The sequence below is a fragment of the Gobio gobio genome (genome assembly GCF_949357685.1).
Source record: "Gobio gobio genome assembly, chromosome: 25".
Lineage (NCBI taxonomy): Eukaryota > Metazoa > Chordata > Actinopteri > Cypriniformes > Gobionidae > Gobio > Gobio gobio.
In genome coordinates, this window is record NC_137121.1 from 37760065 (window position 1) to 37832153 (window position 72089).

A 72089-nucleotide genomic window follows, 5' to 3' on the forward strand; every position below is an offset into this window, starting at 1 on the left:
ATAATTATACTAAGGATTGTGTTTTGGCTACTCTGAGTAAGTCGAGAGCTTTTTGAGAAACACACAAGGGGTATAAGAAGTCGCTCCAGTAGGCCAATAATTTGGAAACGGGGTGCAACGTAGGCATGCTTAAAGGGGAGAGAGCTGATTAAGGGCTAAGGTAAGGATACCACTCCTAAAAGGGGCATGCGGCACTGGACAAAGGGGGCCAGTGCATCACCGCAAACCTTCTCCGTCTCTTCCAACTCAGATAGGGGATCCCCGAATTTAGGACAATAGACAGTTAGGGATTAAGTTATTAGTTAAACAAAATAAAAATAGATTCAGGGTTGTTTGCCAGGGATGCATCAGGAACGATCCCGAGTAAAATGTAAGGTATGACCCAAATTGGAATGGACCAGTAAGTGACTTTTTCGTATAAGTGTACTTTGCAGTTTCATCACGCAGAAGCCACAGCTGTGTTGGTTAAAGATCGCCGCCTCCATCTCTGCTGGTATAATTTCAGGTGAGTATGAACTTTGACTAAAATGATGGCTAACAATTTGAGTGACATGATCAGTCCAGATAAAGATTTTGAGACGAAAGACAGCAAACGCTGTAAGCAGCGCTGCTCTGAAGCCCTGACGTCAAAGAAATTTGAAAGAATTATTAAGTAAATGGGCAGCAAAGGTTTTAATTCTAATTTGAAAAGTTAATCAGAAACTTGACTGGCTAAAAGCTAAAAGACTGGAAAAATTTTAACCCCTAACTGTTTGTGAGATAAATTGGCAGAAAAATTATGTAGGATTTGGTTTGTGTAGTCAGAGTAAAAGGACTTGAAGTTGTTTTTGAAAAGAAAAAAGGAAAAAGCAGATATAGTCACGGACACTGAGGGATTTTAAACAGAGTACACAGATTGAAAATAAGGAAATAAGTAATAAGTTCATATATTGACGTCTTAAGGAATTCCTTTTAAAGGAAAGATCCATGATCATTTTAAAATAAATTATGAGGTTAAAAATTAATGGCAGTAACTATATAATTAGAGACATAGAGGGTTTAAATGATAAAAATGTTAAAATGATTCGTGAAAAATTCTGATAAAGTTTATTTGACTGGATGTTGGTAAAAACACTGTAGGAGAATATGGTTAAAAGCTAAAAAAACCCTAGAAGCTGATGTTTTGGTTTCAAAAGATAAGCTCCTGCTGAGCTGTAATAAAACAATTCGCTTATCTGAATCTGCCCCACCATGTCATTTCTGGTGCTGTGGCTAAAATTGGAAGAGTAACTCAGACTCAATTTAGATGTTTGAAGTTTAAATTTATTGTTTGGGCAAAAGACAAATATAAAATTATGGTTATTTGGAACCGTCAATTCTGGCAAAAGATAGAGTTAAAAGGAAAAAGTCTGTCACTTATTTGAAAACAATTTTAATTTCTAGCCAGGTCTTACGCTGAGATAGTGTGAAGTCTGATGTTTATTGGAAGATAAATGTGATCTCTAGCCAAGTCTTATGCTGTGCTAGATTGACAAGTTAAAAGTTTATGAAAATGCAGTACCAGTACTGAATGCATAGAAGTCTCTCTCTTTCGAAACCAGCTCAAGGCTGATATCTGAGCCTGTGCCACAGATGATAGAAGATATTGATGAGTAAAAGCACATGGCATCACTTGAAAATAATAAGACATGTTTTAGGGAAAACAGTGTTTAAAAAGGTATGAGATGAATTTCACATTGAAGTTAAAGTCTTAGAAGACTGTTAAAAAGGTTAGAGAGAGAGAGAGAGAGAGAGAGAGAGAGAGAGACTGCTTGTGGAAGCAGGGATGGTGCAATTTGTTATCGCCCTGCTAAAGCTGAAACAAAACAAAGAAAATGATATCAGAACCAAAACAACCCAGCTGACTTTTGTAGAGACAAATTAATAATGAGCATACGTAAAAGCTGAGTTTAAATAATAATTTGAGTAAACACTAAAAGTAAAATTTGCGGATGAGCAATTAATGTTTAATGTGTGTGTGGGTGTGACTGCACTTTATGTTGTATGTGTTCCTAGAACTGTTCTGTTCTAATTGGGTGTCATTAACCTCTGGAATGAGTATTTGACCATTACAGATGGGTTAAGGTAAACGACAACCTTTAGAGAAACTGATAATTTTGAAGGAATCTGGTGAAAAGATGATCCAGAACACGCGACGAGCTTTAAAGGGATTGTTATCCAGCTCTGTCTGTTATGACGACTTTTGTCATTTATGATGTTGATTTGAATTACTCTCTGGATTAGTTCAAGTGGAATTGTAAAGTTAAAGATTGCCGTCCATCATGGGTTAAAACCATTGTCTAAATTCAACTGAGGGCTTAAATTTAAATAATGTCAATTGATTAAAAATGGTAAGCGTAAATGTTATAGACTTGACGGCAGAGACAAAGTGACAAATTGGCTGAAGTCACTATCTAAATTATAGACCCCCTCAAGATTCTGAAAGGCCGGAGGGCGACCAAAGAGATAACTTCTAAAGATGAAAAGTTTTATTTTTACTTTATTTTAATTTTCTTATGATATTTTGATTTATATAGAGAACCACAATTAATGTTAAAGAAGCAAGTGACTTTAAGTCTTTCTGTGTGACTGGGATTGAGATAAGAGGAATATAATATTTTGGTTTCATTGGCATCTGCAGATTGATAGAAGAATAATGAGAAATAGCCCAAAGATTAATGTTGTGAAATAGAATTTAGGAACACCCGTAAAGTTAAATGGAAAAACAGCTTTAAAGAAATTGACGATTACTTATAGTCCAAATTTAAAGTAATATGGGAAATTATGAAATCTGTAAGTTCTTTGTAAAGTTATGACACGTTTGGGTGTAAGTGGCAAGATAAGGCTAGTGAGGATTTGATGAAGTATCACTACCAAGTGACATGAATTAAGAGGTTTAAGATTTTGGACATTTGGAGCTTACACCTGAAGAGTTTTAATGGACAAGACATTGAGAATAAAAGAAAATTAAAAAAAGGGTACTTTAAGGAAAACCATGATGAATGATCTTAAATGTTTTACTAATCACATGGTGATTAATAATTTGGTATTAGGTATATTTAAGCATAATGTCAACATGATAAAGATGAGTAAACAAGCTGAAGTCATTTTGATGAAAAGGTTTTAACATTAACTATTTATTTGTTTATTTTGTTTTTGGTTATGTTCATTTATGGTTAAAGATTATGTGGGCTATGATGAGTGAAAATGGGTCTGTCGGGAAAAGTAAATTTAGCAAAAGGGTTCTTGAGTAAAAATTAGGAACAAGTTTATGTTTTAAGTGGAAATAATAAGATGGATTGAGATGAATGAGATGAATGTTTTCTTTTATTTTCTATTTTTCTGATGTGGCGCATGCTATATAAGACTGAATGCAATTGGATGGACTACTTGTTGTTTATTTTTATTTATTTACTTTTTATTTTTATTTTTATTTATTTATTTATTTATTTTATTTCAGGCCACTATTGAGTTTTATACCTGAAAAGGTCTGTTTTGAAATTAGGAACCAGCCTAAATTGGTAGACCATTAATACCCCCACTTTGGCCTCAGGAGAAACTTAAAGGGTGGGTTCTAAAATCCACTGCCTCTCCAATATAATTGTATATATATATATCTTAATTAAATTTATAATCAAAGACTCAGTCAATATTTATCTTTCTATATTATTATCATGAATTGAATGATCCTCCCTAGGTATGATTTTGTTTCTTCCTTTATATTTTCTAAAGTTTGTATCTGCTCTCTGAGTGGTGACTGAGGGTCTGTCCTAGGCGTGTGTGATGTCTGACGAGAACACTCGTATCAGGAAAACTGTGTGATCAGGAACTATTATTAAACTGTCTCCATGTTTTTACTAATTTGAAATCAGACCCGGGGCTCTGCTGACTCTTGAATGCACTTTCCAAAAGGTTCCAGAGAATATCGGATCCTGTTGAGGGTCAAAGATCTGCGATGACCAATGAGCATGAGGTGATTCGCCGATGACGGGTACGCTCTTCTTTTGGCCAGCGGAGGACAACCTAAGCCAATGGGGGTCACCGCCATTGGGGCACCTCCAAGAAGGGGGGGTGTTTTTATGTGAGGTGTGTATGAGAGGTGAGGCAGATGTCTGTGAGGCCAGCAGCATCACTGTGGGAGGGGAAGCTGTGTTTCGTAGGGGCCAAGGTCGAGACTGGACACAGCAGCCCCTGCCCTAATATTGGCCCCTCTATACCGCTCACCAAATACCGCATAATTGAGAGCCAGGAAACACCTTAAAGATTGGCATTCAAGGGTCAGCTGAGATCATTCTGGTCATTTTAACCTTGCAAATTTCAGTCATGTGTTCAGATTTTAGAGGCATCACACACCTCTAACTTGATGGGAATGCAGCAACAGAGATTGCTCATTTAGCCCGGCTTCCAGAGATTAAATATGGATTTGTCTTTCATTTTTTTTTTTTTTTTTTTTATTCTATATTTCCTTTTACTGAAACCCTAAAGAATTGTATGAATACTATTGTACTATATTGTCTGTTCCCCTCTCAATGAGAGAAAGCACGTTATCAGTTTGTTGATCAGGACATCATTTTCCCATCACACAGAAATTCAAAAAGGCATTTTTCCCCCCAATAAAAATAGTGAAAATCTTCAAAAAATGTAAATAAAGCATGTCATGTGTGTTTGATAATAAAGTGTTAAAGGCCTTTGCACACTGAATCCGAAATTCCCATGCGAAATTTTTGCACGTCAAAAAATAAATTCGACCTCACGTTATGTCAATCACGCTTGCACACCGCCTCTGAAACTTTCGTCCGTCAAAAAAAAAATCGGAACAGGTTCGATTTTCTGCGTTTTTCGCATCCGTTTTCCCATCTACAGAGCCGATGCCCAACCTAAAACTGCTGGCAATGAATCGCCAGTGCTCCTCAGATACAATTAAATATACAAATATTATTGTATCAAAAATACTACAATATCACAGCTATAATTATAGCACACCAACTCCCTGTAAACCGCGCGCGCGGTGTGTGTGTGTGTGTGTGTGTGTGTGTGCGCGCGCGCGGATCCTAGACATACTGCCTGTCTCTGTTCAGGATTGGAAATTGCTGGTCTTCTTTTTAATATGTGGCTCCAGTATCGCTAGCAAAGCATCAAACGGAGCCACTGACATTCAACTTTGAATCGGTCTGGATAATCCGCAGCTCCTTGATAAGGAGGTGGAAGACGGCATTTTGGGTTGTTTTACGTTTTTTTCCGTAAAGGCCTGTTCACACCGGGACGATTTTCGCACACGTTTATTGCCGACGTTTAACGCCTCGGGACTAAACAATGGGCGCCAATGTGAGTGTTCACACTGACGCGCAAAACGGCAGGCGTAAAAGCGTAATTTTAAAAAAAACGCCTCGGGTTCGTTTTTTTATTTTGACGCGGCGCGTAAAAAACTGGCCGACCAATGAGATCGGCGCTTTTGTTCACGTGCCTGGAGCTGCTGAAGTGACAGTAAAACACGACTTGGTGGCGCTCAAGCACAAAACGCTCTTACCGAGCACACATTGATACGACGAAGAAGTAGTAAGTAGACAAAGAAGAAGATGAACTGCTAATGCTGCTTGCCAGTTAGCAAAAAGTGTGTGAATGGTTTTGTCCATATACATAATATGTCTATGGTTTTGGCAAGCACGTAAATACTGTCTCTCTTCTCCTTCTGTGTGACAAGCGAGTGTCAGAGGCTTAAAGTGCCGCAGCACCATCTTGTGTACCGGGAGCGCATCAACTGAATGTGCACGTTCACTCGGCGCAGCGCCAGTGAAAATCGCTTGGGTGTGAACACTCAAGACGCGCCGAAAAACGGCACGAAAAACGCTGGCGATAAGCGCGCGCGCGATATTCGTCCCGGTGTGTACAGGCCTTAACGCATTCATTAATACGCATCGGACTCCGTGTGCAAGGTCTCTGTGCGTGACGAATTTTTCGGATCATGAATACGAAAAAACGCATGCGAAAATTTCGGACTCAGTGTGCAAAGGCCTTTAGGGGCGGGTGAACAGAGGGGGTGCCCTTTTTCAGTTTCAGCACATGCCCCTCAAAAGGTCTGTGCACGGCCCTGATTGAACTGATACATTTACTTAACCTATTTGCTAGGATTTTAGTAAATATTTTAAGATCATTACCAAGAAGGGAGATGGGTCTGTAAGAGGAAGGATCTGTATTATCTTTATCTTTCTTTAAGATCAATGCAATATTTGCTGAATAAAGTGTTTCTGGTAATTTTTTGTTTTCAATAAAATTTTTAAACATTCTTAATATCAAGGGGCCAATTTGATTAGAAAAAGCTTTATAAAATTCTATGCAGAAACCGTCTGGGCCAGATGCTTTACCATTGGGAAAACTTCTAATAGCTGTAGAGACTTCTTCCAATGTAATGTCTGAATTTAAGTTTTCCCTTGCATCCTCACTGATTTTAGGAAGTCCAAGGGAGCGAAGGAATTTTGTAATATCCAATGAGTCTACTTTACTTTGAGAGGAGTACAATTCCTGATAAAATTCCTGGAATACGTTGTTTATTTCTGTTTGTTTATTGGTCAAGGCCCTGGATTTTAACTTAATGGTTTTTATGGCTCTACTAGCTTGTATGCCCCTAAGTTGACGAGCCAGCAAGCGATTGGGTTTGTCACTTAATTCAAATCGTTTCTGTTTTATTTTTAATAAAAGGGAGCTAACTTGTTCAGATAACAGTGTATTATATTCATATTTGAGCTTCATAATACTTGACAGAGTTAAATTGGACGATGTAAGTTTGAAATGATCCTCTAGCACTGGCAGATCTATTTCTATTTCTGAAAGTCTTTTGCCCCTCTGCTTTTTTAGTTCTACTTGAAAAGCTATAATCTGGCCTCTAATGACAGCTTTAAGAGCTTCCCATAAAGTTGAATCAGACACGTCCCTCTTATCATTCAGAGTAAGAAATTCGGCGATATGGGTGGCAAAAGATTCTTTAAAACCGTCCTCATTTAACAGAGTGGGATTAAAATGCCAAGAATAGGGGGAGGATTCCATCCCAAAGTCTACTGTTATAGAGACAGGGGAGTGATCAGATATTAGAATATTATGGTATTTAGAAGTTACGATTTTGGAGGTTAATTTAAAATCAGTTAAAAAGTAGTCAATCCTTGTATACGAGTTATGGACATTAGAAAAAAAGAATAGTCTTTGTCAGTAGGGTGTTGAAGTCTCCAAATATCAAGTATATTCAGTGAATTAATTAGATTATTAAGAACAGTAGCAGAATTAGAAGGTTTAGGAGGGTTGGGGGAGTGCCTATTCATAAAAGGGTCCAAGATGCAATTAAAGTGCCCTCCAATAATAAGATGAGTGGAGTCAACATCAGGTATCATATTAAAAACAGATCCGAAAAAATGTGGATCATCGAAATTAGGAGCGTATAAATTCACAAATGTAACATGTTTTTCTGAAATAGTGCCAGTCACAATAAGATAACGACCATTGCTATCCTGTTAAGTGGTCAAATGTTGAAAGGGAATATTCTTGCGAATTAATATAGACACTCCACAGGCCTTTGAAGAGAAAGTAGAGTGGTACATTTGGCCTATCCATCTACATCTAAGTCTGTGAGCACAGGAATGCTTAATATGAGTCTCTTGTAGAAACAGTATATCTGCGTGTAAATAATTCAAATGCGCGAAGACTTTAGATCGTTTAACAACATAATTTAAACCACGCACATTCCAGCTCAGAATATTCAAATGTTTCTTAAGGGAGCTCATCAAAATGCAGTGTGAGGTAAACAGGGCTGGACTGGGGCTAAAATTCGGCCCTGGCAAATCCAGCCCATCCGGCCCATGAGTTCCTCTTGAATGTTTTAACTGGGGTTAGGGCCTTAAATTGGAGTAAATAAATAAATCTAGGACAGGGACAACTAATGATGGATATTATCGAATTTACTGCAAATGCAGATAACAAACGTAATATTGCCCTTTTGTCACACAGAACTGCACTTGACCGTAATCCACTGATTTTGAGCTAGGATACATTAAAGTGAATTTACTGCTTTTAAAATCATTTACTCACTCTCAAGTTGTTCCAAACCTGTATGACTTTCTCTCATCCGTGAAACATAAAAGAAGATATTTTGAAGAATGTTGGCAACCAAACCATAGGCTATACCATTGAATAGCCTATTGTATGGACAAAAAAAGACTCAAATGATTTTCTTTTATGTTACACAGACAGAAATTCATTGAGGTTTGGAATGACATTAGGGTGAGTAAACGTTCACATGTTTTAGGTGAACTACCCCTTTAAATACAATAAAAATGTTCGAGAGTTAACACCTAATTTATGTAACACACTGATATGATATCTATATTTCATGAGGTTCTCATTGAAATAACATTTTGTTAAATTTCATTAGATCTATTAAAAAGTTCATAAAACATTTACAGAGAAAAAAGCTTTGTCCTTAAAGGGATAGTTCACCCAAAAATGAAAATTGTGTCATCATTTACTCACCCTCAAGTTGTTCCAAACCTGTATGAGTTTCTTTGTTCTGCTGAACACAAAAGAAGATAGAGTGAAGAATGTTTGTAACAAAGCAGAGAGAGCAACCATTGACTACCATAGTATTTTTTTTCCTACTATGGTAGTCAATGGTTGCTCTCTCTGCTTGGTTACAAACATTCTTCTGAATATCTTCTTTTGTGTTCAGCAGAACAAAGAAACTCATACAGGTTTGGAACAACTTGAGGGTGAGTAAATGATGACATCATTTTCATTTTTGGGTGAACTATCCCTTTAATGCATGGGATCCAGGCTTTAAAGCTGTTTTGTTGAATTATAATTTAATTACACTACACTCTAAAAAAAAAAAAAAAGGTTCTATATGGCACCAAAAATGGTTCTTGGCTCGTAATGATAGGGGAACCTTTTTTAGTGCTATGTGTTCATGTGGTTCTTCAGCGGTTCTTCAGAGGTTCTATATAGCACCTTAGTCAAAGAACTGGTGAAGAACTTCTGAAGAACCACTGAAGCACCAAAATTGGTGCTATATAGCACTAAAAAAGGTTCCCCTCTGATTATGAGCCAAGAACCATTTTTGGTGCCATATAGAACCTTTTTTTTTTTGAGTGTAATGACATTTTAACTAAGTTTAACTGTAGGTCAGTTTCATTTAACTGTATGGGCATGGTAGTCACAGGTAAAATCGTGCTCCTCATAATCATAGGTAGCCTATATGGTTTCAAAAATAAATAATAATAAACTATTGAATTTGGTTGTGCTAGAGTGACAAGTTTGTAGTTGTGTGTATTGCTGTTTTCCAATTTACCTCGTGATGTATTTACATGGTCGCGGCTGTTTTCAGCTGATTCACCACAGAACCTTTAATGTTCCCATATCACACGATTGTATAAAACAACATTCGGAGTCAAAGTGCCGGTTCATCACTTCATAGAGCAGCAGAAACGCAGCGCACGTTCGGCCGCGGCAGCGCTGTTGCGCGGATATTCGCCTTTTGCAGTTTCATGCGCCCAAATTTTTAAACATCGCCTAATATGGACACAGTCTATGGAGGAGGGAAGGTCTCTCTCGCTTTGGCCTGTCAATTCAGAAGACAAACCAATGGGACGCTGTCCCTGCATGATGGGCCAGTCCGTGGCAAAAAAATTAAATAAATAAATAACCTTGTATCGGCCCCAAAGTGCGTCGGCCCACCGGGAAAATGCCCGGTATGCCAGATTACCAGTCCAGCCCTGTATAGAAGTCTATCGGACTACCCTGCACGTCGAAAATTGACGATAAAGGTACGCCCAGTTCGTTGAAAAGTGACGACAAGGGGTCCGGGTCAAGCGTCCATATGTGACGAGTTGGGTGTGAGAATGTGTTGATAAAAGGGAAGAGAGAGTGAGCGAGTGTCAGACTGAGAGAGCGCAGTGAGAAACGCCAGTTACACAGAGGAAGAATAGTTGATAAAACTGTTAAAGAGAGAACATTTCCAGTTTAATGTTGACTTGTATACCTGTGGTGACGACAATCGTGTGATTGTGTAAATCGCCGTTATACAAGTGTTGTGTTCCTGCATTGAGAGATCTCCAGTCGGGAGGGAATTCAGTCCACATCAACGGAGATTGAGCGTGAGTTAATGTAAAATGTTATGAAAGTTGTTAAAAGGTTAAAAAAACAAACACTGTTTTTATATATATATACATATATATATATATATATATACATATATATATATATATATATATATATATATATATATATATATATACATATATATATACACATATATATATACACATATATATATATATATATATATATATATATATATATATATATATATATATATATATATATATATATATATATATATATATATATATATACACATATATATACATATATATATATATATATATATATATATATATATATATATATATATATATATATATATATATATATATATATATATACATATATATATATATATATATATATATATACACATATATATATATATATATATATATATATATATACACATATATATATATATATATATATATATATATATATATATATATATATATATATATATATATACGTATATATATATATATATATATATATATATATATATATATATATATATATATATATATATATATATATATATATATGTATATATATATATATATATATATATATATATATATATATATATATATATAATGGAACATGCAGTAATTGTTGTTCTTTATACTGTGTTAGAGGGGAGAACAGCGATAAGTGAGATCGCCGGCTACCACCTGAGCTTTTTCTGTGTGCTTCAGAGTTTCAATAAGAGTGAGTTTTGCTCATTATATTCTCTTGAACTGTGTTTATGAAGTATTTTGTACCCTCTGATACTGTTTCCTTCAGTTTAGTTACTGACTGTTTTGAACAAAAAAGGGTTAAAGTGTAATGTATTCATGGGGTAAAATGTGCAGATTTCTCATGTATGCTGTGTTTTATTTCTTAACAAATAAGATACATAGCAGCAGGTGAAACAAGTATCCTAGCGCCACCGTTTTGCCCACTGCTCCCGATGCCCAGATTAGTAGTTATTAACAATAAAAACTATGGCACTTCGTGTGAAAAAAAAGTCGTCCTTAGCCTTTTAAACTATTTTCTCAACTTCCACGGAGAGTTTACTATAGCCCAGCGGTTTTCAATAGGTGAGGCGCGACGTGAAGAAAAAATAAAAATAAACCATATACTCGCGTCGCGGTATACTGTCTGGGTAAAAGCTACGCGGGATTCTTGCGTCGTGGTACAAACGAGACTGAAGGATTTTATGAATGGCACCTGTTTTCAACACAAACACTCTACGCAGAAAGAGTGTTTCTTGTACTTAGAAAAAACTGCAATAGGCCTACAATAATTTTTTTGAGGTGTTGACTATGTTTATTTTTTTTAATCATTTTAAAATTAATTGGAGAATGAACTTGAATGTGCCTAATAGCCTATATGTGTTGTAGCCATTAAATAAGCGCATTTAGTTTCATATGTTAAAATATTAGGTTATTTTTTTCCATCTATATGTTGATTATGAAAAGTGAACACCATAAGTAAGATAGGATGCATCGGGGACATGGAGTGGGTCAGACATGATTGACCACTTCATTAAGTTTCGTTTTGTAAAAAAGACTTTTAGTTTAAAGTGAATTTCGTTTAGTTTAAAGTGAATTTCGTTTTGTATAAATTGTATCTTAATTTTAATAAATGTTTATTCAACAAATTGCCTGGATTGAATAAATAAGAAGCAAATATAGCCGCGATCAATTACATTGCACGCGTGAACTGGAGCGCATCATAAATTTATATCTCATATCTCTTTAATTTTTTATTATAAATTAATCGAAACTCAGTTTATGCCTCATAGACATGAAACATATTTAAGAAAGCTTTACATTTCTTTAAACGAAACTATTCAAAACGAAAAGAAATAGGCTAGCTAACGTTACTCAATGTAATCCATGATGTGCATTTCTCTCTGTAGGCTAGGCGTCTTCAATACGGAGATGGCGATCTTCAACTTAATTTCTGCAGCTGACACAGACAGAAAAGACTAGTGTAGGCCTACTAATACAAATCAATGCACGAAATCGAACTTTTTTATTTTAAATTTTATTCAGCTCGAATGTGGACTTGAAGCAGAGACTAAATGCCGATTACAAGTTTCTGGTTGTCTGTGGAGAGCGAGTTCCCTCAGATCTCCACTAAGGCTATGCAAGTCCTAATCCCCTTCACCTCCACTTACTTGAGTGAGTGTGGGTTTTCCGCACTGACCATGATTAAAAATAAATACAGATCAAGGCTGCAGGTGGAGGACGACTTGCGTTTATTTCTCTCTGCAGTGCAGCCCCGCATCGAACACCTCTGCGCGTCAAAAGCGCGTCCTCATTGTTCCCACTGATATGGGCGGTTATTCAAAGTTCAAAATTAATATTCAAATGACGTGAATGTTTAAATAAGTTTTGTTTATTGTTTAAATCTGAATGTATGATTTTAAATCATTTTAGCCACATACAAATCTTGTATGTGGCTGAAAAAAAAATTGTAATGCAAATCTCTTTGATCTGATAACATGCCTTCAATGCAGTTGACTGTTATGTGTTATGCGCTCCGTGAACAAAAAGCGTTGTCGTTCATTGATCACAGAGCTGTCCATTGTGCTGATTTTGTTTGAGACGATGTGCATTAAAATGTGCGCTTAAAGAGATAGTTCACTTTAAAATGAAAATTCTGTCATCACATACTCACCCTCAATTTGTTTCAAGCCTGTATGAATTTCTTTCTTCTGCTAAACACAAAGCAAGATATTTTGAAGGATGTCAGTAACCAAACAGTTAACTGGTCCCATTGACCTCCATAGTATATATATTTTTTCTTACTATGGAAGTCAATGGGACCAGTTAACTGTTTGGTTACTGACATTCTTCAAAATATCTTGCTTTGTGTGCAGCAGAAGAAATTCATACAGGCTTGAAACAAATTGAGGGTGAGTATATGATGACAGAATTTTCATTTTAAAGTGAACTATCCCTTTAAGACCCAGACACAAGTTTCACACTTGTAACATTCTAACCAAGCAGATAGATCAACTATTGACTACCATAGTAGTAAAAAAAAATACTATGGTAGTCAATGGTTGCTCTATCTGCTTTGTTACAAACATTCTTCACTCTATCTTCTTTTGTGTTCAGCAGAACAAAGAAACTCATACAGGTTTGGAACAACTTGAGGGTGAGTAAATGATGACACAATTTTCATTTTTGGGTGAACTATCCCTTTAAGGACAAAGCTTTTTTCTCTGTAAATGTTTTATGAACTTTTTAATAGATCGAATGAAATTTAACAAAATGTTATTTCAATGAGAACCTCATGAAAGATAGATATCATATCAGTGTGTTATATAAATTAGGTGTTAACTCTCGAACATTTTTTATTGTTTTTAAAGGGGTATAGTTCACCCAAAACATGTGAACGTTTACTCACCCTAATGTCATTCCAAACCTCAATGAATTTCACTGTAAAAAAAAAACCTGTATAAAAACGGTAATTTTCTGGCAGCAGGGGCGCCAGAAAATGTCTGTTTAAAAACAGAAAAATACTGTCAGGAAAAAAACATAGATAAACTGTAAAAAAACAGTAATTTCTTATCCTATAAGTAAAGTTTATTACTGTTATTCTACACAAAAATCTCCTCATAATACCATGAAATCTTTTACTTTTAGCATACTTTAATTGTTACAATACAGTCCTACACCTCTAAAACACAGAAAAATCTCTTTAAAGAATGATAAAAAAAGTTTAAGAACAGATACTTACACACACATACATATATATATATATATATATATATATATATATATATACACACACTGTTTTTATAACAGTACTTAAACTTTTTTTGCAGTTTATACTGTTAAACTGCAAAAAATAACTAAGATTTGTTTTAAAAAAACAAACAAAACCAGTAATCTTTTTTGTTTTGTTTTATTTGTTGTCTGCAAATACTGTACATCCTGTGATCAACATTTAACAAAGCACTTAGCATTGTTAGCAGCATTTATTTATTTTTAAATGTAACTGGTTTTCTCCATTGCTTAATTTGGTTAAAACTAACCAACTTTTCCATAACAGTCTTTACAGTGAGAATGACAGCTTTTTTTAAACCATGTATAAAGTACTTTGAAATTTACACAATTTGCATAAATAAATAAAAAAACATTAAAACACCACCCAATATACTGCTCGCTCGCTCGCTCGCTCACTCACTCAAGATAACAGTCAGCCACAAAAAAATGCAAGCAGAAAGAACCCTATAAACATTACAGAATAGTATACAAGCAAATTGGATGTGTATGAAACAGAAAGAAGCAGGTATGTGAGATGCTGTCTACTCTCTCCATTCAAAGTTTGCAATATTTGTAATCAATGAAAGAACCTTAGGATTTAAGGACTGCTGTTTTTTTTAGATGGCTTCTTCTCCACTTTGGTCCCCCTATCTGGATTTATCCTGAAAAGGCATCTGTGAAGACAGAAATACACTTGAATATAGTGCTACAAACATTTTTCATAATATTTTTAAACCATATAAAAAGTATTTAAACAGCAAGAGATGTGACACGAACACATCTAAAGGGATAGCTCAACCCAAAATAAAATGATCATCATTTACTCACCCTTAAGTTGTTCAAAAAACCTGTATTCATTCATTTCTTCTGTTGAACACAAAAAATATTTTGAAGAATGTTTGTAACCAAACAGTTGATGGACCCCATTGACTTCGGTAGTATGGAGAAAAAAATAAATATTATAAGAAATACTATGGAAGTCATTCCATCAACTGTTTGGTTACAAATATTCTTCAAAATATCTTATTTTGTGTTCAACAGAAGAAATTCATACAAGTTTGGAACAACATGAGTATGAGTAAACAATGACAATTTTATTTTGGGGTGAACTCTCCCTTTAAGTATCTCCCATTAAGCAAGTGTGTGTACAATGGCTGTGATGTGTTTCGACAAACAGTGTTAAAGGGTTAGTTCACCCAAAAATGAAAATTCTGTCATTAATTACTCACCCTCATTTCGTTCGACACCCGTAAGACCTCCGTTCATCTTCGGAACACAAATGAAGATATTTTAGTGTAAAGCTGATGCTGAGAAAGGCTTCAGATAGGCCTCCATTGGCATTCAGTACATTCACACTCACAAGACCCATAAAAGGCACTTAAAACGTTGTTACAAAGTCCATCTCACCACAGTGACTCTACAATAATTTTACGATGCGACGACAATAGTTTTAGGTCTATTGTCTAAAAAAAAAAAAAAATCAAAATAACACCTTTATCCAGCTTGTTCTTGTCTTCCGTGTGTGCCTCCACGACGCATGCGCGAGAATATGACGCAGATCCGGCGTTACATTTTTGACGATGTATTGGGCCAGTTAATGCACTTAACAAGTATTAGCGCGGCATATTTTAAAGCTGTTGCTAACAAGTGGTCAACTTTAGTTAGCAGCCACGTGCCTCACATAGACACGGCCACAAAAATACAAGCTAACACAAATATAATGTCCTTAGAAATGCTACGTGAAACAGCGTTTAGGTAACGTTAACACTAGTTAGGTTGCAGATCAATTTAAGCTTAAAGTAACATCTGATTACGTTTTCGGTCGTCAATCTTAATGTACACTCTAGCTAAGTGTCAGTATTGCGTTGGATGTTTGAATGCGTCAGTAAATAGTTTTGACGTTACCTCTCACACGTGTTGCTTCCTCGGACACAGCAGGATTAGTTCACCAGCTTGCCGCCTTCTACTTCTTTCACGTAGCGTGCTTCTTTCTGCGTCCACCCATAGCGTTCTCCCCACTTAGCAGAGGTGTCAATTCTGATTGGCTTAAAAAATTCTTGCCCTGAAAATTATTTGCTGAACACAGAAGTTTGTAATATTTATTTTGCATTGGTTTTCGGATGTTATTATTTTAATTGCAACGGTCCATTATTTATTTATTTTTTTTACTTGTTTTAAAATCTTAAGTTACAAAGTTATAATGCATACTGAAGGCAAAGAGACTAGCTAAATATTGTATATTAATTCTGTCAGTTTATTCTATAAACTGAGAATAGGGCATTCTGAAAACAAAAATTGGTATGGTAATGATCAGGAACATAAACAATTGTAAACAACATGGACTGTCCATGCAAAAAAGAAAAGAAAACCTTGTTAGTCCACAAAGCAGTTGTAGTCATAGCACATGGACTGGTTACACTTTATTTGAATGGTCCCTTGGCAACTACCTGTACGGATTAACGGATTAAAGTAAATATACTTTCAACTAGGATATCTCTCTTTTTAACACATCTCTGATAATCTGTGACAAGCTAAGGGGTGTCAGAAATTGACACAGTTGTTACAGTATTTCATGTGTTGAAAGAGGCCAGCAGGTTAATAATAAAAAAACTTTATTTTTATGGTTAGTTTTGTTAAAATTGTCATTTAAAATCTGTTAAAAACAGATATGTAGTTTATTCTATTTATACAGAATTTCTTTGTTAAATTATGTTACACATGTCAATAAACAGTTTTTTGTTGTAATTTTAATAAAACATTTCTGTCATTTAAAAAAACAGGGAAAACACTGTAAAATGTATTGGCAAAAACTGTAAAAAAAAAATTTTTTACAGTGTGTGTAACATAAAAGAAAATCTTTTTTTGTCCATACAATAGGCTATTCAATGGTATAGCCTATGGTTTGGTTGCCAACATTCTTCAAAATATCTTCTTTTATGTTTCACGGAAGAGAGAAAGTCATACAGGTTTGGAACAACATGAGAGTGAGTAAATGATGACAGATTTCAAAAGCAGTAAATTCACTTTAATGTATCCTAGCTCAAAATCAGTGGATTACTGTCAAGTGCATTTCTGTGTGACAAAAGTGCAATATTATGTTTGTTATCTGCATTTGCAGTAAATTCGATAATATCCATCATTAGTTGTCCCTGTCCTAGATTTATTTATTTACTCCAATTTAAGGCCCTAACCCCAGTTAAAACATTCAAGAGGAACTCATGGCTCCCTGCCACAAACTGAGCATTGGTTTTAAAGGGGAATTTCCAAAGATATTTTATTTATTTGTTATAGTGTGAGTATTTTATGTCATCCGTATTATTATTATAAATATATATATATATAGTATAAAGTTGAATAGCCTACGCAGATTTTTTTCACTGTACAAATTTTTTGTTGTTGAGTTTTCATTAAAAATGGTAATGAACAAAAGCATTCGTTTGAGGGGGAAATTCATGGTAGGCTATTATTTCATTTATGTGTTATAAGGCGGTGTATGTCATTTGCTTATTTGTTTTGTTAATAACGAATAATATATATATATATATATATATATATATATATATATATATATATATATATATATATATATATATATATATATATATATATATATATATATATATATATATATATATATATATATATATATATATATATATATATATATATATATATATATATATATATATATATATATATATATATATATATTAGGGATGAAACGGTATGAAAATTTAACATCACGATTATAGTGACCCAAATTACGGTTATCAATATTATCACGGTTTTGTTCAAATGCACACACTTAAAACATTTCAACAAGTTTTATATTTGAAATTCAACAAACAACAAATAACTAAAGCAGCTCTAAGCACTTTTTTAAGCTAGATTCTGTGGGATTTCCTTCCTTAATGGTCGTCGTCAATAGCAACGCATAACGCATAAATAATAATAATTTTTCGTAAATATAATCTCTAATATTATCTCTGTAAATATATTCTCAAGCAATATTCTCATCAGTGTTCAGAAATGATGCATTTAAATCTAGCATATTTTGTGTTAGAGCCCAAACAGTATCCTAGTGAAATAATGCATCCATATTTTCATATGATTTGACAGTTTATTTTATTAAATATCAAAATGTGTGCATCATACCTGACACCTAGATGAACACTTTACAGTCAGTTTTATGACTGTCATTCTCTTCAAATGCTAGTGAAGTTTGAAACGTGTATAACATTACCAATGTTGTATGTAACTTTAGAGGCGGTCCCTAAATTCACCAGCGTTATGCCAGTCATATCAGATGCGCTGTGGTTCTGCTGTTTTTTTTAAAAACCATTTTCGCTGCTGAAATAGAACAAAAACAGTACACCACTGTATGATGAGTGAATCTCCTGCATACAGCACACGTTTATTCTGCTTTGAGTGTAGAGTTGAGCGCGCGCTCTGAACGAAACTCTGGCGAATCTGAACGCCTCTGATTATGAGACATAGCATTCATAAACTCAATAGAAACACGTGTGAGTGGTTATAATGCGCAACGCAATTATAAGAGATGGCTTTTGAGAAGACTATAATAAGTTCTACAGCCAGAGTGACTAGTGTGCAGCCGAAATAACGCTACACCCGCAAATGGCGGTTGTTAAAGGGTTAGTTCACCCAAAAATGAAAATTCTGTCATTAATTACTCACCCTCATGTCGTTCGACACCCGTAAGACCTCCGTTTATCTTCAGACACAAATGAAGATATTTTTGTTGAAAGCTGATGGCTGAGAAAGGCCTCCATTGGCATTCAGTACATTTACACTCACAAGACCCATAAAAGGCACTTAAAACGTCGTTACAAAGTCCATCTCACCACAGTGGCTCTACAATAATTTTACGATGCGACGACAACAGTTTTTGTGCGCAAAAAAAAATCAAAATAACACCTTTATCCAACTTGTTCTTGTCTTCCGTGTGTGCCTCCACGACGCATGCGCGAGAATATGACGTAGCGCCGGGGTTCGGGAATCCATGAAATGCACACTTTAACCCCATTTTGAGAACTACGCTGAGACCTAAAGCACGATCAATGTAGAATTCAACAGCTTAGATACGTGCGTCTTCCTCTGCTCGTAAACAAATCTCTTCTGGGTCATGTGTCCGAACGCCGGATCTGCTCATATTCTCGTGCATGCGTCGTGGAGGCACACACGGAAGACAAGAACAAGTTGGATAAAGTTGTTATTTTGATTTTTTTTTGCGCACAAAAACTATTGTCGTCGCATCGTAAAATTATTGTAGAGTCACTGTGGTGAGATGGACTTTGTAACGACATTTTAAGTGCCTTTTATGGGTCTTGTGAGTGTAAATGTACTGAATGCCAATGGAGGCCTATCTGAAGCCTTTCTCAGCCTTCAGCTTTCAACAAAAATATCTTCATTTGTGTTCCGAATATGAACGGAGGTCTTACGGGTGTCGAACGACATGAGGGTGAGGAATTAATGACAGAATTTTCATTTTTGGGTGAACTAACCCTTTAATGTCAAGCCCTGAGTATTATCCCTTAAATGTCACCCTATTCTTGTCTGAATTTGTTCATTCGCTTCACGTTATAATTTGCCAGACGTAGTTTTGGTATTGAGGTCAAAGTCCACTTGCCTTGCGTTCGTAGTTTTGAAGTGTTCCCCTTATTACAGCGACTTTCTTCTGGCATGTTCTGCAGACAGGGTGACCATCTACGATTAAGTTTCCCTCAGGACTTTTGTAAAAGCCAAAATATGACCACACCTCAGATTTGGTCCTTTTAGAGGCTGAACAATCCCCCGAGTGCTGTCAATGCCTTCTGCCATTTATTCTCAATCAAAAAACAGCGGTGCGTTGCGCCAGACTGACGCTGTCTGCGAGTTTTCACAATCGTGATAATCACACGCGGTTTTAATGATAATAAAATTTTATACGATATTACTAACCGTCACTACATTTTATTTGTGGTTTATCGTGAAACCGGTAATCGTTTCATCCCTAGCATTCACACTGGCAGCGTTTGTCTCGCGCAGCTGAACCACGAATCGTGTATTGCAAATACAGTTAGGGGTAACGTGGAGGCAGGCTGGGGAGTCGCAATGACAATGACAGTAGTCCGAACTGTCCACACTGCGGCGGGCTCGCGCGCGCCCGTCTGTCTCTCGTCTTGTCTCATCATGTCACTCATGATCTCTGCCTTGCCATGGCAAGTGATCTTTTGAACTAAACAGGTCTTGTCTACTTGTGTTTGTGTGTCATATGAATAATATACATGTGCTCCATACATGGAATCAGAGTGCCTACTGTATAAATGGAAAGTCTCTACAGCAAAAGGCCAACCGTTACATGCATTCGGTTTGTTTCTACCATTTATTAGTAACGATTTACACAGTTTGTTTACTATTTACAATTTACCTGAGCATTCAGTATTGTGCAATATAGCATACAGAAGGTGAGGGACATTTTGGGGGGAAAGAAGTGCTGCCTTTTATCATTTAAATATGTGACTTTTCATGAAAATTCCATAATCCAAGGTGACCACCACCATATGAAGTCATAATATGCAAATTAGATGGGAAAATGTAATCCCTACATAAACTTTGGGTCATCCTTAATATTTCTATAATTCACAGAAAGTCTATCTTTTATCACTTTTAAGATATAGCCTTTTGAAATTAAGATGTCAAAATCTAACGTTTTAGGAAAAAACCTCTGGCGCCTAAAGGGTTAATCTTGTGAATTGGTAATTTTGTCAGGGCATGAAGAAATATAGAGCTGAGTATCGTCAGCATAACAGTAAAAACTAACGCCATGTTTCCTAATGATATCTCCCAGTGGTAGCATGTACAGGGTAAAGAGCAACGGTCCTAGCACTGAGCCCTGTGGTACTCCATACTGAACTTGTGATCGGTGGGACATCTCTTCATTTACTGCTACAAACTAATAACAGTAAGATAAGTATGATTTAAACCATGCCAATGCAGTTCCACTAATTCCAACATAATTCTATTCAGAAGAATGTTTTGGTCAATACTATCAAATGCAGCACTAAGATCGAGTAACACTAATAGAGAGATATAGCCACGATCGGATGATAAGAGTAAATCATTTTTAACTCGAATGAGAGCAGTCTCAGTACTATGATATGGTCTAAATCCTGACTGGAAGTTCTCACAGGTACCATTTCTTTCTAAAAAGGAGCACAATTGTGAAAACACTGACTTTTCAAGTATTTTTGACGGAAAGGGTAGATTCGAGATTGGCCTGTAATTGACTAATTCTGTAGTATCAAGTTGGGTTTTTTTTAATAAGTAGTTTAATAATAGCCAACTTAAAAGTTTTCGGTACATCTCCTAATGACAAATATGAATTAATGATTAAGAAGAGGATCTATGACCTCTGGTAGCATCTCTTTTAATAGCCTAGTCGGTATAGGGTCAAGCATACATGTTGTTGATTTTGATGATTTAACGAGTTTAGCCAATTCTTCTCCTATAGCAGTGAATGAGTGTAATTTTTCCTCAGTGACACTACAATGCTCTGTATTGTCAATCTTACACATAAAGAAGTTCATAAAGTTATTACTACTGTGCTGTTTACAACCATCAGAAGCTGAAGCTTTATTTTTGGTTAATTTAGCCACTGTGTCGAATAAAAACCGTCTCCGGTTACGTATGTAACCTAGGTTCCCTGAGAACAGGGAACGAGACGCTGCGTCAGCTTGACGCTACGGGGAACGCCTCCAGCGTGACAGGTGTCTGAACTACTATCGAATCACGGCAATCCTATTGACCGGCGACAGCCTATGATGTCATCAAGGTGCAACCAGGAAGTATATAAGGGCGCCTCACAAACATGACACCGCTTTTTCGTCTGAAGGGACTGTTTGGCAGGCAGGCCCTGAGGCATGGCAAAGCGACGCAGCGTCTCGTTCCCTGTTCTCAGGGAACCAAGGTTACATACGCAACCGGAGACGTTCCCTTTCGAAAGGGAACTCGCGCAGCGTCAGCTTGACGCTACGGGGAACGAAATACCAACGCCGCCATGCCGAGGGGAGTGCATGCCCACTGGCAGTGACAACTGTCAGGACAAGCAAATTCAAAAGAAATGCCTGAACCACTCCCCCTCAGTGACAGCATTCCCTATGGTCATAGGCCAAGCTATAAGCCTTGTCAGGAACCTTAGTGCGGCTGCACAAGGTCCTATTCAGGCCGCTCAAAGGCCTGGATCCAACCCATTCAAAGGAAGGGGGCACCTTTAAGGGAATGTTGCTAGTGGGGCCCTAGGGCGCCCCAGCCAGCCACTAACGCCGCCAAGGAGTCCTAGTTTGGTGCCTTTTTCAACGGGCACTTCGGCCGGGCCATCCTTGTCTGTTCGAGAACAGAGCCTCTGGATACTCGCCTCCTGAAGAGGCATCCAGTCCAAGGGACTGCAGAATGGCAGTGTCCTCCTCAGACCGGATCTCAGAGACGGGAATCCCGGAGAGCAGCACTCAGCATAGCGCTTTCTACCCTTGCCAGCGATGGGAGTTAATCTGCTCGATCCTAGAATCTCCTGAGCTATTATCAAGTAGAAACACTCAGGAGGCCAGACTGGCCTATAAGCTGATCTAATTGGGAGGCCTCGCGAGGGGCCTACGACCATCTGATCAGGCCCAAGCAGCTTCGGGCTCACAGACGACCCTCGAAGAGAGGGGAGCTTAAAAAGGGGCTGCCCGGTAGGTAAGCCAGGTTGTAGGCTAAATTCCCTCCCATGGGAACCAAGTAGCAGAAGCGACCTCAGTCGTGCTAGGGTAAGACCATCCTCAGATGCTGCCAAATAAGGGGCAGATCCCACTATCTGTCAACATATGCCAGTAAACAGTTCTTGAACTGAGAACCCAACCCCTCAGGGAGGCCTAGTGAGGCCTATTACATGATAGCAGTACATGCCAAATGCTCGAGAAACCAAACTCGGAAACTCGGCTGAAGGGAGGCCTCGTGAGGCCTGCTACCTGATAGCAGTCGAAACCCACTGTCAAAGTAGCTGGAAAACAGAAGCTCGTCTCCTCAGGGAGGCCTGGAGAGGCCTACTACCTAATAGCAGGCCATGCTAGCTGCCCGAGCATCCTGACTCGGGAACTCCCCCTCAGGGAGGCCTAGTGAGGCCTATCGCCCGGTAACGAGCTCACAGGGAGGCTGAGTGAGGCCTACCACCTGCCAACAGTCCATGCTAGTCCACATGACTGAAACCTTGGGACGTGCCATCAGGGGAGGCCCGGCTTGAGGCCTGCTACCCATGGCAAACCTTCTGGGAGGCCTGGTGAGGCCTACTACCTGGCAATCCCACATGCCTGCTGCCAAAGGCATCCTGGTCCCGGGGCTCACCCCTAGGGACGGTCAGGAACTCACATCTAGGGGAGGCCTGGTGAGGCCTACTACCCGGTGGCGAGCCACAGGGAGGCCTGGAAGGGGCCTGCTGCCTGCTCGCAATCCACGCTGACTGTCACGGTCGACTGGTGACTGGCGACCGTGGAGCCCATCTTCAGGGAGGCCTGTCGGGGCCTACTACCTTACACCAAACCTGCGGGGACGGCTTCCTGTTGTGGCAGGCATGAAAAACTGGCTGCTATAACTCCTGGACTGACAGCGGCTTCTATGCTGGCTGACAAGATAACAAAGAAAGGTTATTAGTTGGTAATTCTGCTACTTGATGCCGACATCGTTGGGGAGTAAACACATAGCAATCAAAAGGGGCCGACTTTGCAAAAGGCCTACTTTCCAAGGCTGACTTCCTATCTAGGTTGCAGCTATTAATCGCTAACCTCCCCAACGTCGGGACTCACTCGCAAGGAGACCTACTGAGGCCTACCACCTGACCCGGAGTCGACTGCCCGAGTTGGCTGCTCACAATCCTAATCCATCCCAGCGGCCTACTTTAGGGCCTACTGTATGACAGTGCAGTCTTACCAGCAGCGCCTACAAGCTCTGGAACCTAATTACATTACTCATGACAGGGTACTCGGCAAAAACAACGCCCTGGCCCCCTAAGCAGGGGGGGGGGGGGTACCATGTACGCCACCTACCTCATGAAGGACCTAGCTTAAAAGCGGTCTACCATTACTGCAAGGGCGTCAGCCATGGCAATGCTCTGGCTTCAAGGGAGCTCACTACCAAACCAACATATGACAAAGGTTACGAAGTGCTGCTCAACCCGAGCCATGGGTGAGGCAGAATGATACAGAGCTAGGAGTGGGATACTCAAATCTACCCTGCCTTATCAGAGGAGTACTGCCACCTGGCCAGGACATATAAACAGGGCCAGAGCCTGCCAAAAACTGGCGGCTTTTAAGAAACTAGCTCTGGAGGGCAGGGTTGAGCTACGCATACAGTCTCTTCGTACTTGAAAGAAAGATGGCCTAACCCTGCCCCACGACCACTGGCTAAGTCGCTATCAATTCTGCACAGCACCAACCTGCATTACTAGTGAAAAACCCCAGAACGCAGAGAAGGGGGCGGGCCTTGACCGGGCGACTCTACATGAGAAGAGGCTTACATTAGGGATATTAAAAAACTAATTCACTTATTGAATAGCTACCCGGGGCGCCAACGCATTTAGCGGACGCCTCCGTAATCCCTAGAAAGCCAAGGCTCTTTTCCCTCTTATAGGGGGCTTACCCGCTCACCTGCGGCGCGCCATGATATCCACCCACAAGCTTAATTCACATGAATGCTTAGGTGTACCACTACCATGGGCCAGAGGGGGCGCACTCACAGACCAGCCAGGCGGGCCTCAGCACATCATCACGGACCCACCTAGGCCGGATGTAAGAAGCGACTGGGGAGAGATGAAGAAGACGAGTGAGGGTCAATATCATTCTTAACTCACCCTCAGGGAGGAGACCCATCATGAACGCTGACTGCGTTTTGTGATTCACAGCTCCTACTTCTGCCGGGAGTCCGCCTCTCTGTGCCCTACCCTCGACTGTGGGGGGGCGCGCGAGAGGCAATACTGGCCCTCGGGCCCCGTCACCGGTCCTCGGACCGTGACGCCTCCCGCCTGGCTGGGACCCGGATCTCAGTGGTATGCAGGTCCTCAGACGCTGCCAAATGCGCTATTCCTCCGCGATGCTGGCCCTCGGGCCCAGTCTCCGCCTGCTGCGCAACCACCGCATCAGGGAAACATCCCCTGATCGAGATCCCTCAGCAAACCGGCCTGGAGCATATGAAACACTGCCATGGTGTAAGAAGTTTCACCAGGCTGACCTGCTGCCGTGTATGCCCTGCCATTAAAGTGACACATCGTTTAGGTGGCAGGGTTGGAGCTCTCAGCTTCCCAGATGCGAGATTGAAAACATCCCGTTAACCGGTGGCGACGACACATACACAAAGGGATTCTCCTTTTCCTATCCTCCTGCCATCAGCGACATACCGCTGATGTCAGTGAATATGAGCCGAATATAGGTTATTCCATGCCCCCTCGATCTAAATAGGAAGATCAGGAAGAAAAGAAAGCCCAACTGAGCCGATGATTATTGCTGGGGAGAAATCGATCGTTTAATCCAATACGAGCGACCTCTCCTCTAATGCGGCAACATGGCGGCCACAGCCCGCCTGCAGCGCGTTTCATAACATTCATCGGCTCAGCATACACAGTCGGGATGGCTGAGAAGATTAATCCTCCTTCTCACAGCCATCCCTAGAGCACTTGCAAACAAGTCTCGTCAGCCGCCAGATCGTCAAAGGAAAGAATGCCTTCCCGTGACGATTTAGCGAGCTCTATCCGGGAAACCCATGACGTGCGTCCGCGCACAGCCTCGGCATGAGCGGGACTGCATCATCGGTCTCGGATGCCAGACCCTCTTCCCTCAGGAAGAGAATCAGACGAGAGCAGAGCGATCTCGGATTGACAAACGCTCACATTATACAAACAAACAAACAGCTTGATAAAAGCTGACTGTGCATGCTCTTGATCCCAGGCAGAAACACACAGCTCGTGTGTATATAATAATGAATTTGGATTACCTTACCTGAAGCAATTCAGACAAAACAGTCCCTGAAGACGGAAAAGCGGTGTCATGTTTGTGAGGCGCCCTTATATACTTCCTGGTCGCACCTTGATGACATCATAGGCTGTCGCCGGTCAATAGGATTGCCGTGATTCGATAGTAGTTCAGACACCTGTCACGCTGGAGGCGTTCCCCGTAACATCAAGCTGACGCAGCGCGAGTTCCCTTTCGAAAGGGAACTAGGGTTGTGTTTGTTTTCTTCTAAGAGAGTCAAGAAATAAGCAGATCTAGCAGTTTTTACAGCCTTTCTGTATGCGATCATGCTCTCTTTCCACGAATTGCGAAAAGCTCTAGTTTTATTTTCTTCCAGCAGCGCTCCATTTTTCTGGCTGCTGTTTTAAGGGCCTGAGTGTGCTCGTTGTACCACGGTATTGGACTATTTTCTTTAATCTTCTTTAAGCGCAGGGGAGCAACTGTGTCTAAAGTGCTGGAAAAGAGAGAGTCAATAGTTTCTGTTGCAACATCGAGTTCTTCTAAGCTATCTGGGATAATGAGGAGATGATACTGATGAGGAAGATTATTTAAAAAGCAATCTTTAGTGGCGGCAGTGATTGTCCTGCCATATTTGAAGCGAGGGGACAGTTTTGCAGCCTTAGCTAAATTAAATGTACATGATACTAGGTAATGATCTGAGATGTCATCGCTCTGCTGCAGAATTTCAACGGTATCAACATTTATTCCATGTGACATTATTAGGTCTAAAGTATGATTATGGCAATGAGTGGGTCCTGACACATGTTGCCTAACTCCAATAGAGTTTAGAATGTCTTTAAATGCTACTCCCAATGCGTCTTTTTCATTGTCTACATGGATATTAAAATCACCAACAATTAGTACTTTATCTGCAGCCAGTACTAACTCTGATAGAAAATCACCAAATTCTTTGGTAAAGTCGGTATTATGCCCTGGTGGCCTGTATACAGTAGCTAACACAAATGTTAAACGGGGTTTATCATGTACACTACATAACGTTACATAAAAGACCAAAACTTCGAAGGAATTATATTTGAAACTAGACTTCTGAGTAATACTGAAGATATTATTATAAATTACAGCAACCCCTCCCCCTTTACCTTTCAGACGCGGCTCGTGTTTATAACAGTAATCTTGGGGGTGGACTCATTCAAAGTAATGTAGTCATCAGGTTTTAGCCAGGTTTCTGTCAAACACAGCACATCTACATTATTGTCTGTAATTATATCATTAACAATAAGTGCTTTTGGGGAAATGGATCGAATATTCAGCAACCCAAGCTTTATTGTTCATCTGTATTATATCTGTTGTTTATTTGTTGGACATCAATTCAATTTTTACTGTTGAATGGTTTTGATGGGTTTTTTTGTATTTACTAATTCGGGGAACAGACACAGTCTCTATGTGATAATAGTCTCTATGCGCTGGGATTTATCTGACTCCGGTGACGTGAGACAGCTAGCAGACGGTCGGTTTAGCCAGTTTGTCTGCTTCCTGACCTGGGCCCTAGTGAGTCAAGGTTTAGCTCTAAGACTATGTGCCAAATAGGGGTGTGCCAAAAAATCGATTCACAGAAGAATCTAGATTCTCATTTGCAACGATTCAGAATCGATCTGAAATGTCCAAGAATCGATTTAATAAATTAATAAAATCAGCTGGCTGTTCGCCTCCATTTTGTAACTAGCCTATACGCGACGTCCGGACGTCATCACCACGCAGACAGTTTTTTAACACGAGCGGCAAATCACTAAAACAGAGAGGAAGCAAATATGGATGAGAGGGAGATCCAACCAGCCCGGTCTTCACTTAAAGCTAAAGTTTGGCGTCATTTCGGTTTTTACCAAATGCCTGGAAGCACTGCGCTGGACATGACACACACAGTGTGCAAGCTTTGCAAAATGAAGACCAAGTACTTCGGTAGCACAACAAATGCGCGGGCTCATATCACTAGGCATCACCCGGAGCTCAGCGACACGGAGCAGAGTCAGCCGCCAGCTGCAGACCAATGCACACTGCAGTGTTTCACGAAACTCCCAGCACTTTATTTTCATAACTTGTTATTCTTTAAGTTACTTTGTCTGACTGAGAAATATAGATTTTTTTTGTATTCACCGGTTGTGTTCTACATGATATTTGTGGTAAACTGCAACTTTCCTGGGAAATGCATCTATTTTCAACCATTTTGTATTTTGAAGAAGCACTATTTTTGTTCCAACTTATTTTATAGCTAGCTACTAATGAGTAGCAATTGAGAACCAGACAATATTTTTGATAAAAGGCACTTTCCTGAGAATTGAACTTAATAAATGTGAAAAAGACACTTTAATGTCTTCGTTTGTCATTCTGTATAGCAAAGCAGATGAGAGTAGATCATGATCAGAAACCCGATTAGAAATCATTATGGATAAAATCGAATCGTTTTGAATCGAAAATCTTTTTGAATCGAAAATCGATTATGAATCGAATCGTGGCCTCAAGAATCGGAATCGAATTGAATCGTGAGATGGTAAAAGATTCCCACCCCTAGTGCCAAATTACTAGAGAGAAGAGCGTCACCACACCAAGAGGGATGGATGCCATCCTTCTTCAACAGGTCAGGTCTGCCCCAAAAGCTTTTCCAATTGTCTATGAACCCTGTTATTTTGCGGACACCACTTAGACAACCTGCCATTGAGTGATGATAGTCTGCTAACTATCTCATCACTCCTTTTAACGGGGAGGGGTCCAGAGCAAAAAACTACATTTGACATCGTACTAGCGAGTTCACACACCTCTTTAATGTTAATTTTGGTGATCTTCGACTGGCAAAGTCGAACATCATTAGTGCCGACGTGAATAATAATCTTAGAAATTTACGATTAGCTTTAGCCAGCACTTAAATTTGCTTTGATGTCAGGCGCTTTGGCTCCCGGTAAACATGTGACTATGGTGGCTGGTGTCTCTATTTTCACGTTCTGTGTAATAGAATCGTCAATAACTAGGGCACTTTCAACAGGATTCTCAGTGAGTGCATCACTGAGTGGGGAGAACCTGTTTGATGTTCTAATCGGAACGGAAGAGCAGTTTTTAGATCTGCGACTATGCCGTCTCACCGTTACCCAGTTTCCCTGCTGCGGGGGCTCTAAAGCCGGAACCGAAGAATATACAGAGTTCACTAAGCTATTCGCATACAAAATCAGTGTCTAAAGCTGTTAAATCCTCACTACTCTCAGATAAAGTATGGAATGCGTGTTTCTAATTCTGAAATCTTCTCCATCAGCCTGACTATTTCCTTACATTTCTCACATGTGAAGCCCTGTTCACCAATGGAGAAGCCTATACTAAACATGCAGCAAGCAGTGCAAGTGACAATGACAGGAGATGCCATGGTTTACCGTCTTTGTTGATTAATCCAACTCACCACAGTTGTTTGAGGAACTCAGAAAACAGGAGACCGGGTGCAGAGATGGTAAGCTAACAGGCTAGCGAAATGCTAATGTGCAATTGTGATTGAGATTAAAAGCTAGTGATGTCAAATTTAACGTGATAGGCAATATTAAACAATATATGGTGATGAGTAAGTTAAATTTAGCAGTATATACAACAAAGAAAATATATTAAATAGAGATTCAAAAGCAAAGCTGTACAGAGCTACAAACACTGTAGCAAGGCAGGCAGGAGGCAAACCAGGTCATTATGCAGGTCATTATGCGGGCTATTATATTCTTTTGTCCTCTCAGGGGATACTAATCATTATTCATTAGCTTTCACGCCTCCTCGCATACTGGCTTTGTGAAGAAAAACTGTCTTACAAATTTTCAATCGGTTTATTGTTTTATGTGAATGAGTAGGCTCAATGATTCTCACATCAGTTTTAAGCAAAAACTTGAGGCAACGACACCCATTAGTCAAAAGTCTTGTGGACACATATCTATTGTGTGTTTTGAGGCCTTATTTAAAAAAAAAAAATATTTAGTTTTTTTCAAAAACCATGCATAAACATTTTTCTCTCAAAAATACAAGTATGTACATACATGTTGCTCACATATTATGGTAGCCCAGTTTTGTGCTTAATACAGTGTTATTACACTTTTGCCATTAATGTGTTTATAAGCAACTGAAAAAAGCACAAATGTCAGAGCATGTCAAAACGTATAAAAGGGCCCCAAAACAGCTCAGACTCCTAGGGGTTAACTATACCGGGCGCAAATTCCAAGTACGAGGATGCCACTGACGAGGTTGAATGTCTCAAGGGACGAAATAGCAGGCAAAAAGATAATTTTGCCTGAGAAACTTCTCAGGAACTTCTTCAATAAGCTTGAAAGGAGCCTCTGAAAGGCCCTGTACATAATGGCCCCATAATGGCCCCCCTAGTGCGAACTGCAGGTCTTAACCTCAAAGTGCCACGAAGGAAACGCTTAATTAGTGGGTTTCGCCCGAAAGATACACCACCCAGAAGAGTGTGGTAAGCAGCTAAGGCCGCCACATACACCTTAATTGTGGAGGGGCTAACCCTGCGGAGAATCTTTCCTGCAGGAAAACCAGCACTGCACCCACCGTCCCTTGTTAACTGGGTCCCACAGGTGATTTCCGCACCAAGTTAAAAGTTTCCACTTCAGGGCATAAAGTTTCCTCTTGGAGGGAGCTCTGGAGTAGAGGATGGTCTCAACAACCTTGGTTGAGAGACTTAAACTTATGAGCTGGGCACCCTCAGCCAAGCCCACAGTTTCCACCATGCTTGGCGGGGGTGAAGAATCAACCCACTTGCCTGAGAGAGTGAGTCCCCCCTAATCGTAATCTCCAGTAGAGAGCCGTCTAGGAGAGACACCAAGTACAGCCAGTACAGGGCTACTAATAACGTGCCCCGTCCCGGCGAACTCTCTCCAGAACTCCCGGAAGCAGAGCAATCAGGTAAAGGTGTACAGGAGTAGCCTCGGCCACTCCTGTGCCATTGCGTCCAGTCCCGGAGGGGCTGGATAACCACAGGCAGCTCCGCCACCTCTGTGTGGAGTCTCCATTCCCCTGGGCTCAGCCCCTGCCTCGACAGGATTTCCGCTTCCTGGGTCAGGTACCCAGGGATGAAAACTGCCCTGATGGAAGCAGTCTCCCTTGGGCCCACAGGAGGATCTGGTGTGCCACTTGTATAAGGGGCACTTCCAAAGACGCCCCCCCCTGATGATTTATATATGCGACCACAGATGTGTTGTCGTTATCTTTAACGAACAAGCACACGTTGGCCCATGAGGTCTGGCAGGAAGTGCTTCAGAGCCTGAAACACCGCCATCATTTCTATGCTATTATGTGCCATGAGAGCTGATGGACCTGCCACAGACCCTGAGTTGAGCGACCACTCATGAACGCTCCTCAGCCAGCGAGGGAAGTCTCTGTCGTTAGCATAACGCAACGAACATGTGTCCCCAACACCAGCCTTTGAGACATACACCAACGATCTTTTTACATGACTAAAGCACAAAGGCATCGCCACGTGACTTTGATCATGTGGAGCGGGTATCTCCTCAGGGAAACCCCTTGGTTTTTAGCCACCACTGCCACTGTCTTATGCTCAGCAGGCCAAAAGGTATCCCGTTGGACGCAGCTGCCATAAGACCTAACTGTTTGACAGTGAGTGGCTGGCCTAGCTTAGGTTCCTTTACTGCTGAGAGAATCAATTCAACACGTACAGGCGACAGATGATCCTGCATCACCACCGAATCCCATACCACACCCAGATAAGTGGTTCTCTGTACTGGAGAAAGCACACTTTTCTTCGCGTTAAGCCTCCACCCCAACTTTTCCATATGAGCAAGGACAACATCTCAATGATGAACCGCCATATGCTCTGTTACTGAGCAAATGTAAATGTGTATGTGGTTGCCCTGCAGGCCGCGGCGGTACTGCAGCCTCCACACACTCCGTGAAAATAGGGTTACAAAACTAGACCGAAGGGAAGTACCCGATATTGGTATGCTTCTCCCCCGAAAGCGAACCTCAGGGACCTCCATCCTTCTTTGGCACAAGGAAGTAACGGCTGTAAAACCCTGACTCCCTGCTGGGAGGAGGAGCCCCTTTTTATAGCCTCCTTTCGCAGAAGAGTCTCTACTTCCTGTGTCAAAACCAGAGCCTGCTTCCGCAGGACCGACCAATATATATTTGATAGAAGTGTCCTCGGGTGGTTCGCGAGACCCTTCTACGCCCCGGCATTGCGGTGGGGTTGGCAGAATGGCCTTCTGCGGGCACTGAAGGGAGACTGGCACCGTATAATGAGGTGGACACCGCCTTTCTATGGAGGGGACCCTTAGAAACCTGACATTGATATCGTCAGAAACTACTAAGGGTACCAGTCTCTCGAGACTGGCCTCAGGTATACCACGAACAGCAAGCGCAGTGCCTGAAAAGGCCAACCGGCAGGGAACAACTGGCTTGACTGCTCTAAAGCCCTCCTTGGAGGGGGCGAGCTACCCTCTCGCGAGGACCCTCTATGCCCCGGCATTGCGGCGGGGTTGGCAGAAAGGTCCCCTGAGGGCACCGAAGGGAGACGGGCACTGTATAAAGAGGTGAACACCGCCTTCCTACGGAGGGGACTACCCTCAGAAGCCTGACATTGATGGCGTCAGGACTTTTTATTTGACGAAGCCCTCTTTGTGACAATAACGGTCCTCAGATCCACCTTGCCCTTAGAGGACTTCGCTCTGCTTCCACAATTTGGAATTAGAAAGGGCACAAAGCACTCGCCGCGTGCCCTTAACATAAACATGGGTTTTAGAAAATGTATTTCACATAGGCATTTACATTTTTTTCAAGCCAAAAAGATATATGATTTAATTTCTCAAAATTAAACATTCAAAACCAACCAGACAGGCTGAATATTTATATTAGAATCTAAAATGCAAAAAGAATCATGACATGAACATATCGAGCTCAGTTCCCTCCGCTTATAATAAATTGCGGTTACATAATCTACGCGTTGCCTCGACCACGCGAGATCCAAACCATTGATTCCTTACTACAGAGCGTAATCAACGCGCTGGCTCTGCAAACGCGCGATCTGAGCCATAGATTCTTAATAGCAGACTGCAATCTACACGCAGCCTCGGCAAACGCGCAAACTGAGCCATAGATTCTTTATTGCAGACTGTAATCTACACGCAGCCTCGGCAAACCCGCAAACTGAGCCATAGATTCTTTACTGCAGACTGTAATCTACGCGTTGCCTGCAGCAAACGCGTGATTCACTATGTGCTTATCCTACACATATGGGAAATTATGAATGAACAATGTCAGCCCAACGAGAGCTGACGCACATACATAGGATTACTGCCTCTGCGCTTCACTCGGGGCGGAAGAAACCGCAAAGCGTGCTTTCAACCCTGAGATGAAACACTAGACCTGGCAGGTGAAGTTAGAGAAAGAGCGATGCCCGTCTCCAACTGCTCTGCCTCGGCAGCAACGGGACCTGAGTCGCGGGGAACGCTACCGAAGGCACAGAATTGAGTTTCTGTTTGTGTTTACGGGTGCTTCATAGTTTCCGGGTCTATGACGTCACCCGCCTATGACGTTCTGTCACTCTATTGGACTGGTTACATACGTGCTTCAGGACGCAATCACGCAGAGACGTTCCCACAGCGGTGACGTAGCTCGAGTTCTCTTGAAAGGGAACTATGGTAAATCATGCTAGAACGTGGTAAATCGTGAATGTGGTAAATCATTGTAAGCTATGGTAAATCATGCTAGAAACATGGTAAATCATGCTAGAATCTGGTAAATCATTGTAAAGCATGGTAAACTATGGTAAATCATACTAGAACGTGGTGAATCGAGAATGTGGTAAATCATGGTAAACTATGGTAAATCCTGGTAAGTTATGGTAAATCATGAAATTATTCCCTTCTGTAACATGCATAGATGACAATACTCTCACGATGAAATGCGCGTGCACGGGCAAAACTGCTGTGGGGTAAAACTGGCGCTGCGGCTCTGCAGTCAGAACCTTCTTAACTTCCAATGTGGAGAAACGGCAACCAGAATGATTCATCCTCAGGGCTCGCAAAATGTCTTTATCACACAAACTCTATTATTCATCTCTCATCCATCTGCAATTCATTGAAATTTTATTTTTTATTACTTGGCAGGACCGAACCGTGAACCACATCACTAACACACACACGCACACACCCACAGGCCAAGTATGTGCATCAGCAAAACTTCACCTCAGACAAATCAGCAAGTTCAAAACTTCCGCAATTGTATTTTTCCTTCAAATATCAAGTCAAGAGAGTGAACAACGCACATCAAGAAAGGAATGTTATTTCACTATTTAAGGCGATACACTACAGGCACAAATTTAATTCATGCATCTGTTCAATTTGAGATTTTGTGTTTTTTTTGGCATTTAAAGTGTTGTTTTTTTTAGATTAGTGGAAAGGAAACATCCAAAATGATAATTGTAAGTGTATCTTTTATAGCACTTTATCAATTTGCGTCTGTGGATTTCAATTACAATACATCTCTTTAAAGGCCTTTTTTTCAAGTCAGAAATCTCCACTTCACTATCAAATACATACACCAAACTTTACCGTTTTATTTTCCAGATGAGTTTGTTCATATTAGGGCTGCACAATTAATCAAAATTGAACCGCAATCGCGATTTGCCTTATGTGCGATTATGAAAGCATAAAGTAAAGATTGTAATGAAATAAATAAATGCCCAGCGTGTCAGTGAAGAGCGGCTCTGTGATCAGGAGTAAACGCTGCTCCGTCTGAAAGCACTGCGAGTTTGAGTCGCTTATAACTTGCATTTGAAAAAACTACACGTGTCAAACATCTTCACAAACTAGTAATGCAAAGCATTCATAAACCGGTTGTCAAACAAAATACGTTTAATAACATGTTTTAACTCACTTCATATCGTCAGTTGAGTGTTTGTGCGCTGCTGTGGCTTCTTATCACAGAATGAGGCAGACAATGAATTATTCTATAGTATTCCATACAATAAAGTCTATGTCAATCAGCACTGCATACTTTATTATTATGAAAATACCAGAGAAGGCTTGAACGCAAATACACTATATTTGATGCAGTCGTGTGTTTATTGTCCTCATGTTTAATCAGTCAGAGCGTTTCTATCCTCCTTTTATTCAGCCTGCAGCATGAGTTTAGCTTCACATTATGCTGGGTACACACCAAAAGATTTTTTACATCTTATAAGATTTTCAAAATGTGATAGACCACACACATGAGGACAAATAATCCTAGATTTGACCGTTTTGCTCCTATAGTGTGTGGTGTGCCTTGATGTGACAAAGACAGCACACCACACACAAACAGATTTTCAACCAGAGTCCCGACTGTAAACACAGGAAATCTTGCAAAATCTCGCGAGACTTCAGAATAAGCATGGCGGTGATTGGCACAAATATCGATTTCGATCTCGATTCAATATCAATTCATATAGCCTACTGTACATATAAGGAAAGTTTGCCTTTTTTAGCACTATTTTAAACTTTTCTTGGGTAAATTATATTTGCTTGCATTCATTAATATTCACTTGTGTATGCTTATATAAGTATCATTAAAAATATTAGGATGTGAATTGTTAACATTTTAAAATTTCACATTTAATGAAATCTAGTGTTTGATCATAAATATGTATTTAAATGCAAAACCTAAAAATAAGTAAGCAGTTATGATCTGCAATACTTATTCTTGTTCTTTACTGTATTAAAGAGCCATCCACCTGGTGGGTAATGACATTACAAATAAAAATAATTTTTCCAGCCACAAAATGACTCTAATTTGCCTCTTTGCATTGGAATTCTCTATTTTAACCTTAATTACTACACTAATGTAATATAAATAATACAATATATATATATATTTTAAGTGGTCATTAATTGACCATAATTATTGCACAAATAGGCCTATATAGTACCAAAATATATCCTCAAAATATTCAATAAATATTATTAAACTAAAATATAGAACATTTATTTAATTGAAAAATAATGTAAAAAGGTTTATGGTCACATTTGATGACCAATGAGTATGAGTGCGACCAATTAGGAATACCTGAGGGTAAAACTTGCTGCAAACACCTGTATAGTGATATGAAGCTGTTGTGCATTCAAATGTATCAGCGCAGCTTTGTGTGGAACTATTGAGCGCTCCGTGAACCACGTACGTGAGAGTGCGCGCCGCCGGGAAATGAGAGCATGTCGCAACTCTGTTTTTCCACGCCTCTGGTTTTAACTTTTATGCCACATTAGCGCCAAAACGCTATATTTATTGTTTGAATTTCGTATTCAATTTTAAAAGCTTAGACTTTCAAGTTTCGTATCAAAAGCAGGGTCGAGAGAAAGAGACGCATGAGTGACAGAGAGATGGAGAGAGAGAGCAGGGAAAGGAAATGAACGAATACGCTGCGTGTTTTAAATAACGTTAAAAAGTTAATGAATAACAACGCGCAATATGTGGTGGCCGGTTGATTCTGTGGCGCACCGCCACTAATTAGTCAATGTGTGGGAAACACTGATGTTACAGAGTGAGCTAGAGGTGAGTAAAAAAAAATCATACTGCTATGTTTTTTTTTTATAATTGTTGTCCTCAGATGTCTCTTGGAAAATATATATTATTCTCTTTGAAATTGCCTTATTAAATAAACTTTAAATAGTTTTTATAGTCGGAGTTATAGTCAGTTCATGACTATTTCATCTCTCAGCGTGCTTTCGGATTGAATATTATTTCGTTTCACGTGAGTGTGTGCGCGTTTGTCCTCGGGGTTCCCCCCACACATCAGGATTTCTGATCGTAAATATTCAACATGTTGAATATTTACGATTCACGATCGGGACGGCTCCGACGTTCTTCCGAGCAGGTTTGGACACTCTTAACACACTTCACACCACAGGAAAATCTGATAAGATAATCTTTAGAACCATCAAGATAATCGGGACAAAGCTAGGATTGTCGGGAGGGGGGAAATCGGCCCAAAATCAGCCCGATTATCTTTTGGTGTGTACCCAGCATTAGGGTTCCCTTTCGAGGGAACTCGCACTGCATCGGGACGACGCTTTGGGGATGCTCCCTTAGCATCAGCGAATCTGAAACCAGAATGCCAACTAGGCCAATCCGATTGGCGTGCGTGATGACGTCATTGTGACGGCATACCCGGAAGTATAAAAGGGGAGCTGGAACGTAATGGCGGTAGTTATTGCTCTTCAGCAAGCGCTATCTGTCAAACTGTCTGTCTATTTACTGTTGTATGTCAGTGAAAGTGTGTGATTGAAATGAAGTGTGAAAAAGTGAGAGAGTTCAAGCAGTGTGTGCATCCTTGCCCTCGCTACATGTCGGGCTCGGATACACACCTGCTGTGTGTGCACTGCCTGGGCGTTCAGCATGCTCGAGCGGCTCTCGAGGGAGCCGCTTGTGAGCATTATGAAAGCTGACGCTCAGAGTGCTCCGCTCTCGGCGTGAGCCCCGTGGATCGGTCCCGCATCCGCCGAGGCGGTGCGGCGAGGCTGGTCATGGGGCTCACGGAGGGACTGTCAGCGGGACTGGGACTGCTGAGGCATTTTCCCAGTCTTTATCTGACAGTTCAGATGTTCTCCTTCCCCGTGTGGAAGCCCGCGCTGCGGCTTCTTCCCCCGGGGCGGAGGACGCGATGTGTGAGAGGTCTGATTCTGAGGAATTAGACGTACTCAGCATCGAGGCAGTCAAAGTCATAAGCACTTCTTAAATATGCAAGATTCCATCCACGCGATTGCTGGAAAAAAAAAAAAGGAAAAAAAAGGCAGCGCGCAGGTTATGGGTCTGCAATTAATGTGAACACACGCGATCGGTGTGCATGAGATACTGGTTGGCTTAACGGACAAGTCCGTATAGTAAAATAAATCAGTATTTGTCTGATATGGCTGCATTTAAGTCTGAGGATTTAAATGAGATATTATCTGACTCTGTGGAGTTAGATATTCAGTCATTTCAGACCATGTTTCACTGTATTGTGTGACACTGTTTGGCTTTTTTCTCGAGGGATGAAAGCCAATTGTATTATGACGGCTTGAACCACGTTGCTGAGGCAACGCGGGGTCTATGAGTCCGTACAAATAAAACAGTGTCGTCTGATTAATTACGGCTACATTTAATTCTAAGGAATTAAAATTAAATATAATCTAACTTTGAGGAGTTAGATATTCAGCCTATCATTCAGACTATGTTTCACCTTATTGTGGCTGCATTTAATTCTGAGGAATTAAATTAAAATATTATCTGACTTTGAGGAGTTAGATATATTTTTTATTCAGCCTATTATTCAGATCAGGTTGCACGGGTTTGGTGATTATGATGGCATTTAATTCCGAGGAATTGAGTGTCATGTTATCCGACTTTGATAAGTTGGATACTTTAATTCTGTCACCCAAGCGTGTTTAACTTGTGAACTGGATATTCATCTAAGATGGAGCCCTCCTGAAGTTGATGTCGTTCTCGCCGCCTTGTGGCCTGCGGGACACATCAGTTTCAGGCAATAGCTAATCGCAGTGTCCGCTCTAGGGTTGTGGCCCTGTTGAGCTGCTCCCTTAGATGAGGCCCCCTGCTGGCCAGCCCCCTCTCCCGGGTAGGAGCGATCGAGGTCGCCTCCCCTGTGGAGTTTTCGGGAATCGATGCTGTGTTCCCGCCGTCTAGTACGCTTCGGGCCACATCGTTTCCCCGTGCACGCGTGCTGCACCAGCCGCCTCTAGCAAGACTTGCGGTGGTCCAGCAAACGCGTACGCACACCGAAAATCTTCCTCGATTTCGCCCTGCCGGTAAGCCGCTTCAGGGGGTCGGGGAGGAGGCTCGGTTGACACCCGAGACCGGCCTCGAGAGGCTGGTTCCCTTAGCAGATTATCTCGGCGCATGGTTATGCCTCCGAATATATCAGCTTGGGGCCTGCGACTGTAGGAAGGGGCATACAGACTGCAGTCCGGTTACCTTCCCCTGAAGTTCAGTGGGGTGGTCTGGACGGCAGTGGTCCCTGGGCAAGGTTCGGGTAATGGAACAGGAAGTTCACTCCCTGTTGGTAAGGAGGCCACAGAATGTGCTCCTCCGCCAGACAGGGAGTCCGGGTTCTACAGCCAGTACTTCATAGTTCCTAAGAGGGATGGCGAGTTGCATCCAACTTTAGACCGGAGGTACTTGAATCGTTCTCTGAGGAGATTCAGATTCAAGATGCTTAGCATTTCCTCCATTGTGATTCAGATCCAGTCTGAGGACTGGTCTGTCACGATGGGTCTGAAGAGGACGCATACTTCCCTGTATCCATCCTTCTGTGTCACAGGAAGTTCCTGAGGTTCGCTTTTTGGGGCAAAGCGTACCAATATCGGGTTCTTCCAGGCGGCCTGGTCTCTAAAATGAAGCTAGGCCACAGCATCACTGTGAAGCAGTTTAAGGCTGCTGGGGCTCATTGCGGCTGCGTCCAACAGAATATCTCTTGGCCTGCTGCATGAGACCCTTACAGTGGTAGCTGGGAATCAAGGGGTTTTCCTCGGGGGGGAAAACCATTCTGTATGATCAGGGTAACGCGCAGATGCCTTCGTTCCCTAGTCATATGGAAGAAACCTTGGTTTCTGTCCCAGGGGCCAGTGTTGGGAGCGTTCTGTTGCCGGTAATCCGTTTCAACAGGCGCCTCCCTCACTGGCTGGGACGTGGTTATGGGAAGTAAACCAGGTGGCTTTCCTTGAGGGGAAATCCATTCTGTATGATCAGGGTAACGCGCAGATGCCTTCGTTCCCTAGTCATATGGAAGAAACCTTGGTTTCTGTCCCAAGGGCCAGTGTTGGGAGCGTTCTGTTGCCGGGAATCCGTTTCAACAGATGCCTCCCTCACTGGCTGTGACGTGGTCATGGCGGCCGCTTTGCGAGAGGTCTGTGGGAGACCAGGCATTTCTCCTGGCACATCTACTGCCTGGAAATGCTGGCGGTCTACAAAGCTCTGAGGAGCTTTTTCCCGGACCTCCGCGGCCACCATGTACTGATACGGAGGTAAACCAGGTGGCTTTCCTTGAGGGGAAATCCATTCTGTATGATCAGGGTAACGCGCAGTGGCCTTCGTTCCCTAGTCATATGGAAGAAACCTTGGTTTCTGTCCCAAGGGCCAGTGTTGGGAGCGTCCTGTTGCCGGGAATCCGTTTCAACAGACGCCTCCCTCACTGGTTGGGGCACGGCAGGGGGGTTTGAGGTTGCGCCCTCTTTGCAGACTGGCGCATCACATCCTCCTGTGGTCCCAAGGGAAACTGTTGTCCATCAGGGCAATGTATGTCCCGGGGGTCCAAAATCAGGGAGCAGACATTCTGTCGAGGCAGGGGCTGAGGCCCGGGGAGTGGCGACTCCACCCAGAGGTGGTGGAGGCCATATGCAAGAGGTTCGGCCCAGTGGAAGTGGATCTGTTTGCGTCTCGAGAGACGTCCCACTGTCCACTGTGGTTTTCCCTCACGCATCCAGCTCCGCTGGGGCTGGATGCCATGGTGCAGACGTGGCCGAGGCTGCGTCTGTACGCATTTCCCCCGATTGCTCTGCTCCCGGGAGTCCTGGAAAGGGTCCGTCGACAGGGGGTCAGTCTACTTCTGGTAGCACCCCGTTGGCCGACTCGAGTTTGGTTCTCGGATATCATAGCTCTGCTAGCAGGTCAGCCGTGGGAGATTCCTCTGAGGAGGGATCTCCTATCTCAGGCGGCGGGTACGATATTTTACCCCCGCCCGGAGATTTGGAACCTGTGGGTCTGGCCCCTGAGGGGACCAGGTTCATAGAGGCTGGCCTATCGGCAGACGTGATAGAGACCTTAATCAGCTCCAGGGCTCCGTCTACGAGGAGACTGTACAGCTTCAAGTGGAATGTATTTTCCACTTGGTGCAGAGAACGTGAGGTGGACCCAGTTAACTGCCCAGTGGCTTCAGTGCTGGAGTTCCTCCAAGATCGTTTCTCTGCAGGGCTTACCCCGTCCACACTCAAGGTGTACGTGGCTGCCATTGCGGCTTTCCACACTCCTTTGGGTGATGGGCCTCTGGGTAGGCACCAGCTGGTTGTACAATTCCTCCGTGGGGCTCGGAGGATGAGGCCTGCGGCTCGGTCCAGAGTTCCAACCTGGGACCTGGCAGTGGTTCTCGAAGGATTGGCTGAGGCCCCCTTCGAACCATTGGAGTCGGCTGGACCAAAGGATCTGACCCTTAGGGTGGCTTTTCTCCTTGCCATTACCTCTCTCAGGAGAGTGGGAGATCTCCAGGCCTTGGCGGTAACGCCGACCTGCCTGGAGTTTGCCCCGGGAGGAGTAAAAGCCATCTTACACCCTAGGCCGGGCTACGTGCCTAAGGTGCCATCAAGGGTGGTCAGGTCATTGGTCCTGCAGGCATTTCATCCTCCGCCTCATGTGACGGCGGAAGAGGGGAGACTTCACCTACTCTGCCCGGTTAGGGCGCTCAGAGTTTATTTGGCGAAGTCTGCACAGTGGAGGAGATCACAACAACTGTTGGTGTGTTTTGGCTCACCTAAGAAGGGATTGCCTGCGTCTACTCAGACAATCAGTAATTGGATTGTCCAGGCGATTACCATGGCCTATCAGGTGCGCAGTTTGCCTTCACCTGTGGCCGTGAGGGCTCATTCCACCAGAGGCATGGCCTCTTCGGTGGCCCTTCTTTCTGGGGTCCCCTTGCAGGATATCTGCGAGGCGGCCGGGTGGGCTACCCCACACACTTTTATCAGGTTTTATAGCCTGGATCTCCCTACGACGCCTGGTGCTAGGGTGCTCCAGTCCTAGCTGTGCCCGGTTTCCGGCTCCACACTAGGGCAGGCGCTACCCTTCGGTGTGGCCTAGTGGGTACTCGTTCCCCAAAGCGTCGTCCCGATGCAGTGCGAGTTCCCTCGAAAGGGAACTGCTCGGGTTATGTATATAACCCTTGTTCCCTGAGAAGGGGAACGAGCACTGCATCCCGACGCCACACCTCGGCGCGCCTGGAGCGCATGCTTCAGAGCAATTACTACCGCCATTACGTTCCAGCTCCCCTTTTATACTTCCGGGTATGCCGTCACAATGACGTCATCACGCACGCCAATCGGATTGGCCTAGTTGGCATTCTGGTTTCAGATTCGCTGATGCTAAGGGAGCATCCCCAAAGCGTCGTCCCGATGCAGTGCTCGTTCCCCTTCTCAGGGAACAAGGGTTATATACATAACCCGAGCAGATTTCCCATAGGGATTTCCGGAGGCAAATGTGGAGTTCCTGCTCGAGGGCGCCCTCTGGCCTCCAGTATGAATTAAACTTTTTGGTAACAAATTAGAAAAATAATACTTCTCTCTAAATAAATTTATATGACAATCCATATGTTTTTCTTCCATAAGACAGGAGTTTCTTCCCCACAGTGGATGCATAAGAGGCTCATATTTTATATTAAAGACATAGCCTTTAAGAAATTGATATCACAGATAAAAAGCACAGATTTTTATAATAATACTTTTACAATAAATCCTTAGACCTTTCTTATGATTTTTAGTCATAGACTGTCTGCATATTAACAGTTTTTGTAAAATAAGTTTTCTGTAAAATAGAATTCTTATTCTTATTAGTAGTAGTATATTGTTATATTTATTCTTAAATAGATTATTTTTAATAATGGAAATGTTATTGTAATAGTAATATTTTAACCAGAATAATCGCAATTCGATATTTTCCCCAAATCGTGCAGCCCTAGTTCATATATATATTATTAGGGCTGCAACAGCGAATCGATAAAATTCGATAATTAAAAGAGTTGGCATCGATTCGTTGTGTCACGCGACTATTATGCCCCTCAATAAGACACAGAGATGTTTGAGTATAAAAAAAGCACGGTTGAGCGCAAAGCAGAGTGGAAGCGGGCGAGCCGTGCTGTACCCGTCGTACCATGCAGCGGAAAAGCAAACCGACCCGTACCAGTCGAAAAGCGGCATTAATAAATCGAAAAAGTGTGTTAATTGCAGCAAAAGCGACGCGACATGGCACGGGAGCACCACGGAAGTGATTCAGCACCTAAAACGAGTCCTTGATGAGGAGGAAGGGAGTTCAACAGCAGGGTAACGTTAAGTCACTACAAAATCCCACTTTTGTTCCGTTTGGAAGTGAGGAGCGTGACATTTTCTCCAGGAGTATATAATGGGTTTGGACATTTTAGAGAAATTCTTAATGCATTAACCCATTCAATTTTGTTTGTGAGTGTGTGCGTCTGAGTGTAGTGTAGAGAAAAAGTTCTAACATCCTGTTAAGTTTTCTGATTAGTATTTTTCTTTATATAAAAAAAAAGATAAAAAGATTTATAGATTTATTGTAGCAACCTGTGCACTTTCTGAAGATTATTTGCACTGTGAATTTGCACTGTCAGTTCTGTTTTTGAATAAAGGATTGGAAATTAATGTTTTATACAGTATATATATATTATATATATATATATATATATATATATATATGCAACAGTAGCACATTGCAATATTATTTATTTACCTCAAACTCTCTTCACTCAGAACACAATCATTGCTCCCTGTGTCTCCCCAACCATTTCCTCCACCATAATCTTTTTTATTTTCTCCCTTTTGCTGCAAATCAGTGCACAGACAATTTGGACCGCAAGTTTCTGCACTGCAGTCTATATTTTTAATAACAATTCCAGTCTCACGCGAGAACTCTGGTCTGACGCTTGTGTGATCTCACGTTGTTTCCTTCTCACTTCTCACGTGTTTTGTTGTGAAACGTAATTTGCGGACGGGACAGAGTTGTCGGCGATTATTCCTCTTGTACAGTCATGCAGTGTGAAAAGAGCAGAGATCCCACCAGTTTGAAAATCGTGCAGTCAGAACTAGGCATAAGCTAGAGGTCATTTTCTGAAGACTATCTGAATGAACGTCTGCAGATTGCGCATCATGTTTGATTTCTTTATTTTGCAAAAAGCTAAACATTTAGTTTTTATTGTGACTGTACACAAAAAAAAAAAGAAATTTAACAGACTATAATGATGTATAACACTTGCCTGAATGATAAAAAACAACAGAGTTATTTGAGTCTCTTTGGCACTGATAAGAAAAAAGTGAGCCGATCGCGCCGGCACGACCGCCGCCTCGAGAGGGTTAAACAATCGAAGCGCTACAAAACACAAGACAACACGCTGTGTGTTTGTGTGTGTGCGTGTGCATGTGTGTGTGTGTGTGTGTGTGTGTGTGGCTGCGACTCAATCAGATCCCTAGTTGAGTAGTCAGGGCACTGATCAGGGAGTCGGCCACACTCATGTAAGTTACACGATATACTGATTCACCACCTAGGAAGATAGGGAGCACACACACACACACACAGAAAGATTTGCGCCAGTCTCGTGCACACATTGAGTTCTCTTTCACTCTTTCACTCTTGAACAAACAATAACAACAATACAGAATGTTGCCAAAACGCCAGTTTTGTAGAGTATTAGGAGTCTCATAGTCTCATAATAGGAGTCTTAAATGAGTTAAATAACGTCTTAAAGGTGCTATAAGTGATTTCATGTGTCTTTTAGGCCAAAACATTTTTTGTCACATACAGCAAACATCTCCACACTATCCGCTAGCTGCCTGTTCCCTGAACACACAGTAAAAAGATGCGGTCTCTGCAGTCAGCACAAGCTCCACAAACGACAACAAAAACAAACTTGGCCAGTCTGGACAACGAAACATAATAAATAGTGCTCCAGCCAATAAACAACAAGAATGATTTGGGGGTGGAGGTTTGGGGTTAGTGCGCGTGCACATGAAGGGGGGTGTGTATAAGAGAGAAACATAAAGAGGGAAGTTCGAATTATATGATTTTGATATGGCCGACACACGACCAAAGAGACGACGTTCTGATGAACAACTTGCAACGAAAAGGAAAAAAGGAGAAGGAACGCGCAAAGTCCCGAATTTACATCGGAAAAGCCTTCGAAAGGTGGTGAGAATTCGGCAGAAGGGCTTCCAATCAGGAAGCACTGAGGGGAGGGGGAGGAGGAGGGAGGGTCTAGCTAGCCTCTGTTTTGTTTGACAACACTTCAAACATCAACAAGAAGTAACTCCACGCAGGATCGCTTAGAGCACCTTTAAATGAACGTGAGATAATGAGATGCGCGTGACAGCGCGTCAGATCCGCGTCATGTTCGTCAGCGGACGATCTTAAAGTGACAGCAGCACTGATGATGCCTGTCATTAATGTTCATCAAAGAACAACGGGAACAGAGGAAAGTGTAGCTTTAATGATGATTAATTTATTATTTATGCAGTTAAGAAAGGTGTTGATAACTATTACATTTCTGTATAAGTCTAACAGGGAAGGCCACAGGTGAATATAACATTTATTATAATGGGGTTATGTAAAGAATGTTTTAAGTTCATTTAAATTAAAAGTTGTTTTTTTAAAGCCTAATAAATGTTGAAATTGGTATCTTTCAGTTATACTGTATGTAAAGTCATTAATGTCTCATCAGTATCAGAGATACTGGCCTTCATTCATAAAAACATGACATTACAACAAATATTTAAAATATGCGGTCTTTAAATTGTTTCTTCATTAATTTGGAGAGTAACTGAAATTAATATAATATCATAATATTAAAAACTCCAAAAATATGAAAAACTTGCAATTAATCACGATTAATTTTAGAATTTTTTTTGATTAATCATGATTAATTACATAAAAAAAAAAAAAAAAAAAAAAAAAAAAATTATATATATATATATATATATATATATATATATATATATATATATATATATATATATATATATATATATATATATATATATATATATATATTTTGTGAGGAAAATAACAATTTGAACACCCTGCTATTTTGCAAGTTCTCCCACTTAGAAATCATGGAGGGGTCTGAAATTGTCATCGTAGGTGCATGACCACAGTGAGAGACATAATCTAAAAAAAAAATCCAGAAATCATAATGTATGATTTTTAAACTATTTATTTGTATGATACAGCTGCAAATAAGTATTTGAACACCTGTCTATCAGCTAGAATTCTGACCCTCAAAGACCTGTTAGTCTGCCTTTAAAATGTCCACCTCCACTCCATTTATTTTCCTAAATTAGATGCACCTGTTTGAGGTCGTTAGCTGCATAAAGACACCTGTCCACCTCATACAATCAGTAAGAATCCAACTACTAACATGGCCAAGACCAAAGAGCTGTCCAAAGACACTAGAGACAAAATTGTACACCTCCACAAGGCTGGAAAGAGCTACGGGGAAATTGCCAAGCAGCTTGGTGAAAAAAGCTCCACTGTTGGAGCAATCATTAGAAAATGGAAGAAGCTAAACATGACTGTCAATCTCCCTCGGACTGGGGCTCCATGCAAGATCTCACCTTGTGGGGTCTCAATGATCCTAAGAAAGGTGAGAAATCAGCCCAGAACTACAAGAGGAGCTGCTCAATGACCTGAAAAGAGCTGGGACCACCGTTTCCAAGGTTACTGTTGGTAATACACTAAGACGTCATGGTTTGAAATCATGCTTGGCAGGGAAGGTTCCCCTGCTTAAACCAGCACATGTCCAGGCCCGTCTTAAGTTTGCCAATGACCATTTGGATGATCCAGAGGAGTCATGGGAGAAAGTCATGTGGTCAGATGAGACCAAAATAGAACTTTTTGGTCATAATTCCACTAAACGTGTTTGGAGGAAGAAGAATGATGAGTACCATCCCAAGAACACCATCCCTACTGTGAAGCATGGGGGTGGTAGCATCATGCTTTGGGGGTGTTTTTCTGCACATGGGACAGGGCGACTGCACTGTATTAAGGAGAGGATGAGATTTTGGGGAACAACCTCCTTCCCTCAGTCAGAGCATTGAAGATGGGTCGAGGCTGGGTCTTCCAACATGACAATGACCCGAAGCACACAGCCAGGAGAACCAAGGAGTGGCTCTGTAAGAAGAATATCAAGGTTCTGGCGTGGCCTAACCAGTCTCCAGACCTAAACCCAATAGAGAATCTTTGGAGGGAGCTCAAACTCAGGCCAGAAACCTGACTGATCTGGAGAAGATCTGTGCGAAGGAGTGGGCCAAAATCCCTCCTGCAGTGCAAACCTGGTGAAAAACTAGAGGAAACGTTTGACCTCTGTAATTGCAAACAAAGGCTACTGTACCAAATATTAACATTGATTTTCTCAGGTGTTCAAATACTTATTTGCAGCTGTATCATACAAATAAATAGTTTAAAAAAATCATACATTGTGATTTCTGGATTTTTTTTTTTAAGATTATGTCTCTCACAGTGGACATGCATCTACGATGACAATTTCAGACCCCTCCATGATTTCTAAGTGGGAGAACTTGCAAAATAGCAGGGTGTTCAAATACTTATTTTCCTTACTAATATACATATATATATATATATATATATATATATATACACTGTAAAAAATGTAAGGCCTCTCCAATTCAAAATTTTCTAGTGAGCGATCACATCAAAATTTTTCAATTGGCCAAATTGAATTTCTGTGAATTGAATTTTATCCATTGTGGCAACAGTCTGTTAACATGGCCTCAATTAGAAATAATCTGTTGAGCCAATGGAAAAATGTAATTTACCAACACTGTAAAAAATGTCAGGCCTCTCCAATTTAAAATTTTCTAAATCGATACAATTTAATTCACAGAAATTCACCAGTCACCAGTCACTAGAACATTTTAAATTGGACAAATGTTTTTCCAATTAAATATTTAAAATTATAGTAAAAATTGTTTATTTCTCACTGTCCCAAAAGACAAAAATGACTAAAAACATAAATATATTAAGCAAAATGAACACAGACAACAGGGTTGACATTTTATCACATTACTTTATTAACAAGTCAATTCCAACACGGGATATTTGGTGAAAATACCTTATTTCAATAAGGAAAAAAACTCTTTTTGCAGAATGTCTTAATGTGGTGAAGAAAATGCGGCAAAGGCTAAAAACCTGCAAATAAAAAAAAAAAACTAGCATTAATGACAAAGTTCCCCTGCATCACATGTGGCAAATGACAGAACCAAAGTTACTTAGCCTAATTATATAATGAGAATGATATGAATTAATGGACAAATAAGAAAATCATGAGCTTTACGTGTTTGATATTAAAAGGCAATAACTCAAGCCCTGAAAGAGGCCGACGCCAAACACAATCTAACAGCACTGTGTTCAATTGTCACATGCCGCACATATCACACAAATGACTTAATTTACTTATTACCAGTGGCAGTTATACATTGAATTGCACCCTGGGCAAGACCTCCTTCGAGGGTACTTTATTTATTTCTGTGATCTACTTGTGTGCATTTTAAGATGTTCTGAAGGCCAAAACATTTGATAACAATAGATTGAAAACCATGTCAGTGGGCAGACATTTTCATTGTCATCAGTGAAGAAAAGTATCATTTTTAATTTACTGAAGGCTACCAGGAAAGCTAGGTAACTAAGTTTATTAAATTAATTCACAATATGCAGACATTCAATACTAATCTTAAGCCCAATACAAGCTGAAAAAAATGAGCTTTTTTATTTACTGAATGCTACAAATGGAATGATATTAATTTACAATGTACACATTCATTGTTGATCTTTAATCTAGCTTTGTTAGTAATTGTTAGTTTGTTAATATTTCTTTGTTTGTTAATTACATTAAGAATCACATTACATAGGCCTATTTTCAATTAAAAATGGCAAAATTAGACAAAAGTTTATTCATTTGCCAGAATATTTTTGTAATTTGTTCAACATTTCTGACTTGAATAAGGAGATCAAATGTGTCGAGACGAGATGCGCTGCTAAAATCCGCGCCTCATCAGCTTCTGTGTGAACATAAAGCCCGCCTACTCTGATTTGATTAGTTTTCTCAAATATTTTGACATTGACGAGTGGTGACAGACCAATGAGGCTCAGATGAACACACACACCTCTGCTTCTGGGAGAGGTGAACTGTCCCCCACGCCCCCTCCCCCCTTCTCACACACACACACACACACACACACACACACACACACACACACACACACACACACACACACACACACACACACAAACACACACACAACCAAAGTGCACGGCACCTTCTCAGCAAGCAGGGGCAGCTGCAGTCTGTGCAGAGGGCGTCAATTTACCAATTCCCCGCTCAGTGAAATGAAAGATAGAAAACCGCTTCGCGGCGCAGTTTTTTTATTTTTTTAACTGCTCGTGCCGCCCCCCATGTGTCATGAAAAAATGCCGCCTGTGCCCAAAACTGCTGCAGCTAATTACCTATTATTTTAGACATATAAGACATGAGGAAAATAAAACTATTGGCTACCATTACATAATTATGTGGTAAATGAGAACACACGCATGAAACCAATGAATGCATGAACTTGTGATTCTACAAAATGTCTTTTAAACTTCTTACCGGGTCATGAAGCAAAACTCTGGAGAATAATATCAGAGCTCAATACTCAGCAACGTCTTGTGATGATGAATATCTCTATTCTCTTGGGAATGTCTGTTTCGGTCTTCAGCACCTGCTGGTTCGGCTCCGCTCGCGCTCCCGCGCTCCGCGTTTGAAATCTCCACACGAACGGTTTTCTTCAAGCGCATTTTGCTCATGCGTATACCGTTTTCTGGACGTGGGACTTGTTCAGCCAACATGGATTTTTCACTTCGACTTCATAGATTGACTGAGCACAATTAAATATGTTCAGTGAATATACAATTTTAATTTCGAGTGAAGACCTTAAGCTATGATTAGTACAATGCATATTTTTGCATGGGGATCATTATTTGGAAGTAATTTATTGGGCCAAAATGTAATGATCAATTTTCACAATTTTTCCCCAAAATTTTTTTTTTACAGTGTATATAAAATTATAAAATTAGCCCGTGTCATTCCAACTCCTTTTGCCAGCACCGGTAACCTACATATATATTGCCAGGGTTTCTTCTGGGTACTCCAGGTTCCCCCACAGTCCAAAGAAACGCATGTTAGGTCAATTGGAGAGTCAAAATTGCTTGTGTGTCATTGTGAGTGTGTGTGTGTCTATCCAGAGCACTTTCCCCTGCCTCTGGCCTATGAAACTGAGATATTTCCTTATATAATTTTGTTTTGTTGTGTTTTAGCAGAAATGGAAGCCATGAGTACCATTTCAAAGGTAACTCAAAGCCTTACCACTGCTGAGGACATGAGGAACCAAACCAAACTCATGATGCAGCCCTATGCCAACTGGGAAGAGTATCTGACTCCAGCACCTCTATCTATAGCCATCCTGGGAGAGCTGGTGTTCATCTCGTCCTCAACAGATTTCTCTATCAATAAAAATCCCCCTGAAGGAGGCTATAAATTCATCAAATACCCTGATTCCTTTCGTGCTTGCCTCATGCAAGTGTGTAACCTGGGTTGGGAGGCATTTAATGAGGCCCATAAGAACATGGATCAGATTCGCCTCCAAACTGCTCAAGTTCCAGATTACATGAAGGCAGCTGTGAAGATTCTGTTCCAAGGTGATGATGAGGTTGTCAAAGCACTTCTTCCTGATCAGCTGCACAATATCAGAGTCATTGCAGATGAATGTCTGCAGTTGTCTGATGCAACTGAAAAGAGTTTCACTCGTGTCATAAAAACCATCGGAGAGCTGCTAGAAGTGTGTACGAGTGCACATAACTCATATGAGGGAGAGAAGGAAGAAAACATGAAGAAACTAGAAGAGACCAAACGGAAAGAGAAGTCAGCTCAACAAGCCAAGGAAAGGACCGATAAGCTAATGAGAGCCATGGAGAAGGAAATGAGTGAGGCTACTGACAGATATCAGCAAGCTCTGGATTCAATCCCTACTGGATGGGAAATGGTTGGCATGGATATTATGGGCGGGGTTGCGCAGGGAGCTATTGGCAATCTTAATAGAATGACAAGTGCTTATATTTCAAGTGCTGAGGGACAACCAGCTTCACCAAAACCACATGATGCTAATGTTAACACTCATAATGACATTAAAGATCAAGAAAGTGAAAGAGATTCCGTTAGTGAGATAAATACATACAGTAAGTCTGAAGAAATTCTAAAATATGTCCAGGATATCCAGGAGCTAATGAAGGTGAATCGTGAGAATGATGAAATTGCCTGGAAAAATCTGTTTGATCAGAAGAAGAACTGTACAAAAAGTGAATTAATGAATCAACAGTTCAAAAGAATCAAAGATGATCTAGAGAAATACCCTGACAGCCCAGCAAAGAATCAAGCTCTGGACATGTGCAAAAATGGCATAGACATATGCAACCAGCTGGCAGAATATGCACCATCTGGCAAATGTGACAAAAACAAAAGCAATGAGATAATAGGTAAGGTCTTGGGTCTGATCAATTCAGCTCGTAGTTTTGATTGCAAAAGCAAAAACTTAACAAATTCTCCAGCCATTTCTGCAAAGCCACCAATTTTGCAAAAAGAAGAAAACAAGTCTATGAACACAGGTTATTCTCAGAGGGCAGCAGATGATGCACGATTCAAAGTTGAGCAGAACCGAGCTCAGCTGGACAAGGCAAGAGATACCTATGAGAAGTGTTTGGATAAACTAGAGAACAACCAGAAGGAACTAGATGAAATCCTGAGCACAATGAGAAACTGCGAACTGAAAGAGATAGACTTCAAAACTACCATAGAGATGCTGTTCAAAGGAATGGAAGCCATGGGGAGAGTGCAGGTGCAGTGGCGGAAGATGGTTCAGTTCTTTCAGATGGTTTCCAACATTGTGAAAATTACCCTGAGCAAAACTCTTAAAGACTTTGTACAAACGTCTGAGAAAACACAGAAGCTCTCCTACAACGCAAAGCTGTTCTCAAAAGATCTGCTGTACACTCAAGCCTTTCAAGCCTGTAACATTGCTAGTCTGGTCCATATGATCTCTGGAACATACACAGAAATTTCCAGCACGTACCTGATGGACCGTGTCAGTTCACTGAGCAAACTGATGACCATGGACACGAGTAAACCAGAGTTTAAGCTTGAGCAACAACAGCTCCGGAATGGCTGTGATGAGGCACAGAAAGGCATCTTAATGCGTGTCTTGCAGAATAAAAAGGAGTTTGAGAGGAAGAGCACTGAAAGAATAGAAAAGATCGATCGAGAGTTGCTTGCCATTCTGCCCGCTGCTCCTCCAGAGAATATCAAGACTATTCAAGAGGCTATAAAATCTGGATTCAGTGAGGAAGACGAAGCATCATACTGCTGAGAGAATGCACTGAAGAAATGTGTGTTTTCCAGTTTTACATCGGTAAGCACCAGATGATAATATTGATTTAATTCTATTTTTTGACATTTGTTCTTCAATCTGGATTATGTTTTAACATTTCACTGAAGAAACATCAGGAAATAAAATGTTGTATGTAATCTTAAAGTCACATTTAACCATAATTTGATTTCAACATTTTCTGTGTGATAGTTTTGTTGGTGAACAGTTTAGGATATCCGGATTTAAATAACTGTGCTTCTCTGCTCTGTTTCTTTTTAGAGAATATGAGAAAAGAAAAAAGCAACAACCATTCCTGGCATCCCTAACTATCTGATTTTTTGTTAAGATATGTTTTACTGTGTTGCCAATGTTTGCAATAATAGTGCTTATATTGATGGGTCTTTTAAACTGGGTGTTTAGATGACTGTAATGAGGGGGAAGATGATTCTGATGATACGACTAGCGGGGACCAGAATGACACAAATTAGGGGATTTGGTTTTCTTACTTTCAATCTGGGCAGTCTTTAGAGAGGCCTCAGATATCTAAATACTTATAAACTTGTTTTGCTTGCAGTGAAAAGGGACTTTATCCACAAAAATAGCCTTTGCATATTTTCTTCCTTTCCAAAAATGAGTGATTGTTTATACGAAAATCAGAGATGAAGAGTATAAGTGATGAGAGAGTTTGAATTTGCTTTTATTATTACTATTATTATTCACATTGTATTTACACATTTTAAATTACATTTTTTAATCACTATTCATATTTACACATTTTGATTACCACTATATTTACACACTCTTAAATGTTTCTTTATTTTGATTTATCAATGAGTGATAAAAAGGGAGGAATTGTAAGGGAACATTTTATTATATAAGAAGATTGATTTACATATATCCATACAAAATAATCATTATGCCGCAACATTTACTTTATGTATTTTTTATAATCATAGCCATACTTTCACCCAAACTGAATAAATGAAAAAAAGTTTAAATGGGTAAATTTTCTACAAATTTCTGACATACTCCAGTTCTTGTTAAAACACTACACGTGCTTCTTGTGTGCATTTTCATAGACACGTCATCGATATCAATAGGCCTGTCACGATAACAAATTTAGCTGGACGATTAATTGGCCAAGAAATTATTGCGATAAACGATAATATTGTCGTTCTGAGACCATTTTCATCTAAAATAATGACAATTGCATAATAATGCAGGTACACCTTTTCAAAGATCAATAAACTTTAATGTCTAAAGACTTTAACACTGAAAATGGAAAACATTTTAAATATCCACAATAAATGAACAAAACAACCGAAAACAATAAAAGCAATGGACTCTCAGTCTGTTAACAAAAAATGCACTTGAATAAATACCAAAAACAATAAATAAAATGGATGAAAACTGCAACGGATGATTGTGTTTCAGGTGCATATGAGAGGCGGCACGGTTCACAAAACCCACGGTTCGTATCACGGTTTGAGGGTCACGGTTTTCGGTTCTGTATGGTTCTTGTTGTTGTTTTTTCTTTTAATCGTTAACACTCCAGAAATGTACTTCAGCATATGATATTTAGCTTAATTATCCACAATTCAGGATACAGTATTAAAAAATTTGTTATATCATGTAATCATGCACAAACTGAATTTCACTGCATGAAAAGTGGGATTTTCGTCAGTATGTGGCACTGTAGATTGCTGTGGAACTTCAGGTTTACGACTGTGCACGGCAATTTGCAGGCAACACCGAAAACTGCCGTAAATTGTCGGAAATTGATGTGGGCCTTGCTTGGCCGTTGTCCCCCCATGACCCCCCCTCCCCTTAATTCTAGGGGAGGCTTTATCATGTAAATGAACATGCTGTGAGCTACACAAATGCAAATCAGAGTAGCAGCAGGGGGAGTTTTATCTAGGTTCTGAATTTTTTTAACTAAAACAAGATTAAAGTTTAAGATAAAATGTTAACTTAAATTTAAGTTAAATGTACTCGTTTTAGTTCACATTACTACATTTTTAGGGCAACCAGTTTGCTCCAATTTTTTAAGTAGATTCAACTTGTCCGGGCTCACAGTGTAGATTAATTACTCTGTATGTCATTAGCAATAACCAATGTTATGTAAAAAAAAAAATACAGGGGTGCGTTTCCCAAAACCATAGTTGCTAACCTGTTAGCAACTTAGGTCGTTGGCAATGGGAAATTGCATTGCAACCACCAAAGTTGCTAACTTAGTTAGCAACTATGGTTTTGGGAAACGCACCCCAGGACAGCAGTTCATGTCTTCAACCTTTAGAGAGGTTATGTGATGCAACAAGACAATGAACCAAAGCACACAAATAAATCAAGTAAAGCATACAGTTTACATACCAAAATTAATTTTTCCACCCTGCACTGTGAATGATTTCTAAATGGCTATTAATCATAAATGTGAAAAGTACAAGTTTGTGTGTTAATAGTTAAGTCAGATTGTGTTTTTCTGTAATTGTCATTTAAATTGAGCTCACACCTCATTTTATGAATTATCAATGCAGATTTTCAAGAGGTGGTTTCCTGGACAGGGTTTAAATTATGCCAAGAGTAGGCCTTAATCTATTTAATCGTGAGTTAAAAAATTGTTGCCTGGAACAAAGATTAAGCACAGATTACTAACACCTGGACTATGAGTCCTGAACTAAAATAAACTGGATTCATTTACAGTTTTATCTAATTGCTTACACACAATTTCTGAAAATATGGCTCCATTTCTTGTAACTCTACACACAAAACACACAAAACATCAGACATCTCTTGCAAAAGCAACACTTTGTGCAAAACTATTTTAACTCTTCCAAAAATGTTGTTTTTGCATATATCTAACTACACACAAATATGCACAACTGAGGAATTTTACATTTGAACTGAAATCAGCTGAACTGAATCAACACTGAAGTCACTTGAGCTGAATATTGACACTATATTGGCCTGTTAGAGCCGGTTTACAGCAGAATTTGTTTTGAACTGGTTACTGAAGCTGCTATGAAACAATATATTTTGTTGTATGCATATTCTTTCTTTCTCAAACCTTAGTTTTGATTTCTAAGTGATCAATGTATGTATAAGTGTTTTCACACATGATCATTGGCTGTATGGGTCCTCAGAGTAAATTAATGTGGCATTTAAATGGCAAAAGTTATTCTTGTCTCTATAACTTATGGCTTCCTAAAGACACGTTTATGGGTAAATAAAATATTAATAATATAAATAAAATGAATATCAAAACATATGTGAGCGGGGATTTAAATTCACCACCAGGAACACATTGAGGGGTTCTATTTACTTTGTAGTTTATTCATATACTGATTTATCAAGAAAATGATTCACCATCAAAAATGGCTTTTCAATTTTCATTGAGACAGAAGTTCACAAAATGAACAAGAAAAGCAAAACAAAATTTAGATAAACAGAATGAGAGCTTTCACAGAGCTGGTGACTCAAAATAAACCTTCTCACAGCTCCACACTACTGCGAGTGAAATGCTTTATACAATGCACAAAAGAGGAAAAATTACTACAACTCAATGCAAAAATTTAGAAAATCAAAAATCAGCAATGTAACAATATCAAAATGTGTACAATACAATACGGCAGTGGGTATACTGTACAAAAAGAACAAAACATCATAAGTACATTTTTATATTACCCACTTACACATCATTGGAGTGAAATGTAAGAAAATAACACTCACATCTCACGATCAGCTCCTATACACCACCACAATCACTTCACAAGGGCTGAACTCACCAACATTATGTTGTACACTGTAAAACAATCACATCAAAGTAAAATCACATGGAACATTTGGGAAAATTAAGTATATAATAATATAATAATCCACAATTGTTATTTATCCAGGATATAAACATAAAACATTGTATTTACCCATGGATGATTACAAAACCCCCACAATTTCCCGAGAGTGTGCGTCTCTCCAACCCGATCTCACGGCAATTCGTACATATTTTACGAGGTGGCTAATTCGTACGAATTTGTACGACCTCACTCGTACGAATGTGTACGATTTTTGCTAATTCGTACATATTTGACGAGTTGACAAATTCGTATGAATTCTTACGAATGACCTACCTCAAACCCCGCCCCTAAACCTACCCGTCACTGGGGTTTAGACAAAACGTACAAATTCGTACGAGTGAGGTCGTACAAATTCGTACGAATTAGCCACCTCGTAAAATATGTACGAATTGGTCGTGAGATAGCGTTGGTCTCTCTCACACTGCTCGCCGCACGTCTGACAAAATGATCACGGTGAGAGAACGCATGCGCATTGTCTTGCACGCAACACACAGTGCCACCTGCTGACGACTCCAGGAAAATACAGAGAAGCACAGTTTAACATGACTTAATTCACTGAACACAGTCAAGAACAATAAAATAACAGTTTTAAACATACAAAGAGAGAAACAAACGTTAAGGGTATTTACCACCCGGTTACATTCTCCCCTGCAATAAGTCAGCGTCCTCGATGACTCACTCAATCACCAATTTCGGCATTCATGGCACCTTGTAATGCCTTCTCGAACAATGCAGTGCCAATACTAGCCAATACTTGAGACACCATATCTGTGCTGACGCTCACTGCATGACAAGCAGACCTGGGTGCATGAAAAGGATTTGTGTGAACACCCGCAGTTGATCGCTTGCTTCTGCGTACTGCTGGAACTGGTACATCTCTACAATCAGAGTTACGCATGTCATCAGGCTCTAGCCCCTGCAACTGGTCACATTCTTCTGGAGCCTCTGCATTCAGGACCACATCATCAGATACTGCAGTGTCTCTACCAGTATCCGCTGACACTCGTACCTGGTTACCTTGAGAGCGGTCACCTCTCAACTCCGAAGTAACTGGAGTCTCTGGGATCATTGGAGTGTTTGCGGCCACCCTCACGGAGGGTTGCTCAACCTCCTCTACCACCACAAACTCTGGCAGAGATTTCACATTCTCTTCCATGATGACAGGCTGTGTATCTGGCAGAAATTTCGCTTTACTCCTAGGCCTAGGAGTGGGCACGGCACCTGGACGTAACTCCGACCTGTGAACCCTCTTCGAGGGCCCTCCCTCTAAAGGTTCCACAGTGTAAGTTGTGCCTACTATTTCCACAACTCGGTACACCGTTGGGCTCCAGGCATCTTGAATTTTGTTCCTGCCTGGAGGCCGCTTGCGCAGATATACCAACTCGCCCACATTGACCTGGGGACAAAATGTCTTTTCATTCAGACGAGTCACTCGCTCTAGAGCTTTTTCTTCTGAATACTCCCTAGCCTTCTCATGAGCATATCTCAACCGCTCTTGATGAACAGACAACCAGTCTCGATTCCCCTCAGTGACTTCCTCACCACCTAACAACGCATCAATGGGAAGATGTGGTTTTACCCCAAACAGAAGATAATAAGGGGAAAACCCTGTAGTTGCATGCGGGGTCATATTGTATGCGTGGACTAATTCCGGCAAGTACTCAGGCCAACGGCGCTTACGTTCTGGCGGTAACGTACGCAACAGGTTGTGAAGTGTTCGGTTGTACCGTTCACATTGGGCATTTCCCTGTGGCCTATAAGGGGTTGTACGGGTCTTCTTCACCCCATAGAGTCTGCACAGCTCAGCAATTACCTCACTCTCGAAGTTTCGACCTTGATCAGAGTGCAACCTCTCAGGGACTCCATACTTCATAAACCACTCCTTTAATAAGACCTTTGCTGTGGTGTCGGCCTTTTGATCTTTTGTGGGAAACGCCTGTGTAAACTTTGTGAAAACGTCGGTAACAACCAAAACATTTTCACGCCCGTCAGAAGCAGGTTCTAAGACTGTGAAATCCACCGCAATCACTTCCAGAGGCCTGGAAGCCAAAAATGCTCTCACAGGGGGAAGAACTTTGGGCTGAGGCATCTTTGTGAGGATGCACCGTTGACACTTCACCCATTCCTCGACATCCTCATACATACCGGACCAAAAACACGTCCGTTCAATGCCCTGGTGCCCCAGATCATTGTGAACACTTTGCAACACTTGTTCCCTTAACTTCTTAACCCGCATCGGTTCGTGGACGGGGGGGTTGACGGAAGTGGGGGGGTGTGTACTTTTATTTACTTTTGTTTTATACAAAATATTCAATCAACTATCACAAACTATGCATCATTTGAAAGCTAAAACACTCAAGATTCATGTTCTGAACTTGTTTTTGCAATAAATACACCAGAGAGGAAAGGGTTAAATGAAACACTAAAGGACCGGCCATGTAAACATTAGAAAAATATCAGCGTTACTCATCTTTCATCTCCTGTCGTTCAGATCAGATCGGACGAATCCAATAAACACCCGCATACATCTCTGTGTAAGAGTCCATTCTTCAAAATGCATCCCACTTTTTAATCCAAAACAACGAAAAAATAGGGAAAAAACTAAAAATCCTCCGTTGTTTGCAAGAGAGTTTTGAGTTAGCGTGATCAATCATGTCCATTTTCAATGAAATATCGATTCTATTCCGTGTCTGGCAAACTCCCCCTGCTAGAATGGCTTCTCCCACGTATTTTAAACCCTCCCCCGTCTCTCTCCTTCAATCAGAGACTCTTCTGGGATGCATCATATAGAGGAAGTGCCTTACAGGCTTGGTGAGCTGTCAATCATTGCGCCCATGGTTTTCGTTGGATAAAGGCACTCGGTGCCCAACCAATGCCTTTTCAACAAAGGTTTGATTGATGGACTTAGTAACCAATCAAAAGGCATTATCTTGCGCAGTTTGCATAAGTAGGCTTTGGTGAATACTGTTTGCGCGCTGGCTGCACGTTCTCCATGGCGCAACTGCAGTGGAGAGCGCGCTGTCTCTCACTGACGCTTCCCATCAGCTAAATGAGTTTTTTACACTTTGTAATCTCTGTAAATAGTTGCTTTAGTTTTTCAGTAACTGTTTATCCATTATAATTAGTAGTATATTGCAGTTTATTGCAGATTTATTTGAATGAAAAACTACTCTTTACAATAGCAAATGTTCTGAAATAAATGGCCTTTTTGAAATGACGCCTAGACTTTTCTTGACATAAAAGCTCACAGAAGCTACATTACTGAGAGAATCATCCTCATATTTGAATCATGACATGATTAGACATTCAGTTTTATATTTAAGTTATTTTCAGGCTCTTAACATTAAATTATAATATTTTTTTCCCTAATTGAAAACAAAAAACAAAAAACGTGAGTCACTTACATGTATATTTACATGTATATTACTCTGTTCCCATATTACTTTGAGTTATTATGACTCTTGGGTAGCAATATTTCAAGTGTCTAGTTTAAAATAAGACCAGGTTTATGAATATAGACCATAGGGTTTAAGAGCTGCAGACATTTTCATTTGGGTATATCGTTTTCAAAAAATTCCACAAAAATGGGGCGCTTGTTAAGAGGTTAAACACCCGGGCAACAGCAGTTGCCAGCAGCTCTCCTCAGAAGGTTCAACTACTACTCGATACAGCAACCCATTTCATTCTTTTATGAGGCTCCACTGTTTCAGAAGGCATTTCACAGACCTGGACAGAGACTTTCTTTCCAGGTGAACTGGTTTCTTTTTCTCATCCCAGAACCCTCGAAACACCTGCAGAACAGGGTCACTTTTCTGAAACTCAACCAACTGTTCCCTGGTGTAACCGGGAAGTGTATAAGTGTTACCTTGGAGAGTAGTGATAGCTTCTTCTCCAGCCTCCAACGCACGAATTTGCCTCAACCTGCTACACTCAAGACCCTTCAATGCAAGTTCAGGTTCCAAGGTGGTACCTCGCCCTATCATCCCGCAAATTGCTACACACTCATCCCAATCAGCATCTGGATCAGGTTCAGGCTCCCCTGCAAACTCCTGCCTAGACATAACATCAGCTGCAGCGTTACTCTTGCCTGGTCTGTACTTCACCTCAAAGTTAAAAACTGACAGCTGTGCTACCCACCTCTGTTCGATCGCGCCTAACTTGGCAGTTTGCAAGTGACAGAGTGGATTATTATCCGTAATCACCTCGAACCAAGACCCAAGTAAGTAGCCACGAAATTTCTCGACTACAGCCCACATAAGGGCCAGTAGCTCAAGCTTCATGCTACTGTAATTTCTGTCATTTCGCTCTGCATTACGTAACCTACGGCTGGCGTACACAATGACCCTCTTCTCATCCCCCTGTTTCTGGAATAGGACAGCTCCTAAGCCATTATTGCTTGCATCAGTTTCGAGGATGAAAGGACACGTGAAGTCTGCAAAACCGAGCACAGGTGCTTCTGTCAGCTTCCTCTTTAACTGATTGAATACGCGATCACACTCCTCAGACCAGCCAGAACTATAGTGACGACCATTCCTTGCACCTCTGCCTACACGCAAGCAAGCATTTACCAGGTCATGTAAGGGTCCAGCTCTCTTCGAGAAGCCCTCCACAAACTTCCTATAATAGCTACAAAACCCTAGAAATGATCTCAACTCCTTGACAGTTTCTGGGGTCTTCCAATTACTGACCGCCTTGACCTTGTCTGGGTCAGGAGAAATCCCTTGCGCTGACACCTGGTGACCAAGGAAACGCACTGAGACTTGGAGAAAACGGCACTTCGTCAATTTGACCTTTAAACCAGTCTCTGCCAACCGTTTCAGCACCACCTCTAATCTTTCCAGATGTTCCTCAAATGTCTGTGAAAACAGCAAAATGTCATCTAGGTACACTATCAACACCTGAAAGATAAGATCGCTCATAACAGCCTGCATCAACCGCTGAAAGGTTGACGGTCCATTGCAGACCCCAAATGGCATCCGCCGGTACTCAAATAAACCAAAAGGTGTGGTAAACGCTGTCTTGGCCCTATCCCTGTGGCCAAGAGATTCGCTGAAACCTTACTTCGCAAGACGAACCCGCACTGTTACCATCTACCGGGGACAACAAACCCAACCGGGTCCTAGGCTGAAGCCAAAGGTCTTCCTGAGACAGGTTAAGTACTCTGACTGGACACACGGGTAACTCCGACGGGACCAAGGTAGGTACTACAACTAAACCTTCTGGTAAGGGCAAATTTGCAGGTTCTACCAACCACACCGAACCATCCTTTTTACTGCTTTCAACCCCCTTAATCAGGACAGTGGCTGCCGACCAAGCTGGCACATGAGCAGGAGTCTTACCCACGACCCGAGCACATGAAACTCGCTCAACTACCTCCACTGACTGTGCCTGCTGGAAGACTGCCCTCCAGTCAGAATCCAGCCTACCACCCAGCGTGGTGTCAAATTCAGCATGAACAATCTGTCGGCACTTACTGATTATGTTCATTCCGATGAGCACGGCCACGGATGAAGAGCTAGGAGCTTCTTTCACGATCAAGAACCCACACTCGGGCAGGGTCATTCCCATAACCTCAACATCCAGCTCCATGTAACCCAAATAGGGAATGTCTAAACCGTTGGCTGCCGTGATCTTCAGCCAGCCAGAAGTAGACAATACATCACTCTCCTCCCCAAACAGATGCTCTCGGAAAAACTCTTCAGTAATAGTACTGACCTGACTACCTGTGTCGAGCAAGCAAGATACTGGAACACCCTTGATTTTCATGTCTACCATTGGGCATGTCCCAACTGCCCTTTCCAGGAAGCGGTCTCGGCTAGTTCCCTTGGACGGTAAACCAGAAACTACCCCTTGTGCAGCCTGACTCAGCGCAACAGACGGACCTTGTTTTTCTTGACCTTCAGTGGCCTGGGTAGCACTCTTAGGTCTCCCGCCCCGTCTTACAGTGCAGCGTCTAGCGATGTGCCCAACCCCGTTGCACCTAAAACAGATAGGTTCTCCCTCTTCTGTAAACCTGGGAGGAGATTTTGATGAGGGCGTGAAATTGTGCAGAACCGACCCTGACCGCTGCACAGTCAACTCTTTGACCACCTTAGTGAGCTCTGAAATAGTCTGCTCTTGCTCACTTATTCGCTTGTCTTGCCGGGAAATTACCTGTAAAATATCATTCAACACAGAAGAGTTTTGATTCTCAAACCCGACAGAAACACTTTCAGTTTCTCTTAACACTTCTGAATGGACCGGTCGACTATTCACTACTCTGGTTGGCCTGCTCTCTTCCATGGACCAAAGAATGGCCTCATTACGAATCTCAAGCAGGGTCAGGTGGGGCTTTTCCCTGATTATTTTACGCAGCTCTCGCCTCAATGTGGCATCTCGCACACCCTCCACGAACTGATCGCACAAAATACCCTGCTCATTCGCCAAACCATTTGGGGACTGCTTTACAATGGAACTTAACAGCATGAGAGTAGTTTCGGAGATCTTCCCCTTCCAATTGTCTGCGATTGTAAAACATTTGCATCAATTGAGTCCCACTACGCTGTTCCCCAAATGCTTCCTGCAGGAAAGTGAACAAATCATTGGCCTGTCTGGAGTGGTTTCCCACACATAAAAGCACCTCTTCCAGTGCGGGCCCCCGCAAAAGTGAGATGATAAAGTCCAGCTGTTCTTCTTGTGTCTGGTCTCTGGCCCGTAGAACCCTTACCACCTCCTCAATAAACTCTTCTACAGACCTTCCATCTTTGTTATACTCCCCGCTAAAAGGTTGAATCTGGCGTTCACGAGGGACATACATGTAAGAGCGGGTTGTGTTACCCCCACCAACAGCCCTATTGGCCAGAGTATCGTTCCTCCAATCGCTTAACTCTTGAATTTGACCCCTCATTTGCTCTAGGACATCATTCCCTACAGCCCCAGCGTCAGGGACGTGTACCCTCTCTTCAGGCAGTTCTTCAGAGTCAGACATTTTCTACAAAAGTAGGCCAAAAAGCATTAACTCTGTCCTTGGTGTGAAACTCGTCCCGCTTTCTCAGTCTTTTTCAGTACCTCAGACACACCCTCACACTAATGCACAGTTCCTGGGATGCAGCCATGGAATCCAACGCGTCGACAGCAGGAACCCCGTTAAGCCGGACCAGTCTCCTCAGCAGCTGTTACGCCCAACAGACTGGACACCGATCGGTCCAGCGCTGGCCATCTCGTCCGCAACCACGATCGTCCACACTCCGGATGTCCTCTGCAAAATATTCACCACTGCCGTATTGTCTAACTCAACTATAACGCTTGACGACAAAAAAAAAAGATTCAGATTGAATAAACAACCCCACTCCTGGTACCAAAATGTGTGACCGGGGATTTAAATTCACCACCAGGAACACATTGAGGGATTCTATTTACTTTGTAGTTTATTCATATACTGTTTTATCAAGAAAATTATTCACCATCAAAAATGGCTTTTCAATTTTCATTGAGACAGAAGTTCACAAAATGAACAAGAAAAGCAAAACAAAATTTAGATAAACAAAATGAGAGCTTTCACAGAGCTGGTGACTCAAAATAAACCTTCTCACAGCTCCACACTACTGCGAGTGAAATGCTTTATACAATGCACAAAAGAGGAAAAATTACTACAACTCAATGCAAAAATTTAGAAAATCAAAAATCAGCAATGTAACAATATCAAAATGTGTACAATACAATACGGCAGTGGGAATACTGTACAAAAAGAACAAAACATCATAAGTACATTTTTATATTACCCACTTACACATCATTGGAGTGAAATGTAAGAAAATAACACTCACATCTCACGATCAGCTCCTATTCACCACCACAATCACTTCACAAGGGCTGAACTCACCAACATTATGTTGTACACTGTGTAAAACAATCACATCAAAGTAAAATCACATGGAATATTTGGGAAAATTAAGTATATAATATTTCTTAACACCAAATGACCAGGCCTACACCGCATGGAGTGACGTCATATCATCGCAGACATTATACACGACATAACTTTTTCAAATATGACAGTTCTCCGAAAGAACACAACAAATTAAACATCCACAATTGTTATTTATCCAGGATATAAACATAAAACATTGTATTTACCCATGGATGATTACAAAACCCCCACAATTTCCAGAGAGTGTGCGTCTCTCTCACACTGCTCGCCGCACGTCTAACAAAATGATCACGGTGAGAGAACGCATGCGCATTGTCTTGCACTCAACACACACAGTGCCACCTGCTGACGACTCCAGGAAAATACAGAGAAGCACAGTTTAACATGACTTAATTCACTGAACACAGTCAAGAACAATAAAATAACAGTTTTAAACATACAAAGAGAGAAACAAACGTTAAGGGTATTTACCACCCGGTTACACATATTTTAAATATAATGAAGTCATTTTATTATAGCACTCATCAGATGTTCCTGGAAACAAAACAGAGACAGGACAGTATAAACAAACTATACAACAAACTAAACACCAAATTACAAAAACATTATTATGTGAAAGTGAATAAAGTTGTGTGTGTGTGTGTGTGTTTTCAGTTATAAATATGTGCTGTGTAAATTAGCCTATATATACTTTTAGAAATTATATATAGCCTAACTTTAAAAAACAAACAATAACCCATATAAATAAATTATAATAATTGTATAATATTAAGCATTTACTTAATATACATTGTAACATTAGGCTACTTTACTCTAGCACAGTAGTCAGTTAAGCAATTAATTAATATCTTATATTAATATGTATGTAGCCTAGGCTACATCTAAAGGTAAGTCTGCTTTAAAAAAAAAAAAATTACACTTCGACATGTACAGAATGTGCGCGTTAAGAAACACGTTCAAATGTGTCTTCTTAACATGTTAAAACTGTGCGTCGACTGTGCGTGTATGCCTGTTACACGACCAGAATGTGCGTGTCTACACATACAAAAGAAACACGTAAAAAATTGCTGCTTGACGCGGACAAACAGTGCGTGTTGACACGGTCATAGTCACGCGTCTATAGCCCCGGGCGCGTTCCACAGTAGAGCCCTACTTTCCTTTTTCGTGATCAACAATGAAAGGACGCCGTCTTCAACTCTGCATGGACGCGGCCAACTTTTTGGACTCATTTTCAGGAGGCTGTCTTCGTCTTCACAACTCTGAGGCAAACTGCAGGCGCTATGAACCACAGCATGGGTAATGTAACGTTACGATTTAAAGAATATGCTTTTATTCAGCTGTATAAGGAAGTGGATGCGTTAATAGATCCGAGCTTAAAACTGCACATTTTGTTTACACAGACTATCCTCGCCTCATAACGAAGCCGTGAGCTCTTATCTGATTGGAGCGATTTCCGCGAGTCCAGATTTAACCGCTGAGTATGACCATGATGACATTGTGTGTAAGTATACGTTAACTTCCAATGTTTTTCTCATTCCTTGTTTAATTTTACCGTGACTGTTTTTATTAATACCAGTCTCATGTAATATTTTTCCAGCTGCCTGTAAGACGTATTATGAATCGACACGCCGGAGCTTCAGATACAAACAACCTGAACTTACATAGCAGGCGGAAACTGCGAAGTTTAGCTCGGAGTCGATCAAGAAGAAAAAGGGTAAGATTTATTATATTAGATCCGTTTTTTGTCAATGTGAGTATTTTTCAGGTTACTTATTAGTTACTTACTTATGGAAGTGCGCGACCATTGAACTCATATCTGATGAGGAAGACGGCATTGTTGACGGGGTGTCTGGATGGATTGTGCGGCCACCGCCATATACGCCTGTGTTTCCCGAATGTTTTGGGCGCTTCTTTTTGACGTTTTTGGAGGACAACATAAGAGACATTACTGCTGCACTGTACATAGTTGTGTGTTTGACAATAAAGCTCTTTCTTTGAATAAACAGCTGTGTGTTTATAAGCTCTTTCTTTGAATAAACTTCACGGTACCGGCAAATTTTCCCATATATTCCTTGATGGTATGAATAGAGTAGTTCATGGCACAATAACATTACTATAAAACATAAATTATTACAACATAAATTATATATTTATTATTATTATTGGGGTTTACATTTATAATGAGCCAGGGTGACCAATAATGATTGGTTTGCAGTGATCTGCCAACCAATCACGAGGGATTTTTCTTGTTTAAATGTAGTGGCCTCAGCCAATACTGAGTGAGAAAATTCAAGTCTGGCCGTTGACTCTCTGGTTTCGCTGCTATTAATATGCTAATTAGAGGCGTCGCACCTCCGCGCTGTCTCTCAGCGGGGGCTCTCCACCTACGTCATGGTTCGTTTACGACAATTTGTGGCACAAATTGTCGCCTCTAAATTGTCGAAAACTGCCGAAAATTAGGGAGATTTCCGGGAGTCTACAGGCGTTTACGGGGTCGAAAATCCCACTTTTCATGCAGTGTTATTTCAAATGAAAATACGACCCTCACATCTCCATCTGTTATCATAGACCAAGCAGCTCTCAAAACCTACCGTTGTGGACAACATAACCTTTTCACGATTTAAGCTAAAATTATGTTTTTGGGTGCAAAACATAGTGAACTTGTCCAAGCTGCAGGATCACAGAAGGAAACAATGACAATAAACATCATTAACCTAGAAGGTTGGCTAATAATCAGCGATAAGCGTTCACGTAGCCTATGGCTTTATCTGAATGTTTCAGCATTCCGGCGTAAAACTATGGCACGTCATTACGCGATGACGCAAATGAACCGCTGAATTGCTTTATTTTTAACTGGTTCATTTCAACTGTCCGAAAGAACCTTTTGCAGAAATTATATGGACTGCCGATCATTATTAGTGAGCGAGAGACAAATTAATGCTAAACTCTGTTGAACTGAAAGGGGCTTTAAAGAGGAGTCGATTACCCTCGATGGAATCAATTCTAAACTTTGGAATTGACTCTCGATTCCCAACACCTTGGAATCAAGGAATCGATTCTTTTTGGAATTGATTCCCAGCCATATATAATAGGCTATTAGGTCTGAACTTATTGGTCCTGCGCTGCTTATTGATTCAGTTAATTTGAATGAAAATACATTGTATGTATATCAGATATCTGATCTATTTTTAGTGGCATCCAGTGTAAGGATTTGACTGTTCATAGATTAGGTCAGTTCTCTTGCGCTGCTGCTTCACTATCATCGTCGGCATCGGGAGTTAACACAGTTTGAGCCAGCGGTTCGCATTGATAAGGCTCTGGGTCTGTGTCTACAGACAATTCACCCTCCCACCCAATTAAAACAAAAATTGCATAAAGGACAGAAATAAAGAATTCGTCATGAAATGATTATTTCAACATTGACAACTTGACAGATCAATAATAAACCATAAGAAAACATGAGATCAAGTATGTGAACTTGCAACAGAACACATTTTATATTATTTTACATTTGATTATTTTATTTATTTCTAAAGAACTCTTTAGTAGCCTATTTGGTGCACTTTAAAGGGATAGTTCACCCAAAACTAAAACATTCTGTCTACATTTACTCGCCCTCGTGATGTTCCAAACCAAATTAGTTTATTTGTTCTGCTGAACACAAAAGAAGATATTTAGAGGAAAGTTTGTAACCAGGCTGCTTTGGGAGCACCATTGACTACCATAGTAATCTTCAACATAACAAAGAAATGTGTACATGTTTGGAACAACTTGAGGGAGAGTAAATTATGACAGAAGATTCATTTTTGGGTGAACTGTCCCTTTAAGCAGTCATTCTGAACCAGTAATCACTTTTTTGAATTTCAAAAATGTTTATTTTTTTATGAATTTACATAAATTATGACTATATTATCATGTAATTATTTGTCCCATTTTGATCTAAATATTTTTTTAAATGTCATAAACTTTATATGACAGGATTATTCATTATTGTTACAAGCGCACGCCAGGCTCCACCCTCTCACAACCACAACGATCCCAATCACCAGAGTACTGAGTGTAGCATTCCCGGCTGAACAGATGCAATTACTCTCAGGAACTGATGTTTGTAAAGGGTTTAATTTCCATAAAAAAAACACCGTAAGAGCTGAATAAAACAAACAAACAAACACACATTAGACATCTGCGCAAATGTATACAAATGTCCATAAACCTATACACTAATAAATACACATTTGCAATCTAGATGGCCTACACCATAAATAGTGTGACAATAAGCATATTTTTAATATACAGGCTATGTAATAACTTTGCATTACTGTTCTGTAGTAAGCCTGACTAAATTATTGTAACATTGACAGTAGCAATCTTTAATGCACAATTGACAAACTTCTTTTAAAGTGCCTGAATGACCTATATGAATTGCTTTTGTTACAACAATCTCCCTTTAGAGTGCAATATGAACTAAATGAAACACATGAGCTAACAATGAATACATTTTGGCTGACAATCTCAATTTAGAGAAAACATAAAATATATATAAAATGACCAAAAGGAGACTTGAATTACTGTAAACAATCATCCTGGAGTGCAAACCAAGAGAAACCATCCACTAACTGTTACAGATAGAAAATATAAATACTTCAAAGTCTCTCAAAGTTTACCACACAGAATCAAATTAAAACAGTACCTTGTGCCCTTCATCAGCCAGGAGCTAAGTGGTAGAAAGAAACCTTTTAAACATATAAACGGTGAGTGCCCAAAATTAACCTTTCTTCTCTGGTAGCGCTAATCAGAATGACGATACATGTAGAAAGTGCGCCAACATACACACAACGCGCCGCTGCACTTCCTTAACCACACTTCAAAATAAAGGTATGAGAGGTAAGAAATAAACTAGGGATGCACCGAAATGAAAATTCTTGGCCGAAACCGAAAACCGAAAAAGAGGAAACCAAGGCCGAAAACCGAAACACCGAAATAAATTATGTCAATTATTAGTACCATTGCATTTATAGCGGCCGCCAGTTGCCGCTGAGAGGCTAAGCAGTGGGATTAACATCTCTGACGCGTTTCGTTTCAAATTAAGATAGTTTAATTAAAGGAACAGACAAGTGTTGTATAATGATAATAAAGCAGAAAACATAAAATAAACAAAATAACAATACAAAAATATATGGTACGAAAACGGTCAACAGAAAGTGAGCGTCCCAGCTACTCACCCCCTCCCTGTCTGCCATTCACAATGAACAGGTAATATAAGCACCTACACCCTAAGTGAAGTTACCCAAACAGAAAAGAACAATTTCAAAATAAAAGACTATTTCAAAATAAGAGACATCGCACTGTTGCTGGCACCTACATTCCAGCCCCTGATTATTACACCCCAAAATAGTAATAATCACAATACAATACAATCAAAGTACATATAAATCACAAATATTTACCTGTAAGCATGTAAAACATGAATTTTACAAATAAACAGTGTATACAAAAACATGTGTATGTGTGCAAATGTCCAGTTCTTCAATGTGTGAACAATGTCCTGCAAATCCATCAAAGTCAATAAGTCCATCAAACAGTCTATAGTCAAAGTATCCAGTAAGTCATTTGAGAGCTCTCATAAGTCGGTCAATCAGTCAGTCAGTCAGTCGGTCGGTCGGTCGGTCAGTCATAGAACAGTTAGAAGTCTTCTGTTTCAAGGAGAAGACAAATCTTAGTAATGGGTCGGGTCAAGCAGGTGCTCTTTGTCTTGATTCTTACTTGACGTGTCAATCCTCTTTTATCCTGTATGATTTCAATGATTTTGCCCATAATCCATGAGCTCCTTGGGGCAGTCTCATCCACTACAAGCACAATATCACCCAATTGAAAATTGCGTTTCTTCACCAGCCACTTCTGACGTTCTTGTAGTTGAAGTAGGTACTCCCCGATCCATCTCTTCCAAAATAAATCCGCCATATATTGGACCTGACGCCACCTTCGTTGTGAATACAGATCGTCCTTATTAAACAGTCCAGATGGTAAAGATGGCTGTGTTTTTAGCAGGATGAGATGGTTAGGAGTAAGTGCTTCTAAATCATTAACATCCATAGATGCTCTGGATATAGGACGATTGTTTAGGATGGATTCAACTTCACAAAAGAGTGTGTAGAGACCCTCCTCGTCCAAACTTTGTCCTCTAAGGATAGAATTTAGAATCTTCCTTACTGACCTTATCAGCCTTTCCCAGATTCCGCCAAAGTGCGAACCAGCCGGGGGATTAAAGTTCCACTTAATTCCTTTCTGCAGCAGAACTGAATTGATCTGATTATGATTCCAGTTTTTTATAGCCTCCTGCAGTTCACGTTGGGCACCAACAAAGTTAGTTCCATTGTCTGAACGGATCTCGACTACTTGTCCTCTACGTGCAATAAATCGCCTTAATGCATGGATGAAAGAGTCCGTATCAAGTGAAGCAGCTATTTCAAGGTGAACAGCTCTCATAGTCAAACATGTGAAGATTACTCCATAACGTTTTACAACGCTCCTTCCCCGTTTTACTTCAAAGGGACCAAAGTAGTCTACTCCAACATGCGTAAATGGTGGTTTGTCAGGTGTAATTCTGTCTTGTGGCAAATCTGCCATCTGCTGATGACCTGTAGCTCCGTGAAGACGTCTACAGACTACACATTTAGACAAAATTCTTCTTATAGCCGTGCAAGCACCAGGGATCCAATATCTCTGCCTCAGTTTAGCCAGCATATAATTCCGTCCACAATGTCCAATGTCATGATGAATTTGCAACAGAATCAAATCTGAAATGGGTAGATCCTTGGCTAGTATTACTGGATGTTTCACTTCCTCAGGCATCATAGCCTTGTCCAAACGTCCACCCACTCTGATGATATCTGAGTGAAGCACAGGGTTCAGTCTGTAGAGTTCACTACTCCGTTTTACCAATCCATCTTTCCGAAGACTAGTCAGTTCCTCAGAATACCTTTTCCTTTGGCAAAGACGGATAATCTCCAATTCAGCCCTTTCCAGCTCCTCTGAAGACAACAAATTCGAAGGCATATTGGATCTGAATTTTTGCATCTCTTGATTGACAACAATCTCTTGTTGGAACTTGTCTATGTCAGAGTAAGTAGTCATCAACCCTTTTCTTTTCTTGCTGAGATCAATCAGAATGTTTCTGAATCGAAGGATCCAAGCCACACCCCTTTTCAATCCCATCCATGAAGAGTAATACTTAAAGAATGGCATAAAATCATACTCTTGATGAACCTGTACCACATTTACCAGAACACTCCCTTTCACTTCTGGGTCACAAGTGGACATCACATCTACATCAGTAGGATCCATGGGCCACAACTCTTGTGGTTGAATAAGAAATGGAGGACCAGAAATCCATATCTGGTTTTTCAAGAATGAATTTACATTCAAACCTCTGGATGCTAGGTCAGCTGGATTGTTGGATGAATTCACATACCTCCATTGTGTGACTTCAGAAACCCTTTGAATTTCAGCAACTCTGTTTGCTACAAAGCATTTGAATCTTGAAGTCTCATTTCGAATGTACTTAAGCACTGAGGTGCTATCTGTCCAAAAAACAGAATCCTGACATTGTATGTTCAGCTCCTTTTTCCACAGCATGTCCATGCGACTAGCCAGTGTGGCAGCTGTAAGCTCCAGACGAGGGATAGTAATAGATCTTAAAGGCGTCACTCTTGCTTTACTCATTAGAAGAAAGGAATGGGCAAGTCGTTGATCATTTTGAAGTAGTAAATAGGACACCATGCCATAACCCTTCTCACTGGCGTCTGAAAAGTGATGCAATTGGGCAGACAGAGCTTCACCAAAGTTTTCAGGTTTCAGACATCTGCGAACCTTGAATTTCTCCAATTCATGAAGTTCCTCCAACCAACTTGTCCATCGCTGAATGTACACTGTAGGAATCGTGCTGTCCCATCCAATTTTCTCTCTACACAGATCCTGAAGTATAATTTTGGCACGTAGAATCACAGGAGACAGAAAGCCAAGAGGGTCATATATAGAACTAATGATAGAAAGAATACCTCTTCTGGTAAGAGGTCTATCCTTGATGGTCACCTTGAACTTGAAAACATCCGACTCCGCACACCATTGAACACCCAATGCTCTTTCCAAAGGTAGCGTGTCAT

The 72089-nt window shown here is 40.7% G+C and overlaps 1 protein-coding gene across 3 annotated transcripts; it reads left to right on the plus strand.

Moving 5' to 3' along the window:
* The first annotated feature begins 9903 nt into the window (after window positions 1–9903).
* Window positions 9904–54290, plus strand: LOC307121508 (uncharacterized protein). Of its 3 annotated transcripts, XM_079809113.1 has the most exons (5): window positions 9904–10151; window positions 10798–10872; window positions 13275–13314; window positions 50069–52209; window positions 52447–54290. In XM_079809113.1, exon 4 carries the CDS (start codon window positions 50071–50073, stop codon window positions 52165–52167), a length of 2097 nt encoding a protein of 698 aa, XP_079665239.1. In that variant the 5' UTR covers window positions 9904–10151; window positions 10798–10872; window positions 13275–13314; window positions 50069–50070; the 3' UTR covers window positions 52168–52209; window positions 52447–54290. The 3 variants fall into 3 exon arrangements, with proteins under 3 accessions (XP_079665239.1, XP_079665237.1, XP_079665238.1); XM_079809111.1 differs by lacking the exon at window positions 13275–13314 and having other exon boundaries at window positions 50066–52209; XM_079809112.1 differs by lacking the exon at window positions 13275–13314.
* Window positions 54291–72089: the final 17799 nt, after the last annotated feature.

Bases quoted from the DNA above. Each gene is read 5' to 3' on its own strand.
- LOC307121508 (XM_079809113.1), top strand. From the start codon at position 50,071: ATGGAAGCCATGAGTACCATTTCAAAGGTAACTCAAAGCCTTACCACT.